The sequence below is a fragment of the Lissotriton helveticus genome, chromosome 6 (assembly GCF_964261635.1).
Source record: "Lissotriton helveticus chromosome 6, aLisHel1.1, whole genome shotgun sequence".
Classification (NCBI taxonomy): domain Eukaryota; kingdom Metazoa; phylum Chordata; class Amphibia; order Caudata; family Salamandridae; genus Lissotriton; species Lissotriton helveticus.
In genome coordinates this window covers 1,769,398,842-1,769,470,930 of record NC_136067.1, presented here as the reverse complement: position 1 = coordinate 1,769,470,930, position 72,089 = coordinate 1,769,398,842, and positions in this window count along the sequence as shown.

Here is a 72,089-nt window from a genome sequence, read left to right as displayed (position 1 = left end):
TTAAGCTCCATCGTTACACTGGCAAGGAAGTCAAGCCCTACAGAATGTTCTGAGAACTAGGATCCAAACATTACCAATACAGGACTACAGGGCTCACTGGAGAAACACACCGCCAAGAAGCAGTGGATGTCATTTGTGCCAGTACCACATAGAATCTGCTTAGCACATCGCCTGTTGTTGCACACTTCTGTTTGGCCCGAGGTGCCTATATTTAAGAACCATGTTCCTTCAAAATGGCGTAAGATCATGGAAGGAGGCTCTAATGTTCATCTACACTACCACAGTGCTGATGAAGCTCGCACTAATTGGGAAGTTCTAAATGGCAGCCGGAAGGACTCTACGTTCAACGCAAGAACTGATGATGAAAGCAAAATAATACATGAGCCACTGATCATCTACCGTGGCAGTAATATTGGCATCATGATTCTATACTTCGCCCACTTGCACTATTACTAATTTTCCCATATCGTATAGTTTACTGTGGGAGGAGCACTGTCCCTCAATTTATCCCACATGACTACAGAGGCATACAATAACCACATGCATGCCGCTACGACATTTAATTGCATGCTCAAGCACCTATGCCTCTCAGTTCTATCCGGTGATGCCCCATCGCTTTTCTTTTATGTTCTTCCTCAGTTCTTTTATGGCTCACACATTTTTCATCCTATACATCGGCGGGAGACGACCTTTACTACGCTGGAGTTTCACCACGGTAGGTTTACAATGCGGGTTTTACAACGCAAGCCGTTTCAACAGGCGCTGTAACCGACGGAATAGTACGATTTACTATCCAACACCTTCCCTACTGTACATAGACTGGTGTTGGAATAGTAAATCGTACTGTCCCTATGTCCAACGCCCTCCAGCGCAAGTCGTTGAAACGACTTGCATTGTAAAACCCTCTTTGTTAGATACCGCAATCAACATGATCGCATAGTATCATCATACATTCACGCCTGCCCACACACAAAGTTATTACACTTATGCCTGTTTGACATCCTATTGCACGTCCACTCACCCATGCCTTTCGGTCTCGCTCGGTGATGTCTCTCCTCTCTTCTGTTGCATTTTTAGACGTTTTGAAAAATTTTCGGGTCACTGATGTTTTTAATAAATGTTGGATATTTTAATTAATTAAATCTATTTTTTACGATGTAACATGCACTGTATTTGTAAATGATATTTGGTAATCATACAATAAAGAATTTATGCATACATACATACACTGGCAAGCGGATACTCCACACTCTCTCTACAGGTTACCACGCCTTCATCTTTGGTCCCAGGGAGTATCTCCTCGGGCTTAAAGTACTTCCTCTCAACCTTAGTGTGGAAGACTCCAGTATCCCTCAGGGCCGTCACATTCAACCTATTGATACTAACTTTCTGCACAAATCTTATCATGTTAGGTTCAATGTGTTTCTGTTATGAACAGGAACCTAAATATTTGATGCTGTGAATTGTTTGAATTGGTTAATTATGTTTAAGAACTAAAACATTGCCTGTGCTTTGGAGTGGGCTTTGAACAAGTCCTGTATCTAAAATTTCAAGCCTACAAAAATGTTATATCTAGTGTTAAATATAGGAATGAATGGCAATTACCGAATCGGTAAATACTGATTCGGTAAATACCGAATCTTACCAATTCAGTAATTTTTACCGAATTTTTTGCTACATAGCATTTACCGATTCTAAAATACCAAATCGGTAAAATTCGGTATTTTAGAATCAGTAAATACTATTTACCTTCATCTAGCCCAATGTGTCTCCTGCAAAGCACATCATGGTACAAGCAGATGAAAGGTTTTATTTTATGTAGATAGGTAAGTGCGTTTAGCACTCAGATCCTTTTGTTACTTGTAGCTCATAATTTGCAATCCTTCTAATCTAGCACAGGGAGCTCTGAACCAGCTTCAAGGACCTGCATGCTAACTGCAAGGTATTGGTTTAGACCAAGGACACTGGAGTTTTGTAATTCTGATGCATTTTCCGCATAGTGGATGGATTTGATGCACTTTCTACATAATTCTTTATCTGCTACATAATCTGCAGATTTTAACAAAAAAGTTGCTTCTAGTTCAAATGGATCAAAGGTTTTTTTTTGTTTTGAAAATCTTTATTAAGGGTATAAAAGCATAAATCACAGCATACTGCCTACATCCTCATTAAGTCCGACATTGTGATTCAACAAGTATAAAAGGGATATACGTTAGAGGTGGGGGAGTGCACAGCAAGCCGCCTACAACCACATCAGGCCAGCCACGTTAGGTAGAGCAATACATTTTAGGGGCCGTCGAATATCTATAATCATATAATGCCTAAAGTGAACTGTGGAGAAAGAAGTAGATTAACATTTCCATTAGCATATCACATGCAAGGAGTATATATCTGAGGTGGTGATGCACTCTGCTCCTTGGGGTAGAGGGTATTCTCTCCTGGTGTCTTGTGATCTTCGGTGAATAATGTGTGTGGACGTGGTTGGGCGTTCCCTTTGTAGCAAGTCATGTTTCCACTAGGGTGTCATTGATTCTGTGTCAGTGGTGTGCTCCATCCGATACGTCTGTAAGGGGCCTCAAATGTCCCTTGGTCGGGAGGAAGGGGGTTGGAGATCAGCGTAAGTATGTATTGGCTCTTGGTAGTAGATAAGTTCCTCAGGCCAATACTTACATTTTGGTGCTCTCCCCCTTCCCCACCTACAAGCGTCTCTTAGCAAGAAGGAGCGCAAGGGAGGTGTATTTTCGCATTTTGGGAGCAATGGGTTCAGTGTACCCCAACAACCCAGTCAGGGATGTGTAATCCCATCATGTGGTCCAGCGCAGTTAGTATCTTCGACCAGAGCGCTGGATGGACGGACAGTCCCAGGCTATGTGTTTGAAATCTGCTCCCTCCTATCCGCAGCGGTCGCATTTATCGTTATCTCGAAGTCGCAGGCTGTGTAGCCGCGCTGGGTTGTAGTAGAGGCGATATACATATTTATAGTGTATGATTCTCAATCTACTGCTAGCAGATATTTCTCCCGGTTGCTTGCAACAAAATGTCGCCGGAGGATGGGGTTCAGGCTGATGTCCGATTGTCGTAAATAGAGGGTGAGGTGATCAGCGTATAGGGAGATGAGTATTTGTCTGCTGGGATAGATAATGGTGTATTCCCGATAGTGTTGCCGGATCTTGGCGACAAGGAGCTCTATGGCCATGGCAAAGAGGAGGGGGGACAGAGGGTATCCCTGCCTGGTGCCTCTGACCAGTGGAAAGGTGGAGGATCGCATACCATTAATCATCACTGAAGCTCAGTGTATAATAGTTTTATCCAGGCTAAGAATGGCAGAGGGAAGCTTGAGTACGAAGGATAAATAATCCCACTCCAGAGAATCAAAGACCTAAGAGGCATCAAGGAAGATAGCGGCCACATCCTCGTCAGGGTCAATATCATGAAGTAGCGCAAAAAGAGTGCGTAGGTTATGGGACGTGCTTGTAGTTGGGACAAACCCCGACTGGTCGGGGAGGACCAATACTGGCATAAGAGGGCTAATTCAATTTGCAATTAATTTAGCTAGGATTTTGGCGTCTACATTTATAAGGGATAGGGGCCTGTACGACTCAGCTTGTGTGGTTGGTTTTCCAGGTTTGGGTAGGGAGATAATGAGCTCTTTGCGCATTGTCAGGGGCAGGATGCCTGATTCCCGGGCTTCTTCGAAGACGTGTCGCAATATCAGAATGAGAAGATGGCGAAATAATTTATAGAATTCGGCCGGGAGGCCATCTGGCCCCGGGGCCTTGCTCGATTGTAACTGCATGATAGCAGAGATGATCTCCTCATCCTCATGATGCGCAAGAAGGAATTCTCTTTGGCCATTCCCCAACCAGGCAATCGCAGTGTCCTCAAAGAGTGATGTGAAGTCCACTGGGGCTTGTCGGAGGGTTGCATAATTTTTTTTATAGAACCTTTTAAAAGCAGCAAGGATATCTGAAGTGTTTCTGTGCGTTAGGCCGTCCTCATCCTCTATTTCAAGAACAGTATTGGCAAAACGAGGGGGTCGGACAGAGAAGGCCAGCGCCCTTCCTGGTCATTCCACCCTCTTCGTAGCGGCGGTCCTGATGGTATTTTCCTCTAAATTTACATTCATGTTCCGCCGTCTCCTGATACTCTGTAAGCAAGGCGCGCAGATGCGTTTGCAGTGTAGGGGAGGGTGTGGACTGTATGGATAACTCAAGTTTGTTTAATTTCTAGCTCTAGCCTCCGGAGTGTGTTGCAAATATCTTTTAAGACTCCCCCGCTTTTGGCTATGCAGACTCCTCGTATGGTGACCTTAAAGGCCTCCCACATTGTGGACTATTGCGGAGTTGAACCGTTATTGCGGAGAAAGAAGTCTGATTTTTCCTGCTCGAGATCGTCTTTGAAAACGGAGTCTAGAAGTGTCTGTGGGTTGAGGCGCCAGGAGAGGAAAGGGGGATCTTCATGTGGTGGCGTCAAAGTGAGGAGCACCGGTGGTCCGAATATGTGCGAGGTAGGTGGGACGCATGTGACGTCCAAGTTGCCAGTCCCCTGTCAATCAGCCAAGTGTCTATTCACGACCAGGAGGAATGCGCAGAAGAGTAGCAAGATCCCTCTCGCCTCTGTGGATGGAGAGATCTCCAGGGGTCTATAAGATCATGGTCATCCACAATGTTTTTTAGGGTGAGTTGCGCATTGGTGTAGTGGTGGTGTTGTGGATGCGACCTGTCCAGCCCTGGGTTGATGGTAACATTAAAAACCCCCCAATAACAGGTGGGTGGAGCCTATGTCCTGTATCTTTCACCATAATACCCGGAAAAATTCCTGGTCATCAGTGTTGGACCCATAACTGGATACTAATGTGATGGACTGTGCAGATAGTCGTCCCCATAGGATGCTGTAGCGGCCCTGTGGTTCACCATAAGACCCGATGGGGGTGTAGAGGAGCGTGTGTTTCACTAGGATGACGGTACTTCGGGCATATGAAGAATAGGACGAAAAGCATCTGCTGCTTGCTCAGCGGGTAGCAAAGGTGGGGGACAGATCGGGAGCGAGGTGTGTTTCCTGGAGCACAGTGCAGTGAATATTGTGACGGTCTAGATAGGCTAATATATGGTGACATTTACGGGGATCCCCCAGTCCTCGGACTTTCCACGCCAAAAATGTTATTTATACTGGAGAGTTCTAGGTCGGGACTCCACGGAGCATATGGAGAATTGTGTTGGTGGAGAGTGCAATGCATATGATTATAGAGGGCGGCATTAACATATGTGAGCAAATTGGTATGGTGCGAAATGGTGTGCAAAGAACATTTCCCAACCCCTCCCCCCTTCCCCAACGGTGTGTCCCCAGGTCGTCATGAGGTGTGCCTCCCTGAAATTCGACATGAAGACTTTCCCCAATCCCTCCCTCCTCCCACATTAGTGACCCAATCTCCCTCTTCCCAATAACATCCCTGTTTCACCGCCCCAACAGGGGGTGATGGGCTCAACAAATTACCCATTTATGGTAGAAAGTTCTGAGGGTTTGCCTGTTGGGTGGCTTCTAGAAGGCGACCAGTCTCTCCTCGCTCGGGCGAGGGTGCTCGGGTGATGGCATGTTGTTTCATCTCTAAGTTACGTTAAGAATGCCTCTTTAATTATCGGTTGCACCTATTGTAGTGCCGCCCTCCCCCACATAATAGCTAATACAGGTACATCAGCTGTGGAGTGATTGGAGGGTATGCAACTGGAAAGTTCCATCATTAGACTCCGGCCTGTGGCAGGCAAAACTGGGTGGCGGCAAATCGTCTTGTAGGTTGGCGTTATCTATGTCGGTCCATAGGCCATCCGTGCCCCGGCCTTAATTATTTCCTCCTTCGCGCCACCTCAGCTCCGCCTGCTGCACATGAGTTAGGGTTCCTGCACTATTTCATTCTGCATGGTGAGTGCGGGAGGGGCCAATGCAGATCAACATTCTCCTGAGGTTTGAAGAATTACAGGTGCAAGTTTCGGGATTGGACAGAACATGTTGCTGAACAGAATGACATCTTCTCTTGCTTTATTCCACATCAGACGTGCTTCCTCCACCCTCAGGGCGGCGGGCAGGGGCCAGCGAGCCCGCAGGGGCCCCAGGTACAGATTTGAGGAAGTCCTGGGCATGCTGCCGGATTGTAAAGAAGTTGTGTTTTCCCAAATATGTAACCTTGAGGCGGGCCGGGAATTGCATAGCTTAGGGGATGTTCAGGTGTTGCAATTTTTTTCTTCACCTGCATGAATTTGCCGCATTGGTCTTGAATGGCCATGGTGAAGTCGGGATATATTGAGATCTCCATTTCCTCGTGTCGCAGTTGACCTTTTTCCCTGGAGAGTCGGAGGGCAGTGTCTCTGTCCTGATAGTTAGGTAGCTTGGCTAATAAGGGCCTGGGGGGAGACCCAGGAACAGGTCGGCTCGCCAGCGAGCGATGCGCACTCTCAATGACAAGGACCTGTGAAAAGGCCTCCCTTACAAAGAGCGTGATGAGGAGTCGCTCCACATATTCCTCCATCTTCCTTGTGGCTGTAGATTCCGATATTCCAAGAATTCTTAGGTGATTCCTTCGCGAAAGGGATTCCAAGTCCTCGTTGTTAGTGGCTATCGCCTTGAGGACCTTCTCCATTTCGAGGGTGCGATTTGTAGTGACAGTGGCTGTGTCCTCCAGTTCAGAAATACGGTGTTCTGCTTCCACAATGCGATCATCATGTTTCTCCACCCTATGCGTGATGCCATCCAATCTGGCATTCATGGAGTCCATTTTTGATCCGATATTGGTTAAGCTCGACTGCATCACCAATAGTATTTCCTTAAGATCGGCAGCGGAGGTGGATGGGGTCCCTTGTTGATCATCGTCTGTTTCCGTCTGCGAGCGGGTTGATTTGCGAGCATCAAAGGTGAGTTTTGGCTGCTGCCCGTCCGGCTTCCCCATGTCTGCCCCGCGGGGGGGAGGTGATGGAGCAGTCGGCCCACAGAGGAATGTTGGCTGCGTGGAATGCGTGGGATTGGTGACCGTGCGTATCCGGCAAAGCTGTAACTGCAGGACCCGCGTCGTATGCGCTGAGATCCCAGGTCTGTAGCCCCAGTGTCAGGGAGCCATAGCCTCTCACGCAGGGCTATCCCCAGTCTAGGCCGTCTGTTATCTGGGCTCCAGCAGCAGGGAGCGTCGGGCGTGCAGAGGAGCTGTACTGTGCATGGTCGCATATAGGAATCACGGTGCCACCGACGTGGGCCCCCCTGCGCAGGATTCCGAGGGGTCGGCAGAGCTGCATCTACGTTGCCCTTGCCACAGGGTTCTGGAATCATGGGGGGGGGGGGGCAGGCGCAGTTCGCTTATGCGTTTCGCTTTATGGCGTAGCTGGTGCGTGTGAACCATTTCTGGGGAGCAGTCAGTCACAGCAGTTCAGGGCACAGCGTCTTCGTTTGCAAGCCCCCCAGATGTTGTGGAAAGGGGCTCAGGCTAGCGTATGCTGGGTATATTAAGAAGGGCAGAATTGAGGCAAATTCAGGGAGCAGGATGCGGCTTCAGGATGCTGTGGTGCGTGTTCCTGAATTTAAGTGAAGGATCATGTCCCTTGCGATCAAAAACAGGAGGGGGGCCGCCAGACTCACGCACATCACAGACGCGGCGCCCCGGGCGGCCGATCTCCAACACAGCCGTCTCCTACCTTAGTGCCCGCAGCTCCGCCGCCGGCGCGATCTTCTCTCAGGAGCCCCCGCAGCGTCTCCAGGCCTCCGCCGGCCGGGGAGCACGCTACGAGCATGGGGAGCCGCACCAACCTTCAGGGTCCGCGAAAGGCGGTTTTGCCACTCTCCGCCTCAGTCCCAAGGCCCACTGTTGTGTTTAGAATACTTGTGTCTATGTCGGGACACCTTACTTGATGTGCCTGCCAGTGTCCCTGCCAGGACACCGTACCAGCAGTGAGGTCATCAGCTGATAACTGTCAGAAGTGACAGTTCCAAGCTGATCGCCAAGCTGACTGCAGCCCAGCTCCAACGCTTGTAGGAGCACGTGTGTTGGCTCATAATTAATAAAGGAATTCACCATACTCTTGTGGGGGGATTCTTAACAATATTGGCGACGACGAGCCAACGCAGAACCCACTTAAAGAAAAGATGAAGAAATGAACAGGAAAATCAAGAGAAAATCTACGCTACCGGCCGTTGCGCTTCCAGCAGTCATTGAGAAGTAAAAAAAAAAAAATTAAACCAGGAAAAGAAGCTGGAACTTATAATACAAAAAAAAAAGAAGACATTGGGCGATCGGAGAAAATATATATATGAAAAGGAACCGGGCATGGATGCGTAATGAGTACATACTCATGTGATAGAAAAAGAGCTTGGAACGTATGAGAAATTAACAAGTTCTGACAAAATTTTGAGAGACTCTCAGCTGCACGTTGGAATTGAGTGAAGGAAGTGTGTGTACTGACGTAAATCGTCCGAAAGGAACAATTGAAATTTCTTTAAGACGAATATGTGTACATCGACCGCCGAACTGACGGATATAGAGTACAGATCGTGTGATGTGAGGCAAATATTGAAAAAAAGGTAAAAACCTGTCAACAGCACCACCGGCGATTTCAACCGTCATTCGTCAACGGCCTCAAGAACAACTGTAACCACCGCGAGCCGGCTTCCACGTCATCACGCCACCGTGATTGACGTTCGCGGCCATTTTGAGAGTGGAAATAATGCGCAATTAGAGCCAACGGTCCAGTCTTCAAGGAAGAGAACCAGGAAGTGATTTACACGCTGGGAACGACGCGGACAGTGCGCTCGTCAGTTGCAAAGAAAAGTAAATGCTCTGCGAGTCTGCGCAACCGGGATCAAAGAAAGTAAAGGAACTTTAGAAAAAAGAGAGAAAAGACACTTAATTACAGTTGATGCAGTGCACATTAGATCTGTTATAAGAAAAGAGAATTATTACTAACAAATAAAAGCACACAAAGAACACTTGCAGGGGTCATAGGAAAAAAAAGAACACTGAACATAACAAAATTATTATTTCCACCAGAACTGCTTATTGTGAAGAGTACAAATGAGTGACATGGCAACTGGATGTATCTGGAATAAGCATGAGCGCAAAATCCGCTCCGATCGCGGATTTTGCGGATTTTCGGTAAATCCGCGATCCGCGAACTCTCGCGGATTTACCGAGAATCCGCAATCCGCGATCGGAGCGGATTTTGCGGTCAAAAGTTCAAGCCTGCATAATTTACGATGGCGCCGGCAAGCTGCCAGCGCCATCCTCAAATGGTTACTTAATTAGCTTCGACAGGAAGCTCTAATAGATAAGATACAGCAGGGGCTCGAGCGCCTGCTTTATTTTAACAGTTAGAGCTTCCTGTTGAAGCTAATTAAGTAACTATTGCAGGATGGCGCTGGCAGCTTGCCGGCGCCATCGTAAATTATTTCACCGGTGGTGTCTTCTTGAGTAAATATGAAGGGCAGGGTTCATTCGGGCACGACGGTCCTGGCACAAAAAAATAAACCTCAACAGGAAACACTTGCAGATATCAATAAAGCATGTGCCCTAGTTGAAGCTTTAATTCAGTGACTCATTGATCAGCCCAAAAACTAATCTGCTGATCGGTCTCTGCCCTTTTATACACACAAGAGGCATGCTCACATGGACGCCCCGTCCGTTTGGCCCCGCCCACACACTCGAGGTGTGCACCGTCTTCCCGCCATTTACCCACTATGATGGACATTTCACTAAAGGGACCCCTGCGCACTTCGGCGCGATTGCATAGTAACACACACTTGGTCGCTGGAACTAGTTGAAGCGCAAATGTAGTGACTCATTCACCAGCCCAAAAAAAATCGTGAGCGTTGGGAGGCTGGGCAGATGTGCCTTCTTCCCAAATATCCCCGGACACACAAGAGGCATGTGCGCTCGCGTGGAAGCCCCGTCCGTTTGGCCCCGCCCACACACTCGAGGGAGCCCCGCCCCCAATCCGCAAATCCGCTGAATCCGCTAAATAGGCGGATTTTGCGGATCCACGATCCGTGGATCCGCTAAATCCGCGAATCGTGGATCCGCAAAATCCGCCCATGCTTAATCTGGAACCTTTCACCCCAGAGTCATTTTTGCGTGCAGGCAGTGAACCAGTGCTAAAATGGGAAGAGTGGAGGGAATATTTCCTCAATTATATTTCCACTCTTGAAGAAGATGCAGAAATAAAACCGGAAAAGAAGTACAAAATGCTTAAGCACAACTTAGGAGCAGGAAGAATAAAGGTTTATAATTCTATGAACAAGAACATAAGAGGTGAGAATGAGGGAGATGCATTCTCTAACGCAATTGATGATTTAAATGCATATTACAAACCCACGGTTTGTGTTCTTCCACGGAAAACAAGATAAGGAAGAGTCCATAGACGACTGTATCTGCTCTCAAAGACCTAGCAATAAACTGTCGTTTTGGACAACTACACTATGAATTAATAAGGGATCAAATTGTAATGCAAGGATCGAACGAAAGTATTCAAGACAATCTATGGGCTAAGGGAGAAAACCCATTGCAGAACATAATAGACATAGCTAGGAAGGCTGAACTCACGGGACGGTGTGCTAAAGCGGTGCTAAAAGAACACAAAGTAAAGAGGGAAGGTGAGAACGTCAAAAAGGTGTCTGCTCAAAAAATTTGGAAGGCCAGTAAGCAGAATGTGAAAATGATAGACTCCACACAGACTCACAGGAGGAATGAGACACGAGGTAGAGGATATTGTTACCGTTGCCTTAGCACTGCTCACATGGCGTATGACTATAAGTGCCCTGCCCCTGAAGCCAAATGCACATTTTGTGGCCTAATTGGACATTTTAACAAAGCATGTAATAGAAAAAGACCCCAACGTGTGAAAGCAGTGGAAGAGGAAGAGCAAGAGTTCAATAATGAGGATGATGAAGACAACAACATGTACATACTCAACATAGACGATGAACAAGAAAAAGACAGTGTAATAACATTGAAAGCTAAGACAAGAAAACCGGTATGTAATATGACGATTGGTGGTGTAGATATAAACATTGTGGCAGATTCGGGTTCACCTTATACTATCGTGAACGAGAAGGTCTGGGAAGCCAAATTCAAAGAGAAAATTGGAGAAAGACTCAATAAACCAGACATTGCAATAAAATCATTCAATTGTAAACCTATAGTAGTACGTGGTTACAGAAGTCTAAAGTTTATATACAAGGGCAGAGAAGCCGATTGTAAGCTGTATATCTCTAAAGTAGGACCATCCGTACTTGGATGGATGGATCAAGGAAGTTTAGGAATCAAGCTTGATCCTAACAGCAATGAACCGGTGCTGAGCCTTACCGACACGGACAACTATGCAAGTCAAATACTAACAAATTACCCCAAGGTATTCAGTGGCAATGTGGGGGTGCTCAAGGGATACCAGCATAAAATAAAATTGAAACCCATTACCACACCCACTGTGCATAAGGCAAGAAACATACCATTTGCAATAAGAGATGAGGTCAGAAACCAACTGGACAAGTTACTGATGGACGGAATAATAGAAAAAGTGGAGGCATCTGAGTGGGTCGCACCTCTTGTCGTAGCTAAACACCCCAACTGAAAACTGAGACTCTGCAGAGACCTGCGAGACCTGAACCATAATATCGTAGTGGAACAGTACCCACTCCCCAAGATAAATGAGATGCTATCCACCACCAAGGGCGTCAAGAGGTTTACAACCATCGACTTAAAATCAGCATACCATCAAGTACAACTACACCGTGAGAGCAAGTCATTGACCACCTTTGTAACACCGTTTGGATGTTTTAGATTCACCCGCGTTCCATTCTGTCTAGCCTCGGCGGCTGCAATGTTCCAGAGATTAATGAATAACTTGTTTGAAGGTGTAACCGGAATATTGTTATTCCAAGATGATATTCTGGTGATGGGAAAAACAAGGGGGGAACATGACAGTCGAGTGGAGAAAGTTCTAGACATTTTGAACAACAAGGGATTAACTGCAGAGCATTCGAAATGCAAATTCGCACGCAATTCTGTCAGTTATCTGGGCCATCAGATAACCGGCATCAGTCCAAAAAACGACCTTATTCAAGCCATAAAGGACTCACCAGTACCCACCAATAAAGACGAAGTAAGGTCATTTCGTGGATTGGTAGAGTACTACGCAAAGTTCATTAAGAACTTTGCCACCAAAACGTATGCATTAAGACAACAATTAAAACTAAAGAACACATTCAGTTGGACTGAGGAATGTGAACAAACTTTTCAAGATCGAAAACGGGATATGTGCAAAACGCTACCCTTGCAGGGATATGATCCCACTCTTCAAAACTACGTGACAACCGACGCAAGCAACAAAGGCATCGGAGCCGTTCTGACACAGAAGGATGCAAAAGGAACGGAGTACACGATAGCATTTGCATCAAAGTCCCTGACTTCAGCAGAGGAAAATTTTTCGGTAATTGAACGGGAGGCGTTAGCCTGTGTCTGGGCTCTCGAGCACTTCCGACAATACATCTGGGGAAGGAAAGTAAACCTATGTACGGACTACAAGCCTTTAACGAAGGTACTCACCATGAAGGGTCTACACACAGCTTCTCCACGCCTAGCTAGAATCTCAATGCACCTGTTAGACTACATATATGACATACAATATGTTCCAGGTGTAAAGAATGTGGTAGCAGACTTTTTAAGCAGAATGCCACTGGAGACAAAAGGTGACACTGAGACCAATGAAATGGATGATTCGTGCATAGCAAATTTGTGGGAAAGCTCCAGCGGAATAACAAAGGAAGAATGGTTGGAAGAACAGGACAAGGACAAAGTGATTAGATTAGTGAGGCAAATGATCAAGGAAGGATGGTCTGGCAAAAACAAGTTAAGCGATCAAGCAAAACCTTTCTGGGAGGTTAAAAACGAGTTATCAATGGAGGATGGACTACTCATGAGAAGCGGAAGATATGTGCCTCCGACGGTGATTAGGGAGAACATTTTGAAAATGTGCCATGAGGGACACCTGGGCATCGCTAAAAGCAAAAGCAGAGTGAAAAACATGTATTGGTGGCCAGGTGTCAGCCGGGATGTAGAAAGGAAGGTCAGATGTTGTAAGTTGTGCATGAATTCCGATAAGGCACAAGTAACCTTTAAACCACCTCTGCATCCTATACAATGTCCATCCATGCCATGGGAAAGAATTGGCATTGATATAATGGGACCGATACTCAATGACAGTGACCAACTTTACATAATAGTAATTATTGACCACTATACCAAATGGCCCGAAGTAAGAATCACAAGGAAGGCTGACTCACGTCAGGTGGTTCAATTCTTGGAGCACACTTTCACGAGCGAAGGTCTACCAAAACGGGTTGTGAGTGACAACGGAGTACAATTCACCTCTGAATTGTTTAAAGAGTACATGGTTAAGCATAACATCGAGCACAAAACAACTTCACTCTACCACCCGGCTGGCAATGGGGCCGTAGAAAGATTTAATAGAGTCCTCAAAGGTAATATTCAGATAGCCAACTCTAACCAACTGAACTGGCAAAAAGAAATAATGAAAAAAGTGTGGGCCTACAGGATAACGCCATGTTTGTCTACAGTCCACAGCCCATTTGAACTCATGTGAGGACGTACTCCACTCACAAAGGACAATGTGGGCTGGGTTAAAGCTGCCCGCAGTGTACACTGGTCTTCCAAGATGGTGATAGAGAGACTGACCCAGGCACAATCTAGGAGCAAGAGCATCTACGACAGCAAACACGAATGCAAGGATGTGGAAATCAAGGCAGGTGATGTGGTAAAAGTAAAGAAGCGGACACATCGGCAAAGGTCAAGAAAGATACACCAAACCCCTTATCGTGCGTGAAGTGTACTGCAATTCTGCACGCCTGAGTGACGGTAAGGTCTGGCATTTCTTAGCACTGTCCGCTTACAAACACTCTATAGACGAGACAGAGGACAACACAGATTCTGGCGCCACGGAAGAGCAGTCTGGTGCACAGAGTGGGTGTCCGGCAAAACAATACTTTTCTGACACTGAATCTGATATTGAACTTCCTACAACCACGGGTGAAAGGAGAGATAACCGTTTGCGCGAGGAAACTCAACCAGAGGACCGTTTGACCGCTCCATCCCTACTGGTAGGAGCAAGGCGCAGGTTACCTTCTATTCCGGTGAGTGACCATGCACAACCAATGGACAGAAGCAGGGCTGGCAGACTTTTGGGACAGCTTGCTAAACTCAAAGACTATATATGTGGATAGCGGAGCCGTAAGCTCCACCTTGTTTCTGGTTGGGTTCAGTTCTCCCTAAGGAGGGGGATGTGTTGTGTTTAGAATACTTGTGTCTACGTCGGGACACCTTACTTGATGTGCCTGCCAGTGTCCCTGCGAGAACACCGTACCAGCAGTGAGGTCATCAGCTGATAACTGTCAGAAGTGACAGTTCCCAGCTGATCGCCAAGCTGACTCCAACCCAGCTTCAACGCTTGTAGGAGCACGTGTGTTGGCTCATAATTAATAAAGGAATTCACCATACTCTTGTGGGGTGATTCTTAACACCCACCGGCAGCGGATCTCAGCAAGCCGGCTGATCCGGTGGTCGTCAGGCTCCGTTCCCCGCTGGCGGCAAAGGCACTCTCAAGAGCCCACCGCGGAGCAGACGGGAAGCCAGCAGCGACAGTCCTCGAGCAGTGGTGTAAGGTAGGAGGCAAGCTAAGCCACAGCAGCGATAACCCCGAGCTCAGTTAAGTCTCGGTCCGGCCGCGGGGAAGCTAAGCCGCCATCTTGTCCTTTTCACGGGGTGTGCAGCAAGTCTGTTTTTCTCTGGCCCCAGGTAAGAGCGGTCGCAGCTAGACAGCACAGCGAGTCCCCCAGGGTGTCAGCAGCAAGATGCAGTGTTTTTATTACGGATTCCTCGAGAGATGAAGACGATTATGGACGGATGGATCAAAGGTTACTAAAAGCAAGGCACCATGTGTCCTTGCGCAGCGGAAGCCTCTCACAGTGGTTGACTGACCATCTTTTAGTTGTTTATTGCTGTATTTGGGTATTAAACTGATTCTTATAAAGTTTAAAATTTCCCAGACAGTGTTACCATGTATAACAAGCATTTGCAATGCAACGGTTTCGCCTTTACAAAAGTTAGAGCTATTGGCATTGTAAATGACAACATTTTTATTTATGTGTTGGTTTTGAAAACAGATAAATAAATGTCATTGTCATTTACATTGCCAATAGCTTAATTTCTCGCAAATGTGAGACCTATTGTACCCTACTGGACGAGCTCAGCAGACAGCAATTACTTGCAGACGAGTTCTATAACACAACAGTGACACTGCTAAATCCAGCGCTTCACAACACCTAACACAAGTTATACTGGAAATTAAAATCAGGCGGAGGCCAATATAAAAGCACTAATCACCGTGTCGCGTGATCGCCATCACACAAGAGAAAAGATCAGGGGTACACAACTATACAAAGCGAACGCAAACACAGGCAGAGCAAAGGACTTTAAACACCATTTGAAACACAGCCGGTCGCTTTAAAGCTATGTCGCCGCCATGCACGTCGGTACACGGAAACGACAGGACACGTAAACAACAAAACAACAAAAACAGAAGACGAAAGAATACACTGACGGAATACACGGAGACGACAGGAAACGGAGGACGTACAAAGAAAATTATAACAAAATGCTGCTTACCTGCTCGGAAATAAAGAAATACATCCCAGCAACTTAAATCGCGCAGCCCACTCCTGCAAAAGACACGATGGAAGTGACAAAAACATGCCGAGAAAAAAAAAAAAAAAACACCCGCCCACCGCTGCATGACGTTCGCAAAGGGGCGGAGCAAGAAAAAATCACTGGAACGCCCACAAATCTGCTCCGGAAATTACTGACAGATCTCTCTCCCAATGGCTAGCCTCCATTTATGGAGCTAGCCAATGGAAGAGAGAGGCGGGTGACAGACCCTTACTGAAAAACATAAAATTTCACCTGCGCGACACTGCTTGCACAGTGAACGCCAGGCGAAACCTAAAAATGTCAAAATAATGAGGTTATCACAGAATATGCGACATTAAGCTGCATAATTTGCACTATTGCCACAAAATGTAGACAGCCTTGCTCTATAATTTGGTACTCCCCTGCTGCATAAATCTAGTAGTTTAGACATTATTATTTCCCAACCTGTCGTTAATATAAGAGCAGTAATAAAGTCTTAAAAGCACAGACCACCCCAAGCACTGTGTTGTTTTAAATCCTGACTTTGTTTCTCTCGGCCATGCAGTCTAACATATAATGCCTACCAGTAAGGACTGATTGCTGCTCATTGCTTTGTGTACATAACACATCCTGTACATTGATTTACACACGTATGATTTAATATCAATGTATAATGTATGTGATGTAAAGCACTCTGACACCCTACAATGGGATGTGTAGTGCTGTAAAAGACTGAAATGTAAAACAGTAGTGATATTTAAATTGTTATTCGTGTCAATACATCTGACTGTCTTGCAGTATATGCATATCCCTTACATAGAGGGATTGAACAAAGTCAAAAGCTTGCCTCCAAATCCTAGCTCTCTTAATTACTTGTGAAGTGATAACAAGCTGTGTGCCTGTGTTTCCCTACCATTAAATTGGCATCTATGTGTGAGGCTCCAGATAGCTCCCAGACAGGATCATGTTCGAACAAAAAGGAGGGAAGATGGTCTTTAAATTAGGCCTTTGTTTTGGGAGCAGCTAGAATCTCAAATGAGGAAGCCACCTCAATGCTTTCAGGTTGCTGCTCTGAACAGAAAGCAGTCCACATGCAATCGCTTCTGAATGTGTCCGGTGTCGGAAAATTGCACGGGGACACATTTAGCGTATTTTATTGGGGCTTAACTTCATGGTATGGGGGACGGCATCCATCCTGTGAAAATAGTGTGTGGATGCCGTCCACCCGCGAGTGCCCCCGACTTATGCCCTAAGTACAGAATCAAATAACAATCCAACATAGGGCCTACTCAGTTTAAATGGCAAGAAAAGCCTGGTACACATCCTAAAAGAGGCCCTTTGTATGAATCTTTAGTCAATGAAGACATGCTTATGGCAATGTGTGAACTGAAGCAATGATGACAACAGCCATTAGCTATTCATAAACACATGATACTTTAACTGCACCACTGCTAGAAATACCTTCAGAATGTATAATTAATACTAACTATTAAACCCAAAAACAAGAGAATAACACATCTTTGCACGTATTCTATACAATGGACTCTTCAAACTCATCCACAGGGACAAGAAATGCCCTTGATTTGTTTCAAGTGTGAGCACAGATAGAACACATCTTCCCCCAAACATTAAAAAAAGTTAAATTGCGATTCACCACAGCACCACGAAATAAAGCCTATTTATTTTAATTTGCTGTCAATGGACAAAGGCATTAGCAAAGCCAATAGCACGGCCTTTCAGAGTTGAGATCAAGGCTTGTTGTATCTTTATAGCTACTGTGTGTATGCGGTGCTACACATTACATGATAGCATTCCTACTGGCATAAAGACAAGGTCCTAAGGCTGTAGTCTGGTCGGGGGACCTTTAATGTAAAAGGATGAATTCAAGATATCAGAATGGAACCTAGGAATCTGACCAAGAGATTCAGTTTGACTTTGATTGGCTCTGGAATTACCTTTGCATTTCTAACCACGCATACCACCAAATTACTTCTGGTATTATTTATTTTTATTAGGGTGCATTTACAGCGTGCAACCTTTCCAGACAACGCGGTCAGATTGCTCTTGTTTGTCAGCTACCGAGGACGTTTTTCTCAGGGTACTGAATTTGAAGAAAGATGCAGTCCCTGATCAGTGTGCCATATGTCAGGAAGAAGGAATAGGCCTGTCAAATCCACCTAAGCGAAAGACAAATAAAGACTTTTCCATGATTTGTTTATATTGAAAAGAACAAACAGGCACTCCTCTTTCCACCTGCATCTCTTACATTGAGCTAAAGAAACGGTGCAAAGGAGTGCATTGATTATGTCAGTGCACCTGATTATGTCTCTTTATTTGACTTCCGTAGGCTGCAGCTGGTATTCTAAAATGCAGTTAAACATTTTATTATTTCATGCCATGGTTTGTCTACAGTGTGGTTAAATTTTTCATAATATGCACTATATATCCTGTATAGCAGCCCGATAGCCAATCCTCTTCATAACAGGCATTGGAGGCTCTCAACATTTTGAAAAGCTGCAGCCACCAGGCTAAAGGTTGGAACAAATCGCACTTGCGCACATCCAAAATCTTTTCAAGAGTATATGTTTCTTGCTTTACAAGCAACATGTTCAATTTTCAGGGAAGCTAAAGAATCAATCAATATTCCACCCTTAGAGGCCTACTGGCTTAACATATGCTCTTCACAAGAAATAACTTAGGCCTACTGCCTGTTTTTTAACTTTTCATCAAAACCACATCAAATATATCATGCCTGAAATAACTTTTTCTAATGAACCAATGAAAAAGGATATAGGCATGCTTGGTTTATTAGAGAAAGTTATTTCAAACACCACATGGCAGCCATTAGACATACTGTTATAAAATTACAAATACGTACTCATATTTGTCAAAACACTCTACAAGCCCACTTAGGAAGACTTGACAAGGATTTTCGCAGGAAAGTAAACACAGGCTCATAACTAAAAATGTGCAAAGCACCAGCAATAAACCACGGTCTAGCCAAATACTCACTTTTATGAAAATAGAAAAGTATTTTGTTTCTGCCGCTAACCACCCAAAAGAAAAATACGACATTCACAAACAATACACAATCTTCCCTTGAAGTCAGGGCTCTAATGTTTCTTCAGCGGTTGCCACTCCCACTCACTCCTTGTGCTCGCTATCATGGGTATTTCCCATTCACAATTGATAACATCCAGGGTAGGCCCGTCTAGAAGTCTGAGTCTCAAGAGTCCACTTTGGTTTCGCAGTTAAAGTCTACAGTGTTCTAGTGGCAATGCACTACTAGCAGGAAGTTCACCCAGGGCCGATAACCCCGAAACGAGTCTTACCCACACTGTATGAAGCGTTCAGAGCTCCTGAGTGCACCCCATCTCTGAAGGCACTCTCAGCAGCTGCAGCCAAGTTCAGGTAAGTCGGCCGCACACAGCGCAGGAGCAGAGTCTCTCAATCATGGTCGTGCTCCTGAAGCGAGCAAAGGCTTTCTGCGGCTCTTGCTGGGTAAGTTTTTGCTGGGCTTCCGATGGAGGGGTTGGCTAAAATTATCTTTCTTGGGTCCCTCGCCTGAGTGACAGTGCACTCAGCAGGTTCAGAGTGTCTCAATCATGGTCGCGCTCCTGAAGCATTAGTAGAGTGGGGCACTCAGGGCAGGGGTGTCTGTCTCTTACCATATAGAGGACTTTTCTGTCCCAACAGACTCCCTCCCAGAACAGAACACCCTGACCCAACTCCTAACCAGGAGAGCTTGGGTGGGCAGATTGGTAAAACCAGCAGCAAAGTCCATCAGCGTTCGCATGGCATAATCAGGTGTGGGGCTCGACCACAAAGTCTAACCCTTCCCATGAAATAGCCTATCTAAACAACTTGGGGCTTTTCACATGGAACACCCTCTTGGGTTCCCTTGTAACATCTGTGTCCACCAAGGAGTTTAGCTCAGAATCCTTCTGAACAACCTTTTATGACCCACACCATATATCCCCCAAAGCCCTGGGACAAATAGGCTTAAGCACCAACACCTCCTGACCTTCCTGCTACCCACTGACAGTATCTTTCTGGTCATACCATTTCTTCATCACCATTTGGCTGTCCTGAAAGGTTTTCCTTGCTATACACATGTATTGTACCAACAACATCCTGAGGTCAACCACAAAGTCCACCACATCCTTCTGTGGAGACTCTAAGATTCCTTCCCACCGATATCTGGCTAAGATGAGTGGACCCCGCATCAGGAGTCTATATAGAAGCTCAAATGGACTGAACCCTACCCCCTTTTGCTCTCTGCTCTCTCTTCGTAGGCAAACGCGACACAGCAGGAGAAGATCCCAATTCCACCTAAGGTTCTCCTGCAGAGTTCCTTTGAGGCTCATCAGTGTCTTGTTAAACCATTCCACCAAGCCATTGGTGTGTGAGAGGTGAGCTGCGGAGAAGTGGTATGTCACTTCAGCTTTCTCCCAATTCTCTCCCATGTAAGAAGAAATGAAATTGGTACCTCGGTCAGAAATTACGGTCCTTGGAAGTCCAACTCTAGAGAAAATCCTCAGGAGAACACTAACTACCACCCGTGCAGTCCTGCTCCTCAGAGGAACAGCTTCAGGGTACTTGGTGGTATGATCCACCACAACCAAGATAAACTTGTTGCCTGACTATAAGGGGAGTTCGATAAGGGCAACTGTGCCTATTCCTGAGGTTACGTAGTTTTCAGCCTCGCTTTGCTACAGCCGCCATTTTGCGTTTAGTCGCCATTTTATGTTGCCTCACTCAGGCAGCACGGCTAACGCGGAAAAATTGTCTTTTTGCCACTTTCAGCTGCTCGATGTTTTTCTCGTCAAGGAGCAACCTTTGTCCTTGTGTGTGATACTGATGTCAGGGTCCGGCCGAGTTCGCAAAGCCATGTCTAGACTGATTAATCCATGACTTACTCCACTATTTGGGTCCCACCATTCTTCTCATCCTTATCTTATTTAAACTGGCCTTCACTATTCTCTCCGTGTGTTCTCTTGTTACATAGCTCTTCTTTTGAAGCATTCTACACATGTTTTGCCACCTGCAAATCGAATTACGGGCACCAGTGTTGATTAACCTGATGGGAGGAGAGCACACGGGGTCTGAAAGGAGGGTGTGTTTTAGACATCTGATAGCCTGTTTTCGAACTATTCCTATTTGTCAGTTTTGTGTATATTGGGAGTTGTCATTGTAAACTTGTGTTGTATAATAGACTGTGTGCCACAGATTGAAGTGGCAGTCTCTTGAGAACCTACCTGTGTGGTACTTCTTAGATAACTGTGCTTAGCTGCAGCTAATAAAACTACTTTTCTACGCCAAACACAGTGTCCCGTGTCTCTGTCGGTCGAGGCAGGTGAACTCGGAGATCTTAGGCGTGCCCTGCGCCGCTCGGCCCATAAGGCCGGGTTCTCCAATTGGCGGCCCAACGTGTGGGCGACTTCAGCGGTAGTAGTGTTGCCCGAGAGTCGTGAGGAGCTTCGCAGGAAAATTCCGGAGGATTTCGCGAACCACGTGAGCGACCCCTGCATGTCGAAGTGGACCGAAGGTCTTTTGAAGCGTGGCTACTCCTTCCCGACGGCTGCTGACGACTGCTGCCCTGACTGTCGCCCTGCCTTGGCCCTTTGGTGATGATTGGTATCGCGAGATGATAGACGGACATCTGTTGGCGTGAGAAAAGCATTTAGTTAAGTATTTGTGGGTAGCGCCCACTCTCTTTGTTTTTGTATTTTGTTATTCGATTAGCGCGCTAACCGAAGACAAGGGGTAAGTACGTTTGTGCTATTGTCTGAAAATCCCTTGACGTTTGTAAGGACAAAATGCCTGGATTTAGTAAGTTTAAGAAATGTTGTTGTTGTGGTTGTTTTACGGATTCCCGATTGGAGGATTCTTGTCCAATTCCTCCAGTTGGAACTCCTACTTACGAACTTTACTCAAAGCACGGTCTGGGTCCTATAGTTTTTAATGAAATATGGACTCGTTACACTAAAAAGGACGGTGTTTTGCAATGGCACAAAATGGGTCCTTCGAGCCAGATATATTAGATAATTTGGAAGCGATTTTATTCAAGAGAAAAGCCCGGCCGGCAATGTTCGACTCCTTTCGCCTATGGCGCAAGGAAGCCAAACAGAAAGAAATTAAGCACATGAAGAAAGATAAGAAAGAACAGAGTAAGTCGATTCTACAGGCTGCCCAACAATTTAAAAATGACGAAGCTGATCAAGCGATTGAGGTGTCAGAAAGACGACATCGCATGGCAATAGATAGATGCTATTGCCTACGGTGTCAAAGAGTAAAACTCCTGATGATGATTCTTTTATGTCCCATTTGTTGACATTACCTCCGCCTTATGTGTTAGGTGCTAATGCACCGCCATTACAGCCCGCTGTCAATCCAGCCGCTGTAATTCCTGCACAGTTGGCTGTCCCTGTGATTCCGCCTCAACCCCCTTTGCCAGCAATATCGGTACCCCAATCTCCTGTGCCTCAGCCTTCTCCATCTGTTGTTTCTTTTGCTACAGATTCCTCTTCTGTCTTACAGAATACATTGTCCCCCGTTTTAGTGTCAGATTCCCCTGCAGCTCGACGGCGTTTAGTCGACACTGTCTCGGGTTTTTTGTCACCTTTTCTTGGACCTCTTTTCTTCTCTCCTGTCTCGTCTAGGAGGCAATCTCGTAGTCAGTTTCCAGATTTGGAAGAACGGACTAAATTAGATTCCCTTGCTTATAATTGGATCATGAGTCGTGTACAGTATAGTACACGTGATATTTTAGATACTTTCCTTCAATGGAACGCACCCACACAGAGATATGTATTTGATGTCATGTGTAATACTTTGATTAAAGAATGGATAGACGTAGATCTAGACTCGCCTCCTCAGGATTTATTCGACATACAGGATGAATTTGATAAGGGACTTATTGTGGGTCCTGCTGTAGAGCATGCTGTTCAGAAGCTTGTTGCTTTGCGATCTACCCTTTTCTCTCAAAGTCCTCTTGAGCCTGATCCTGCGGTTCGTCGTAAGACGGCACAATATCCTATGCGAGAAGTTCCTCCGATATGGAGAGATGAGGTTCCTCAAGCAGGTGCTAATCCAGGTGTTCCTGCTCACTTTCAGCATATATGGGTACATGACCCTTGGAAACGGTCGGAAGTATTGGCACTCAAACAGTCTTTACCGGACCCTCGTAAGAATCCCGCTGGGTATTATAAAGAGCTGTCCCAGGCTGTTGACGCCTGCATTATGAATCTGGCAGATATTGACTTACTTATGGGGAATATAGTCCCACAAGCAATATGGACCAAGATTCGTAGGCAGGATCATGCGGCAGCTTTAGGTGGTGATTGGGCTGCCATTACAGCTGCGGATGCAGGTCAAGTAGGTGGGGTCAAACCGGATGTCCTGATCACAGAATTGCCTGGAAAAATAATAGATTTGATGAAAACTTTAATGCCTGCGATGCGTGTTAATTGGGATAAGTTAGCGGCGTGTAAGCAAAAGACGGATGAAAGTGTCTCCGACTTCTTTACTCGGTTTGAGGAGACTTTCATCGACCATAGTGGGCAAGATATGAGTACTGAAGGTGGACAACGATTGTTCGTAGACAAATTTGTTTTTAATTTACTTCCAGAATTATCGAATAAATTAAAACAATCCGAGAGTTCTTGGGCTGTCTCTTCAACTGCTCAGATATTGGCTACTGCTCAATATTATGAGAATAGGGATAAGGAAGACAAGGAGAAAGCGGAGAAAAAGACTAAAGACTTGAAAACAAAAGTTCTTCTGCAACAGGCTTATCCCCCTCGTTCTGCTCAACCCTCATTTTCACAGCCTCCACAGTTTCAGAGGTTGTTGCAGAAGCCAGTTCCCTCAGTTCCACGAGCTCCATTGGGCCCCAACCAGTGTGCTTACTGTAAGGAAGATGGTCATTTTAAGAATACTTGTCCAATTTTATTACAACCGTATGGTGGATCATTGGCGCCACGGGGTCGTGGTGATTCTCGATCCATATCCAGAGGTAGGGGTCGTGGTGCGCTACCTCAGGAACGACGTCCCTCTTCCTCTCAAGACTCTACGAATTATTTTGATCAGCAGAATTCTCAATCTGCACAATACTACAATGATGACTATTGTTTCGATAATGAGGACGTTGCTTTCCATACTAGCTAGGACAGCCATAGGCAAAGTAAGGGAGTCATATCAGTTCCAGTAGATCAGGAAGGACCTTATGTTAACGTTATGGCATTAGGTGTTACAGAACCATTTCTCTTGGATACTGGTGCTATGAGAAGTTCTATAATGCATTCTAAAGTCCCTGGGGCACCTTTGTCTGGCTTAACAAATGTTTCTGTAGGATTCTCTGGCGCCCCAGTTTCAAATCCTATTTCTTGTCCTTTGCCCATTTCTATTGGTCCATATGACTTGGAAGCTCCACTCCTTTTAACGACCGGATGCAGAGAAAATTTATTGGGTTTGGACCTACTGAAATGTTTAAATGCTACACTGGATTGTTCACCCTCTGGTGTGCACCTCACTTTAGGTGACAAGTTGACTTCTCCAATGTATGTATCTAAAGAACAGCTACCACCCGAGTTGCGTTCACTTCCCGCTACACTTTGGGCTGTGGGTCCAAATGATGTTGGCTTGTTGCAAATTCCGCCATATGTAATTACTGTTAAAGACAATGTTAAGATGCCACGTGTTCCACAATATAAAATATCCAGTGATGGTGAGAGAGCCTTGTTGGCCATTGTTCATGATTTGGTTCAGAAAGGTGTGGTTGAAGAGACTAGAGGAAACGTTTGCAATAGTCCTGTTTTGCCTATTCTTAAACCGACTGATCCCTCTCAGCCACCTGTGTACCGTTTCGTAATTGATCTTCGAGAGGTCAACAAAATTGTTGTCCCTCAATTTCCTGTTGTGCCAGATATCACAGCTTTGCTTACCATGATTCCTGCTTCAGCAGTTTGGTTCTCAGTGATCGATCTTAAAAATGCTTTCTTTAGCATTCCCATTGCTGTAGAAAGTAGGGATCTTTTCGGCTTCTCTCTCGGAGGTCGAAGCTTCCGGTTTAAGCGTGCACCCCAAGGCTATTGTGAAAGTCCTTCAATATACAGTCAAGCTTTGAAGTCACAACTTGATACCTTTTCTTTGCCTTCAGGTGCCACTCTTATCCAATATGTGGATGATTTGTTGATCGCTGCAGATTCTGAAAATGTTTGTAAAGCGGCAACTGTATCGCTCTTACAGCATTTGTCTGATTCACATCATAAAGTATCGTCTTCCAAGTTACAATATTGCTGACAAGAGGTTACCTATTTAGGTCATCTCTTGTCGAAGGAGGGAAGGCGATTGACTCCAGAACGTATTCATGCAATTGCACGAACGCCTGTACCGTCCACACAAAGAGAAGTGCGTGCTTTCTTAGGCATTACCTCTTACTGTAGACAGTGGATTCCAAATTTTTCCCTTCTTGCTAAACCTCTGTTGGCACTTACACTTAAAGATACGCCCCAACCTTTGCCTTGGACTGATGAATGTCAAAAGAGTTTTTCTGATTTGCGTACTGCCTTGTGTTCTGCTCCTGTGTTGGGTACTCCAGATTACAGTAAACCTTTCACACTCTATGTGCATGAAAGGGAAGGTTGCGCATTATCAGTATTGACGCAACGATTTGGTGACAAGCAAAGGACGTGTGCCTATTTTTCTGCAACATTAGATCCAGTAGCTAAGGCATTACCTAGTTGCCTTAGAGCAACAGCAGCAGCGGCAATTTCTATTGTCAATCCGCTGGACTAGTGCTAGATCATACTCTTAATGTTATGGTGCCACATTCTTAATAGGACGAAAACTCAGCATTTAACGAGTGCTCGCTTGTCCGGATACGAGTTGACACTTCTAGCGAGTCATATACACATAAAAAGATGTAATGTTCTGAATCCAGCAACATTGTTGCCTGCTTTGGATGCTAACAATTTACAAGATCAGCATGATTGTTTTCTTCGCACTGAAGAAGAAACGAAGGGTCGAATGGACCTCAAGGATACACCGCTTGTGGATCCGGATGGGATCCTATGGGTAGATGGGTCATGTTTCAAGCTCCCTAATGGTGAAACGATAGCTGCTTATGCAGTAACGACATTGTACACAGTGGTAGAAACTGCACGCATTCCGCATAATTCAGCGCAAGCTGCAGAATTGATTGCGTTGACAAGAGCATGTGTGTTGGCGAAAGGGAAGAGAGTGACTGTCTATACTGACAGCCAATATGCATTTGGCGTTGCCCACAGTTTTGGTCGTTTGTGGAGGGAAAGAGGATTCTTTACCTCCCACGGCACCAAGATACAGCATGGTCAGTTGGTAACTGACCTTCTTGAATCACTTGCCCTTCCCACTCAAATAGCGATTGTGAAGTGCAGTGCACACAAAAAGATTACTGATGACGTGGGTCGAGGAAATGCATTTGTAGACGAGATAGCGAAGGAAACAGCGAGGAATGTTGAAAGTCGCATGTATGTTGCAGGGCCTTCTAGATGGGTTGCAGAAGCTGGTATGTGTGAAGACAGTGGAAAGTGTGAAAGCGATCCAGAAGGAGGCCACTGAGAAAGAATTAAGTACGTGGAGAGAAAGTACGGGAATGTTGGATAGTACGGGATGTTGGACGGAATTGTCAGAGCATCAACGATGGTTGTTACCTGATGCGCATGTACTGCCTGTAGTTACTATGGCCCATGGACCAGCCCATATTAATGCACGGGTATATGTAAGCTTTTAGCTCCAGTATGGCAGAATGTTGGTATTCCTAAATGTGCAGAGAATGTAGTGAAACATTGCATTGTTTGTTTGATGCACAATCCAGGAAAGGGAACTCCAACTCCAGCAGGTCACTTTGCACCCCCTACGTACCCCTTCGAGGTACTGCAAATAGACTACATCCATATGGAACGTTTCAATAATCTCAAGTATGTCCTGGTGGTGGTTTGTGCCTTTTCCAGATGGATAGAGGCCTACCCCCTAAAGGACAACACTGCCTTGTCCACTGCAAAAATACTCTTGAAAGAATTCTTCCCGAGGTTTGGTTTGCCGCGCATTGTCTGGAGTGACAATGGAAGTGAATTTGTAGGTCAAATTATGCAAAAGGTGTGTGTAGGTCTAGGCATTATACAGAAATTCCACGCGGCAAACCATCCTCAGTCAGCAGGTTTGGTAGAGTGCTACAATGGCACTCTCAAACTTAAGCTAGCAAAGATTCAGGCCAGCACGGGCCTTTCTTGCTTGGCCTGATGCTTTGCCTTTGGCACTTCTTTCTACTAGAACAACTGTTCATTCTCGTTTGGGGCTTAGCCCATACAAGATTGTGTTCGGACGCCCAGCTAATGTCTGGGGAGTCCCCAGACCCAAAAAGTACTCAGATATTCCCTACCCACTGTTGGTTGATTATTTGCATGATCTCACCACTAAATTGCATGTTATTCGTCAACAGGTCCAAAACACTTTACCAGAGGCCTCTTCAGATCCCGGACACACCATCCAGCCTGGGGAGTGGGTGTGCCTGAAAAATTTCCAGAGAAAAAGGAACTTGGAACCTCGCTGGGGGCCTCCGAGACAAGTCCTACTTACAACCCATACAGCTGTCAAGGTCCTGGGGAAAAGACACTGGATCCACGGTGTGCACTGCAAAAGGGTACCATTGCCTTTGCCTTATGACCAGTGGGTCCGAGAAGGTATCGGTGACAGTGAGTGTGAGCAGGTACCCAGTTTCGTGCCGTTCAGCAGTGCACACCTGGATTGGACTAGCTCAGAGAAAGAGGACGATGATGTTCTACAGGAAGCTGTACCCGTTCATCTGAGACTCAATACCACAGATCCCGAACATTTGTTCCAGGACCAGACAACGCTTGGAAAGAGACGATATAATTTGAGGAAAAGATCCCCTAAGGACAATAAATTTTTACTTTTCCTTTTAAAAATTCTGTTAATAAAGAAAAAAAAATCCTTCCCTTATCCATCAAGTTGCAGGGTCACGGTAGGAGTCTTGAGCTGTGACCTGAATAGTGACTAGGTCAACAGGACTTGCAGTGTCATAGGACGGCTAACAATCACAGCCAAGTGATTAAGGAAGATTATCGTGAGCAACGCCTTTAGAGTAATGGATAGTGCAGGGAAAGGAAGTGATATTAAAATGTTGAAGAGAGCTCATTATAAGAAATTATTATTTGGTCGTTGTGGCGTAGCACTATGTGTTTTAGTAGGTTTAAGTAGTTTATTAGCATGCATAGGATGGTTTATTCATGTCCTGCAGTTAGTACCTGTTCCCGTTTCTGTCCCTTTAACTCTCTCTACTACTGTTTCACCGCATAAGTTTTACTTACTCCCAGATCACGAGCAAATGAGAAGAATGGAATATATTAACAATTCGTTCATTCAACTGCTACACCAGCATCAATTGATAGTAAATGTTACTGACTGTTGGGTATGTGGTCTCATAGCACATAATACACAAAGAGGAATGCCGTATCTAGTCCTCCCCTTTTCATATGAAGGTTCCGCTTGGGCCTATCTGGCTATGTTTACCAATGCATACCAGACCTTACTTCGATATCCTTCTGGTGGGTCCTATAATGGTGGAGTGGATTTCAGTCATAGTTCTTTGATAAAGGGCATTGTAACTATGGCAAAGATTGCTGATATCATCAAGATTCCCAAAGACAAAAAGAGAGCGTATGATGGGTGGAATATAACTCGCTATACTCTTAGCCTTACTGACAAGCTCAAGCAACAGAGTTCTGCACCGATTTGGGTACTACCCCAAAGAGGTCGTTTGTGCTTGCAAATAAATGGCCAGAATACCAAAACTAAGCAAGAGAGGAGCAACTGTTCCCACACTTATGTCTATACTCCTTCTACACCCGCACCATTAGTGGCATCAGAAGGTACATGTTTCATCTGTCATGATAAAGCTTATACATGGCTTCCCATACACTTCTCGGGAACATGTTATGTAGCTTTTCTCCTCCCTCCTACATACACCGCTCCTGCTGATTATCACAGAAAGAGAGTTGCTAGAGGAGTAGTAGATTCGGAAGATACAGCGGGGCAAGAAGGAGGGGATTTTCTGAAAGGATTTCTTCCCTTTTGGGGTCCGATGGCCAATAGCAAAAATATCAGACAGTTGATCCGTGTGGTGGATGCCACAATCAATGTAATTTCTGGAGCATTGAAAAATTTGACTGCTGAGCTTCAGGCGGATCGACTTATGACTCTACAGAATAGAATGGTGTTAGACATAATACTTGCAGATAAAGGAGGAGTTTGCAAATTGATTGGTTCTAGTTGGTGCATTTATATTCCTGACAACGCCCCTACAGTATACCAAGCCATCTCTAAGCTACATGTCATCTCTGAGTCTATCCACCAAGATACTGGAGATTGGTCTGTGATGGGATGGTTTTGGGGACTACTGTCCACTTGGGGATGGAAAGTGCTAACTTTCCTTGGAATGATTTTAGCACTCGTCTTTTCTTCTTGTCTTTGTCTACAGTGTGGTCCAGCTATTTATGGACTCTGTGCCACAATCTGTGTCTCCAAACCAGTAGCACAGCAGACAGAACACATTAAGATGATGGTGCAACAACATCTTAGTGACCTCATGACCATTGATATCGACTCAGATTGAAATGGGTTCCTTTGTGCTTTGCCTGAGTATGGCAAAAGGAGGGGCTGAGGTTACGTAGTTTTCAGCCTCGCTTTGCTACAGCCGCCATTTTGCGTTTAGTCGCCATTTTATGTTGCTTCATTCAGGCAGCACGGCTAACGCGGAAAAATTGTCTTTTTGCCACTTTCAGCTGCTCGATGTTTTTCTCGTCAAGGAGCAACCTTTGTCCTTGTGTGTGATACTGATGTCAGGGTCCGGCCGAGTTCGCAAAGCCATGTCTAGACTGATTAATCCATGACTTACTCCACTGTTTGGGTCCCACCATTCTTCTCATCCTTATCTTATTTAAACTGGCCTTCACTATTCTCTCCGTGTGTTCTCTTGTTACATAGCTCTTCTTTTGAAGCATTCTACACATGTTTTGCCACCTGCAAATCGAATTACGGGCACCAGTGTTGATTAACCTGATGGGAGGAGAGCACATGGGGTCTGAAAGGAGGGTGTGTTTTAGACATCTGATAGCCTGTTTTCGAACTATTCCTATTTGTCAGTTTTGCGTATATTGGGAGTTGTCATTGTAAACTTGTGTTGTATAATAGACTGTGCGCCACAGATTGAAGTGGCAGTCTCTTGAGAACCTACCTGTGTTGTACTTCTTAGATAACTGTGCTTAGCTGGAGCTAATAAAACTACTTTTCTACGCCAAACAGAGTGTCCCGTGTCTCTGTCGGTGGAGGCAGGTGAACTCGGAGATCTTAGGCGTGCCCTGCGCCGCTCGGCCCATAAGGCCGGGTTCTCCAATCCCACCCACTTAAGTGGAACACCTACAACTAGCAGAGGTACTAACAGTGCCTTAGACCTCCGCCCTGCATTACCAATCATCTGGCTTACAGGACAGACTCTGCAGACCCACTCTGTGCCCCTGCGCATCCCTGGCCAGTAGAAAGTGGATCTAACAAATCCTGGGTTTTTCTAATCTGAAATTGTCTTGCTAAGGATACTTCATGGGCCAGTGACAACAGGAAGTTCCTGTGCACTAATGGAACCACTAGCATCTTGCTAGTCCCTGGCTGAGGATTTACCGGCACTATAAAGTAGGTCATCCTCCCACCCAACATAGTGTTTTGAGACTACTCCTTTGATTACCTGCTCCTTTGTTCCTTCAAAAGTCTCACAGCATAGGGTTCTCCTCTTGTACCTTGGGAAAACTTTCCCTGGTAGGCCCACCCAGCAGCTTGTAAACCCTGCAGATCTGAAAGCGACCCTGACTCCAGCAACTGGTCAGTTTCTGGAGCCTCATCCTCTACTCTTTGCTTGCTATATTGACTCATTTATTAGATATATAGAAAAAAATAAAAATATCAGCCCAATTGTATTGAATGGATATGAGACCAAAATATTGGGATACGCAGATGATTTAGCAAACACATCACCAACACCAATAATAGCAATTGGGGAAATCGAGAATGAGGCGAAAAAATATGGCCTTTTGTCAGGGTATAAATTAAACCAAGGGAAAATACAAATAGTCGTAAATCAATTTGTTACTATTCATGATGAGAGAGTTATAGAGTCCGTGGTCTATTTGGGCGTTAGTATAACATCCGATTTATCTAAGGTTGTAGAGGAAAATTTGACCCCAATAATCAAAAAGGCAAAACTAGACTTAGATAGAATGGACAATTTACATTTAACAGTTATAGGCCGCTGTAATGTTATAAAGATGCAGTTTCTGCCCAAGATTTTATATTTATTCCGTACGATTCCTTTATTATTTACTAATAAGTGGTTTAAGGAAATAGAGGGGATTTGTAATCGCTTTATATGGGCCAAGGGCAGAACCCGAAGATCCATAAAGATGCTGGCACTATCTAAAGAGCGGGGGGGCCTTGCAGTACCTGACTTTAAGACATATTATTTTGCATCAGTTCTTCTGTATTGTAAAGGACTCCTCGGTGGGAATATGAAAGACATATGGAGGGGTAATGCTGGTATTCCGGATATATATGACCTGTTGGTTTTGGATTCTAATAAGGGACTTCTTACCTTTAAGGAGCTAAACTACTATAAAAGAACAAAGTTCAAGGTGTTGGGTGCGGTCATTTCAGTTTGGTCAATTATCCGGAAGAAAATAAATTAGGGAGAATGAACTTCTATACCCCTTTATATATGAATAAACTTCTGCCAGATGTATTTCATGATCAAGTGATGAGAAGGTGGGATAATCTCGGGGTCGGAACAATTGGAGACATTATAGATCAATTAGGGTTAATAACATTTGAAAGGGCGCAACAGCTATACAATTTGGATCGGAGAGATTTCTTTAAATACTTACAGATAAGATCAGTCCTGCAGAGAAAACAAGCAGGTAACTGTAACTGTAAGTTTGCTAGGGTAGACTTGATGGAACTTGTTCGAGATGAGGAGGGATGTTCAATCTCTCAACTTTATGGTGCATTATGCCTGTATAACGAGGATGATAGAGGAAAGGTATTTGATAAATGGAGAACTAAATTAAATCTAGTCGGGAATGAGGGTGAAAAATCGCTTAGGTTAGGAAACACTACCTTAAAGGTTGCAAATCTGCAGGCACAATACTACAAGACTTTATATGAACTATATTATACACCGCATAGAATAGCCCGCTGGGGGGGAACGAGTGGGATCTTCTGCCCAAGATGTCAGAGCATGGAGGCAGACACGATACATATGTTTGCGTCTTGTCCTAAACTAGATCCCTTTAAACACGCTATGGAAGAATTCTTTAAAGAGGAATTGGAGATTTCTATTAAATTAACTAATGAGATTATGGTCCTGGGAGTGGCAAAGGAGGGGCAGGACGTACCCCATCAAGAATTTTTGTTTATTGCAATGACGCTGAGCCGGCTTTGTATTGCAACGTTATGGAAAGACTCTAATCCTCCTTCGTTTCAACAATGGCTATCTAAATTGTTAGCTATCTATACTCTAGAGAAAGCTTTATATGAAAAAAAAGGCGTAAATGCAAAACAGCTTGGGAAACGGATATGGGCCCCAGTTGAAAAATGGAAACTTAAATTAGACGGGTATTAAAAGGGGATAGACTCATGCTCATTTTTGATAGGATTATAATTGGCGGTGTTAAAATTGCTCAGATTTTCTAACTCTTCTTTTTTGGAAACTGTACTCAAATTATGTTTTGCATCTCGGTTGTTACTTCAAGTGACTAAGCTTTAATTGAATTATATCTGCTGTATTAGATATATATGTCAAAGTAATTAATTGTTTATACTTTGTTTTTTCTGATGATGAATAATAAAAATATTTAAAAAAAATAAATTCTCACATCATAGGGTTCTCCTCTTGTGCCTTGCAAAAATCTTCCCTGGTAGGCCCACCCAGCAGCTATTAAACCCTGCAGATCTGAAAGCGACCCTGACTCCAGCAACTGATCAGTTTCTGGAGCCTCATCCTTCCCTCCCTCTGGAGCAGAAGTGGTGACCTCCATGAACATTGCCTTTCCTGAGTCTGCCTCTTTCTTGTCCTAGTCTCTGGAAATCAGAAATGATCCCAGCCCCACTCTGAGATTGATGTGTAGCCTGTGCTCTGCTCAACACAGCTGCCGTTGTCCAAGCCATAAAGGCTTCTGGTCCTTTCACCAAGTAAGGGGCAATCAAATCATTACCCAAGAGTCATCCAGCTCCTTGCTTTTCCCTTACCATCAATCATGGCCAGCTTGTCATTAAGCTCAATCTCTACACTGGTAAAACGGATACTCCATACCCTCTGTACTGGCTACCAAACCTTCATCTTTGGTCCCAGGGAGTATCTCACCAGGCTTAAAGTACTTGCTCTCAACCATAGTGTGGTAGTCTCCAGTATCCCTCAAGGCCGTCACATTAATCCTATTGATACTAACTTCCTGCACAAATCTCATCATGTTAGGATCAATGTGCTTCTGTTAACAGGAACCTAAATCTTTAATGCTGCAAATCATTTGAATTGGTTGAATATGTTTAACAACTAAAACATTGCCAGTACTTTGAGTGGGCATTGAACAAGCCCTGAATCTAAAACTTTAAGCTTACAAAAATGTTATATCTAGTGTTACAAAATATTTCTGATTTGCATAGGATCCACTATAAAATGGATAACATCTTAACTTTCTCTCTCAGGTATAGCGAACTGAGTAGGAGTGCACATGGACTGGAGATTAGCCCGTACATGCTAGCGCCCTCTGCACTTGTTTGGTACAGTGTCTATTTCCTGTACTCAACATTAATTCATTTTTATCCTAATGTATCAGTGAGCGTACTCCATACCACTCCCATTACCCGATTCGCCAATGCTTTAAAAAGGACCTTGTCCTCATTTGCTCAGGCAAAAATCCTGTTGACTTGGCCTCCTCAAACATATTTAACAGATGGGGAGACATCAGAGAGGTGAAGCATTTAAAAAGAATCCTTGTCAAGTTGTTTGGTCCACATGTTTTTCCTGTATGCATTTCAGAGATTACGCCCAGGAGCTTGTCTTCAGTTAGTGGTAGCTTATAGCCACCCTAGCTTCTTCTGACAGTACTTTCACCAGAAGGTCCTTCATCAGTGGGAACAATCGTACTTTCTTGGAAACTGTCCGGGCCTTATACAGGCTATGGTAGTACTTTGTAACAACTTAAGTGATCTCCAATCCATCTGTCTTCAGTACCCCAGAAACATTGCGGAACCAAGCAACAATTCAAAATGTATTCTCTCTTTTCAATGACCAGTAGAATAATTTGCCTAAGCTTAGCTCCTGATTGAGAAACTTTCTTCTTTGAAGCTAGCCATGTAAGTCTGGCTGTTTCTAATGTGAGTTGAACTTAGATACAACCCTGATATGTTTTGTCCCACTGCTGGCACTGCTGATCTGGTGGGGGGGGGATTATGCAGTTGACTTGACAAGGGCAGACTTACTGGATATTGAGTGAGTAGGAGGCGTGTCTCTGTCTTATACGGACATTAAGGTGATAATGCCACAGTTGCTAAATGACCCAGTTTTCCATAAGAACACCATCCACATCCATCTACTTGTAGACACCTGCCAAAAAAGCAGTACCTCAACAATTATGCTGCAACACACCCCAGCCTCTGGCCAGCCTGCAAACCTTATGGTTGCACCTTGAGCCTCTACCCCGGGATCTAGCTTCAAGGGACAAGTCTACTCCTTGAGTTTCTGGAAGGTGCCAAGGATCTCCTTGTGTCATTTCCTTTGTGTCCCCTAGGCTGCTCATCATATTAGCTCAAAATAGCCATTTTTGTGTGAGCCCATCCCTGTTGGAAATTTGGCCAGTCCTTATTGCCACAGCTTGTACTAATCAGCCCAATTCATGTTGTGTTGACCATCACTAAGCTACCTCTGTCAAAATGTTGGTTTGTGTCATGCTTCTTAAAGGCCTGGGCCTTGCCCTGTCATGTAAATTCTGAACTGATGTCATTCCAATCTAAGAATGAGGCTTGTCCAGCTCCAATTCATTCATACCCTCATGTCGAGTGAGGCATAAGCAGCATGGGCAGCACCAAAGTCGATGGCCCCTGAAGCTGCAAGCCCAGATTGTCATAGGGGCTCTGACCACCGGTCAGCACGTTTGTGGCCTCAAAGGCCCAGAAGAGTGGTGGTCCTGCACCCAGGCTGGAAACGCTGGGGGTAAGTCGCTGATGTTCCACCACCCCTCTCTTCCATCACAGCAGCATCCTCAAACCTTTACTTGACTCCTCCTCTCGCTGATACAACTTATTATTGATGAAAATTCTTGCAGGGTTCGATTCAGTACTGGGACCAATAGGGATATTATGGATTGGCAGCAAGTGATCATTTCTAGAATGACCGCCTCTTCTCACAGGTGCAGCCAGAGTGCAACTCAACGTCTACAACTCATTAACTAGCCTACAAATGTTGACTGTTCATGTACTCTTAGTGCACAGGTGGAGTAAACCACTGGCAGGATAAGAGATGCAATTGATGAAAGGGATTATGAAACTTTCTGTCAACTTCTGATGCAAATCCAACTTCAACACCCAAATCCAACTATTCACTAATACGTGAGTTGAAGACTCTTTAAGGTACCCATGTTTCTACCTTTAGATTGCCTAAGATCTATACTTAAACCTGCAAGTTATCCACTGGGGTAACGAGAAATGAGTACATTCAAACTAGTTAGGAGATATTGAACACGAGAACCAAAAGTAATAATAAATTAATTAGAAGCCAGCGAAAGTCAAGACTATAGAATTGGAGAACTTTGGATTGGAAATGAAGCTAATCCAATATTAATTTCCAGTTGCTAGCATAACTATTTATAATCGAGGGTCATTATGGACTGTAGCACTAGGAAACTGTTCACACACTGCATAATTACCTTTGTGGGTCTTTATGTGGTACTGGCATTAATGGAACGGCCCATGTAGTGGGCATATCTTTGGTGATTTTTTAGACCTTTTTTGCATTTTTTAAAACACTGGCAATTTTTAATATATTTTCCATATTATTGTATGTTATCCTATTTTACCCAGACTCTAACCCAGACTCTAACTGACTCCACTGCTTCTTAGCTCAATGTGTGTAATGTGTGTAAGTGGCATTATCACCTTAATATCTTTATTTTGATGTAATTGTTATCCTTTTAACTCCCTCCATATCTCAAACAGTATTAATATCCTTCCCTGTTCTCTTACATACCATGATAGCTGCACTTACCCCCTTGACATAATCTTTTTTGACCCATTTCTGTTTCTGTTGCTCTCTAGTCCACTACATCTTGTGTTTTGCAGAAGTGCCTCACACTCAAGATAGTGATGATTAAGGGCTCCCGGTCACTATTTTAGGAGAGCGCTCTCGATTGTCACACTTAGAGTGGACATCTATTTTGATCTGTGCTGTACTTCAGCTTACTTTCAGTGGCCGTGTGCAGATCAGTTTCTCCCTATTTAAGGACAGGTGCTGTGCAGCTTCCTTGTGGGCGTGCCCCTCATGCATTAAAGGCTCTTCTGACACTCCTCAAATAGAATATTTTCCAAATTTGGGTAGACTTACTTATGCACCATCTTTTCTTAAGTTTCTTTGCACTCTGCATCACGGTCCAAATTCAAGTCTCTTCTTGAATCAGTAACCTGGGTTTCTAAGTAGTTGACGTAGACATCTTGACTTCTAAATTAGTTAATAATTGCCCCCATTTTGACAAGTCCCATAGGCATAACTACAAAACTGGCATTACAGTCTGACCCCCTAGGTGACTTCAATCTTCCCTATTTCTGGAAGGCTTCCCTAATGATTGTCTGCTCCTTTCCATGAAAATGTCAGGACATATATGAACTTCTAGACATTTTGTGGGATTTATAATTCATCACGAAAACATGCTTTATTGAGGTCTCAGTGCCTGATTTAGAAGTCCCTGATTCCAGCTGGTTTTAAGATCACACATGTTAACTGGCCATCTGAAAGAGGAGTTGCAATTCTCTACAAAACAGCATAACTGGTAATTTATTTCCACCTCACACGCCGAGTACATAGATATGTTGCGTGCTCATCCTATTATCTCACATGAGAACTGCTTTTCTTTCCTTCTTCTTTATCATCCTTAGGACCCAGCTCCAAGTTCAATTATACCCTTATTAGATTTGGTAACACAAGCCTTGTTGGAACAATTTCACCTTATTATCTTTGAAGACTTAGCTATTCATATTGATAAGCTTTTTGATTCTGCTACACTAGATTTTAATTCAAGTCATGGACTCTTTGGGGGCCACTCTATAGATACAGACTGCAACTGATATTAAAGGACACATTTTAGATCACATTTGGTCATCCAAAATTCAAATTTCTATTACATATGTTCAGCTGCTTCCCAGTACAGATCATCATGTGGTCTCGTTCCTTTTCAAGCAGAACAGACAAACATCTAATGCTAAAATATCGGTCCCTTATGTCACATTCGATTAGAAGAGCTTCAATCATACTAAATTAAGTACTGTCCTGCAGTCCCAATTTCAAATTTCAGCAAACTTTAGCTCAGTAGATGAAGCATTATCTAGATTTAATTCTTCTGTCCCAAATGTTTTGAATCAAGAACTCCAGGCTAAGAAGGTCAGATTTTAAATAAATAAAGTCTTCAGCAAATGATTCTCAGACAAATTAAGAAACTATTGTATAATTTTGGGACAAAGTGAACGAAAGTGGAGGAACACATATGACAAAGCATATCTCTGTGCCTCCAAAAAACAGCTCGAATACTATAAACTAACTTTCAGTGCCAAGTCTGAATAAAGCCTGTGGTGATTCTCACCATCTGAGCCACCTGGATTTTTTGCTTTTTGAGCACCTAATTTTTGAGCTTTTACTGTGGGAGAACCGCATAAGCTGGGACTCAGCCACAGTGAACTCATGATGAAATAGACTGCATGTGGATTGTGAGAGAAGGCCGCTGCACTGCAGCCAGGGTAAGGGGTACCAGACTGGTTACATGTAGACAAGTGTGCGCACGCGTGTGCACCAGTGTAAGGGCTGCGCGGGTAGATTTCTGTCGTGCGCAGCCCAGGAGCAGGAACAGATTGAATAGTGTGGCAGGAATTATACAGAGTTGGGTGGTGACATGGAATAGGCTTTATAATGTGGGGAGACACATGCAAGGGAAAGTCAGTGTGCTTTCCTATTTCACTGTAGGAACACTCCATTACTCTCCTATGAGGACAGAGACCACATGGGGTAGTTTCACTTCCCTAGGACCTACACATTCCAGACATGCACCAAAGTACATTTGTAAATTGTGCAAGAAGAAGTATTCTGCTGAGTCCAAAGCCTTGTCTGTACTGCTTATGGGTCATCCAGAAATGTCATATTCCCCTGGCTCAGCTCATAACCAGAGCATGGCCAGGTGTGACCCTGCCAGGCTGGATTAATTGCCTTCCTCCCCAAGCTGTAGCATCAGTGGCCTAGCCCTTCACTGCAAGCATTCCAAGGGCGAAAGTCTTCTCTCCAGGAGGGAGAGATTGGGGTGAAGCTGCAGGGTATCCGTCAGCAGCTGTCACCCGGTGCCAGGTACCAGGCCTGCTCTGGGCCCGGGCCATGAAGTCAGCAAGGGGGGCGGGGGCCTTTTTAGAGACCTTGGGCCAGATGTAGGTAGAACTTATTTACCGATTCTTAATTACCGAATTTTACCGATTCGGTAATTAAGAATCGGTAAATAAGAAGGGGGGGTATGTAGGAACATCCAGATGTTCCATTTACTGAATCGGTAAATATCTGTATTTACCGATTCGGTAAATACCGACTGGTAATGCTCCATTCATTCCTATGGGCTTTGAAGCTCATAGGAATGAATGGGGCATTACCGGTCGGTATTTACCGAATCGGTAAATACCGATTTTGACAAGGGTGCAGGGGGTGTCACTTTGACACCCTCTAGCACCCCCAAAAAAGGTTCGGGGGCCATGTGGCAGGCATACCTGCCCTAAGGGCAGGTCTGCCTGTCATATGGCATAGGTGTGCATGCACACATGTGCATGCACACCTGAATCGGTATTTTACCATCACATTGAATTTGATGGTAAAATACCGAATTTGTAGGGCTTGTGGGACTCTGAAGAGTCCCACCTACATCTCAATTTTACCGATTCTGTAAAAATACCGGTCGGTAAATTTACCGACCGGTATATTTACCGAATCGGTAAAATAACCGAAATGCCCTGTTGCAATCCCCCTACATGTCGAAAGCCAAATACCGGTCGGTAACGGCCGAATTCGGCCATTACCGACCGGTATTTGGCTACCTACATCTGGCCCCTTGTGACATGAGACCCTTGGACTACGCCAATATGAAGTATCATAGAAGCCTGTGCAGGAAGGAAGGAGCAGGGGCAGAGAGGTGATATGTCCCTGCAGGATAGGGCAGAAGTGCCTTCCTGACAGCCCCCTCCAATTTCTTTTAAAAGGTCTTGCACAGGAAGAGGAGCAGTCTCTGGGGTGTGGTCTTGCTGAGGAAGACTGGTGCTGAAGCCTGGCGCCATGGGCAATTGGAAGGAGGACCCCACTGACTGTCCCCGGACTCTGGACTGCGCCTTTGAGGATTCCAGGGCCAGCGAGGAGAAGCCTGGGCCTCTGCGCAAGGAGAAGAGAGGTCCAGAAGGAGAGCCAGGTGAAAGGCTGGCGCAGGAACCAGTGAAGACAGCTCCTTGCCGAGTCACCCTCTAGGAGTCAAGGATGGTGATGAAAAGTGCTCCACGTGGCTAGAGCTGGCCACCAGCAGCAGGAAGAGGCCAAGATTGTGAAAATCGGTCCCCTGGGGCTGAGATATGCCCCCCAGATGGTAGGCAAACTTTGACCTCTGATTAGACTAACGACGAAGCGTGGGTGCTGCGCCCCCGGTCTTTCATGTGCTCTGGGGTGGGTCAAGTCCTGGGGGTTGCCCCCAGAAGAAAGTGAAGCCAGGGAGCACAGTCACACCCCCCGTAAAGATGCCATGTGGTCCAGGCTCTTCACCCTGGCCCTCCTAGGACTAAAGTCAGGAAGCACCGTCATGCTCCCCGTGAAAGTGCCCCAGGGGGTGCCAGGAGCCCACCCTGGCCCCCGATGACAATGGAGGTAGGGGAGCGCAGTCACCCCCCTCCCAGAAATGGGTGAGGTGTCTGGTACCCCCAACTCCAAGCCCGGTAAAAGCCCGACTGGTAGCATCATCTGTGTCTGCCCGCTGGAGAGTGTAGCCTGTTTATGTTGGGTGGTTGGCCCAACTAACCGTGCACTGTTCACTTGGTGCTACGCACCTAAACTTATTTCATTTTTTCAACAAATAATTAACCTTATTTAGTCTCTCTTTTTTCTTTTTATTTATCTTTATCATATATGTCAATAACCACCTTATTGTTATTTCTGCTGTTATTCACATTCCATGTGTTTTTCAAAAATGACAGTCAAAATAACATTAACATTGATATTCATGTAATGATTTACAGTGCCATATACAATATGTAAAAAAGGCCCAATGCATTTCGGCACTACCAATGTGCCTTCATCAGGGGCGAACCTTGATGCGTTGTGCTCAATGTTCTAACCGCTAATATTGTAGCTTCAAACAAAACTCCCTGATTATCCAGCACTATTTCTTTCTGTTTACTCCAACTGTCACGCTGTTCTCTCTAGATTGCTACTCTTCCTCTCCGTATTGCAACCTGCTTAAACTCCCGTTACGAAAAACACATGGAATGTGAATAACAGCAGAAATAACAATAAGGTGGTTATTGACATATATGATAAAGATAAATAAAAAGAAAAAAGAGAGACTAAATAAGGTTTATTATTTGTTGAAACAATGAAATAAGTTTAGGTGCGTAGCACCAAGTGAACAGTGCACGGTTAGTTGGGCCAACCACCCAACATAAACAGGCTACATTCATAAGGGACTGACAAACCCAATAACCGCAGCACCATTGTGTACAACAGGCAAAACAGGAGAACGGAGTGCTCCCTAACCCAACAAAAATCAGTAAATGCCCGCTGGAGAGGGCATACCAGAATGAAGAGCCGGCTCCAGTGGCAGCATGCGAGGGTGCAGGCCAGTCGGGGAAACAGTGAGAGCAGACTGGTTGGGCTCCCCAAGCTGCTATCCAACCTACCTGGATGCGGGGTGCCCGGGTGGGACCGGGCCCTCAAAGAGAGGTGAATGCGACGAGAGGCCGCCGCAAGGGCATCACAGCACTTCCCAGAGCAGAGGGAGAGCTGCTGCTCAAATACGCACGCTGTAAGAGAAAAGCGCCCCATAATGCCTAGCAGGGCATGATCAAGCCAGCAGGAAAACCTGCGTATTTGGAGTGTGGTGATCCCAGGAAGATGGGGCCACCGCCATTTGTGGGCAAAGGTGCAGGGGGAGCTACAGGAGCAACACAGTCTCCCCCAGCACAGACGGAAAATGTTCCCACCCTCAGTCACTGGGGAACTGGAAGGAAAGAACCCCCCCCCCCCCAAAGGCCTATTCATGTTTGGTAAAGGCTACCTAAGGCTGGAACCTTTGTTTTGCAGTAGCTGCTTAGGACTGCACTGAAGTGTGCAAGGTTAAACATGGACAGCATTTGGGGGCAAGATGATGTGCATACATGGGAGTGGTGGTACTAGACCCCCCGCCCCCTTCGGGAGGGGTGGGGATGTTATGCCATGTCCAGAAGTATTTCCAACAGCTTATGAATATTTGTAAATTGATGCATAGTATTGAGTAGTGTGTGTGTGGAATAAATGTACTCTTCCTTTTTTTTATAAAGCAAAGTACAGAGTGGACAATCAATTATTGAGTGGTATTTCTGCGTACCTGTAAATGTCAATTACTAGCCCACACCACCTCCTCTTTGCTTTTCTCTGCATCAAAGCACACAGCCTGCAGTTGCAGTGTGTGTAGTAAGGTGCAGGGCCTCTAAGGGTGGCATAATAGGTGCTGCAGCCCTTAGAGGCCTTCCCTGGTCACAGTGCCCCTGGTACCCATTGTACCTTTTACAAGGGGCTTACCTGTAGCCAGGGATGTGCCAGTTGTGGATACAAGGGTACAGTCTTGGGAAAGAACAAAGGCACTGGGAACCTGATTGACAAGGACCCAGGGCACATCAAGCCATTTTCCATCAGATGTTAGGAATATAGTCGGGTTACCATGCATAAAAAGGCACTTTCCTACAATAAGTTTCTTTCTAGACATCACCACCACATTGTGATGCCCCCCAGTACTAACTCTGTTAGTGCCAATGCGATGCTTGGATGTGAACTCCAACCTTTTTGTGCAAAGGAGCTCGAGCTCTAGCTCTAACTGCAACTCACTACTGAGGCCCAGGAATGCTGAAATACTTTTGGTGCATTGTTTCTGTTCACACGATACATGGCTTTGCAGTTTAGCTGGACTGTTTGTAAGGCATGGAGCCAAGGTGGATTTGCATTTGGTTTCTGTGAATCCACAACCTAAAAAACGGAATGCCATGTTGCATGGAATAATTGCCAGTGTTTAAGACTTGATTTGAGAATTTGTATGTGTCATTTTTGCGATGTCGCCAATTGGCATGGGTATGCCCATATATGGGTTCAGAAATGGCTGTCAGATGAGTTCAAACTTCACTTCACTGATCTGGCCTATAATTGCCTAATCACATGCCGTGGTTACTTGTATTCCGTTTCAGAGTACATTGACTAGCAGTTCTGGCTGGATTTTCCTTTTTTGGGTGGGGTGAATGATGGTTTGCATGTTATATACACCTACATGGAGAAGCTGACAATTGCCTACAATGTTGAGCAGAATAATTATCAGTGATTGACATGTTGGACGTGGGTCTTCGCTTGAACTTTAAGGAGCAACCCCATATCCAGAAGGGAAAGTATTGTACAAGTCAAATAGTATACACTTCATGAGTGCCAGCGGAAATTATTATTTATACGGTCAATTACTTTAATGGTAAGTAAATTAGTTTGCTACCTTGCATTTAATGCACTATAAGTGATGCATAGGATGGCTAGGTATCTTTCTCTTAAAAAATGAAGACAGTTGAACATTTAATACACAGTTCATACAATTTTTGGCAGGTACGGAGAGTCTAAAAAGTTGAGAACATAGTTAAACAAGCATTTTAAATGCAATATGTATCGCATTTGTTGGAGTTGGAGCTATCAGTATTGTAAATGGCAATGTGTTTTACTTATGCATAGGTCTTGTATTTGTTAGAGCGATTGGCATTGTAAATGGCAATGTTTTTCACTTATGTGTTATGGAGTGTATGTATGTGGTGTATTGTGGTAGTATGTGGTTTGGTTTGGATTAGTTAGTTGTGTAATTGTGCGGCGTGGAATTGTGTGGTGGGTTGTGGAGTGGATTTGTGTATTGGAATTATGTGGCATGATGTGCTGTGAAATTATGTGGATAGTAATGATGTGGTATTGTGTGTACTGGAATTATGTGAAATGGGATTGTGTGTTTCAGAGAATAATTATGTGGAATGGTATTTTGTCTTGTGAAGGGGTTTGTAGTGGAGTTTAATGATGTGGTGTGCTGTTAATGGGTTGCCTTCCATGGCACACATGTCTATAAATAATACTTTTAAAAGTACATAATACATGATGTAAACAGGCAAGTGTCAATGCACTTGGTAAGGATATGCTCTCCCCATCTTAATAAAACAAAGAAATCTGCTGTGTGTCTTTACTGTAAAACTTTGTACAGCATGCTCATTACTTAGCAAGTTCATACCCATCTTAGTGAATTTTGTTCACTCTACCATGGTGTCCACGTCTGTTTGATGTGGTTCTAATGCAGGACCTGGAGTAATGGTGAAATCATCATCCGGGAACACAGGATCCCAAGTCTTTCAACCCAGCGCTTTCTTTCTCAAAGGTATTTGTAAAGGTGTGGCTAGAGTTGACACAACTGACGAGGTGTTAGAGTTCCACCATGTCAGAGGCAAACCTCTCAACAGTAGAAACTACTATAACAACGAGGCTACAGAATTCTTGCCTTTGCTAAATGGCATTGCTTTGTTCAAATAGAAGGTTTCTGTGTGACATCTGATGAATTTCAGCACTGAACACAGTCCATGAACATAGGTTTGTGTGGGCCAGCTGCCAATAACTTCGTGCTCTCTTTAATGCAGTGTTTGAAGCTATCTAAAATTCATTTATGGCAGAGTGAGGTGAAGTTTATTTGTGGTTGGCCAAATAGAAGAAAAGAACAGCCCGTCCCTTCATGAGCAATCAAACAAATATCAAAGAACCTAAAAAGGGGTGGTTCCAGAAAGGCAAAATCTTGAGAAAAACCTGATGGGTGGAAAAAACAGTAGCTTGGTTGAAAAAGTTGGTAAAGCACAGGTTGAGGTGCACATTACATGCAAAGGGAAACTTGCACAAGGGACGCACTATTCAAAAAATTCAAAGGGATAGTATTATATTTGTGGACTTCCCTATAAGGTTGTCTAGCGTACCTAAAGAATCTGTGGGATGTCCCTCTAGAGTTTGTTGGATGTTCCTATATCTCTTGGAAGCGTCTATGGAGATTTCGGCCCAGATGCATGAAGCTAAAAACCGCTCGCAAAGGGACAGATTCTCATAATCTGCCCCTTTGCGACCGGTATTTTTGCAGTTGGGATGCATCATCCCAAATGCAAAATTCGCAAATTAAGAATTCGCTAAATTGTGATTACTTGCATTTAAGGAATCTCAAATTGAGATTCCTTAAATGCAATGCATGAAAGTTTAAAAAATAGCGATTTCGCTAATAGGGCTCGCAAATTACCATGAAGTTCAACTTCATGGTAATTTGCAAAAACTTTGAAAAATGCACTAAAGTGCATTTTTCAAAGTTTCATGTTGCGCGCACACATGCTCTAAGGGCATGTGTTTGCGCAACATATGTGCACAGATCAATTTCAGGGGTGCACAGGGTGTCCTTTGGACACCCCTGCACCCTTGAAATCGCATTCTCATTTTGCGATTCGCAAATTAAGAATGTCTTCCCATTCATTCTAGGAATGAATGGGGAGGTATTCCTTAATTGCGACTCGCAATTTGCGAGTCGCAATTAAGGAAGTTTAAGAAATCGCTATTTTTAAAATGATTTCTTCTTGATTAGCATTTTGCTATTCCTTATTAGCATTCCTTATTTATCGCTAATAAGGAATGGCAAAAGGGATGCTTGATGCATCTGGGGGTTCGAGAATAGTGTGGTATTCACATAAAGATTATGAGTGGTTCCAATACGGTTTATGGGGGGTTGCCATGTTCCCTTTCCTTTTGTGTACATCTTTAACGTATAGGATCCAGAACGCCCCACCTCGGCAGATGGCTCTTATAAACTATTTTTTTTTTTTAATTATTTTTATTGGCATTTCATAAACTATTTATTGACAGCATTTTTCAGTAATACACAACTTCATATAGAATTTCTCTTTTGGGTCCATATTCAGAAAACAAAATGGCTATATGTGTGTGCGCATTTGAGCCTTATGTCACCGTTTGCGCCTTCCTTACTACCTTAACCTGCATTCCGTGGTTTACCTTGTGTATATATAGCAAGTACTTATCTGTCTCTCGGGTGCCACAAGGATGCACCTGCAGCACGTGCACTTAACTAAACAAAGCCAGAAACACAGCAACCTGTCACCACCCTAACTAACAGTGCAAAGTTTCAAATGTTTCCTCTTTTTTTGTTTTCTGCTGTGAGCTCCTCTAATGTATTAAAGTTTCCGTCAATAAAGCAGATTTCCCACTTTCCTGCCTCTTCTAGTACACTTGTGGGGTAGCTCGTGTGGTTAATGCATTTACGGAAGAGAACCGTGTGCATTTAATAGTTTGTGGTGTCGAATCTGTACTGCATACTGCTGAAGAAAATAAAAATTGCTACTGATTAGTTGGTGAACAATGCAAGCTATTTATTTACTGTGCTGGAAAGCTGGAACATATGGCCGCAGGTGCCATATAAAAGTGACCATCATTAATAGAGTGAATACTTGCCCACAGGTCTGCAGAGATTTTGTAAAAATTTTTTTAAGGCAGGCTGGTAAGGATGTTTACTGAAAAAGTACGATTAGCGTGGCTTATTTAGGGGCGGGGGATCTCTGTTCAATGAGGATACACTGACGGAAATCTGCCCTGGCTGTATTGAGTAAACCCGAAAAACTGAAATATATAAAAGGTAAACACTCTAAACTGAACTAAACTGCTTGTTACTATCCACAAAAATGTCGCAAGTTTGCAAAAATGATATCGATGCCTCGCTGTCTGCTTCTCAATTTGTGCGGAGTGGATTATTTTAATCAAAATCTAATTATTTAAGCAAAATGTCGCATTTGTCAACATTTTGCAATTTTTTACAATCGAAAATTGGTGCATTTTAAAAAAATGTCTGAAAAAATCTGCCATTTCTCTCCTCACATCCACACTCGCCATCAAAGATTTTTCAAAGATGTTGAAACACCCAGAGCCGTTATTTTTAAAATGCACCTTTCTCTTCTCAGGTGTGTGGTAAATTAAAAGCATATCCCGGGTAGGAAGGAACTTCTTCATTATGGAACGCCCTAGCTGCAGACTTTGAGGTGCTGCTGTGCTGTTTCCCACAAGGAGAAAGCGCTTGTGAACTTGACACCGAGCCCTGTGTTACAAGCTCTTTCGAAATGCACTTTTCTTGCCTAAGGGCGGGTAGTACAAATAAAGAATTCTGCAGCTTTACAAGTGGACAGCAGACACCCGGATCTGCAGCAATGATGCTCCAAGCTGCGCATGTTATGGAAAGAGTGTTTAGGAATATAGCTCATTTTTTAAAAATTATTATTATTGAGCAGAGCAACAAGGATAAAACCAAGTAAACAAAGACATATAAGTTACAATAGAGCGGTGCGTGATCATCTCATTTTTTTTTTTTGCAGAGTTTTATATAGCGCGAACTAGACCCGAACCGAATCAGGTATCAGAGCGCTTTACATAGCACCAGTTACGTTACATGAGGACACGCACTCATTTTAGGCATGGGGAGATTAACAGCCTGATTCATGAAGCGAAATAGCGCCCGCAATGGCTGCGAAAACGCAATTGCGGGTGCAAAACACGGAATCGGCATTCAAGTACGAAATAGCAAAATCGCTAAAAAATAATAGCGATCGGAATAGCGATTACGCTGTAATAGTCGCAGACTCCGGGAAGTCGAGCAATAGCGATACGGAAATAGCGACCAACCACGGAATCTGCGAAATCAATAGCGAAACGCAATATTGTCTCAATCGGCATTCACGAAAGAAATACATTAGCGAAAAAGCGCTAAATCGCACGTTTGCACGGCGCAATTTAAGGACAACTCAAAGCAGGTGGTAACCATAAAAGCCATGATTAACCAAAATTTGAAAAACTGTTAGCCAATCACCAACAGGTCCAGGCCTGACCAATCACACATAAGGACATTCAGCAGCAGCATTAGGCGTTCCACAATGCCTGGGATGTACATGGTGGTGAGGCGGCGAAGGCTACAGCGAGCAGCACGGAGGAGACGCATGAGGCAGGCAAGGATTTACCGGCAGCGGGTCACCTTGCTGGGCCAAACCAGAGAACAGATTTATGCAAAATACAGGCTGAATGGGGAAATGATCACCTGGCTGATACAAGAACTCGACCCCATCATGCAGCACCCAACAAGGCGCAACAATTCTGTGCCCACACATGTGCAGGTATTGTGCAGCCTGCACCTCCTGGCCTCCGGCAGTTTCCAGGGCATAGTAGCCGCTGCTGGGGGGATATCCCAGCCCACCATGTCACGCTGCCTCCACACTTTTGTTGACGCCATGCTCAGCCAGCTCCAACGGCACATCACATTTCCCACGAGCCAACAGGAATTGGACCTGACAAAACTACAATTTTATAATGTTGCCCATTTTCCCCATGTCCTCGGCTGCATAGACTGTACCCACGTCGCCATCTGCCCACCAGCTGGCACGGAGTATATGTACCGCAACAGGAAGTCCTACCACTCCCTCAACATACAGATGGTCTGCAATGCCAAGACCATCATCACTGACATTGTGGCCCAGTACCCAGGGAGTACCCATGACTCCTTTATCTTCAGGCACAGCGGACTCCACACACGACTGATCAGGGGAGAGTTTGGGGAAGGACACCTACTTGGTAAGTACACTTTGTCGACAATGTCACATTGCTATGAAGTAACTGCGCTGCACAGGCAATCAACATCTGCTCCTCTCATTCAGGTGACAGTGGCTACGCCCTACGGGAATACCTCCTGACCCCTTACCTCAACCCTGCCACACCTCAGCAACGCCGCTACAATGTTGCGCACATCCGGACAAGGAACTGTATTGAAAGGACATTTGGCCTGCTCAAGAGCAGGTTCCGTATACTGCACAAGACAGGTGGGGCCATGTATTACAGTCCTGCAGCGTGCTGCCGCATTGTGGCTGTCTGTGCAATGCTTCATAACATTGCAACCAAGCGCCGGATACCAGTTGACATATCAGGCAGTGAATCTGAGGGGGACGACCGGCCACCAGCACATGCGCACCATGCACGCAGGGAGAACCCAGCTGAAGGCCACAGACGTCGCAACCACATCACAGCTAACAATTTCTAGCCCACCCCCTTCCCCCACCCCACATATCACAATTGCATGCAAAATGTAATGATTACACAAGGCGAATGTGTGCAGCAAAATAAATGTATTTGTTTGAGTCACAAGAAAAAAGGGTCATGGTAACAACTATTTACAAAATGCAGTATTCCTGCATACTGCATGAGACGGTTCATGGCAGGCTTAGCTTCAGCCTGCGCCTGTGTCCCTGACACAATGTCATTGGCGCCTCCGGCGCACAATTCCCAGGCGCCTGTGAGGCTCTTCCTCATCCTGGGCAGCTGTACCAGGCGTAGCCCTGGTGCTGCGCCTAGGTGGGGGGGCCTGCGTGGCAGAGTGGCTGCTGACACTCGAGGCACCCTCACTCGCATCGTCTCCCCCCACAATGGCCGGTAGCACAGGTGCATGCAGTGCGGTGACGGCGGTGGTCAAGTGCTCCAGCACCCGGGTAATGTCCTCGCAGCACTGGACCAGTTGGTGCTGCTGGGTCAACGAGCGCCGCGCCAGCTGGGTGGTGGCATTTGCTGACACATAATTGGAGCGACTATAGGTGGACAGCCGGCTCAGCAGCTGGTGGTGGCGCCTGCTTGCAACACTGCGGTGCTTCACCAGCGCTGCAGTATTGTCCTCCATAGCCGCCGTCATGCGGTCCATGGCCGCCGTCATGCGGTCCATCCGCTCGCCGACTCCCGCCACATTGCGGCCAATCTTATGCAGCTGGAGCTGGATGGCTCCTTGCTGCTGTGACTGGCGCTGGTGTATACGGAGCATGCGCCGCTCCACGCTCATGCAGGCATGGAGATGCCCATTGCCCCTCCTGCTGTTGGGCCGCTGTGTAGCGGATGTGGCTGGCCCAGATCTTGTTGGACGTGCTGCAGGTGTTGTAGCAGCTGGTGTTGCAGGTGCGGCAGGCACTGGAGGCACATTGGTGGGGTGCCTGGCTCTGGCAGCCGGTGGGCCTGCAGATGTTGCAGCAGGTAAGGCGGGGGGCCTGGCCTTGGCAGCCGGTGGGCCTGCAGATGTTGCCGCAGGTAAGGCGGGGGACCTGGCCTTGGCAGCCGGTGGGCCTGCAGATGTTGCCGCAGGTAAGGCGGGGGGCCTGGCCTTGGCAGCCGGTGGGCCTGCAGATGTTGCCGCAGGTAAGGCGGGGGGCCTGGCCTTGGCAGCCGGTGGGCCTGCAGATGTTGCCGCAGGTAAGGTGGGGGGCCTGGCTGCTGGTGTTGGCGCTGCCGCAGGGGCTGGTGGCTGGGTATCAGGTAGGGATTCCTCCTCCTGGGCCTCCTCATCGATCAGCAGCCTCTCGCTGTCACTGCTATCACCCGCACCTGTGAGGGTAAGTGGATACTCATTAGGTGCATGTGACTGTCAGACGTGCAGATGTTACATGCATGCTGGGTGTCATTCCCTGGGTGGCTGTGTATTTGCGCACTTTGGAACCTTTCTGGCCGCATTGTGGTACTACTACATTGTGGACATACTACGTCTCCCACAATGCTTCAGGGCATTTCCTGATGCACAACATAGGCATGACTAAGGGCCATTGAGTGAGCCTATTTGGTCAGGGGCGGTCATAGGGGACAGGGTCGCAGTCGCATGCCACTTACCTTGGGTGTCTTGGGTGGGGCGGGAGGAGTTCAGAGGGGTCACACTAACACACGCCTCCCTCTCCAAGGTGTCCTCTACCTGGTCCTCCAGGGGGGTGTTGGGTGGGACAGTCGGTCCACCACCTCCGGTGCCTGATGCCTCACCAAGGCGCTCCGCCACCCTCTCCTTGGCACGCCCTCGGAGGTCGTACCACCGCTTTTTCAGCTCCTCCAGAGACCTGTCCGCAACGCCCACAGAGTTGACGCTTGAGGCAATCCCCACCCAGATCCTCCGCTTCTCCTGCTCTGGGACCCTCCGGGAGTTGGCACCAAACAGCTGGTCGTGGTTGGCCACCACCCCTTCTATAAGGTTCTCCAGCTCCTGCTCGGAGAATTTCAGTTTGCGCCAGCGGCCAGCGCTGTTGCTGGGGCCTGGCTGCGGTTCGTCGGACATGGCGGTCGCTATTTCGGCGGGGTCGGGAGTCGCTAACGGCGGTTTAGCGGCAGCTTTCCGTCGTGGACACTCGACTGATAGCGTCACTGTGGTGTTTGGGGGTGGGATTTGGCTGCTTCCTGGTTGTGATGTCATCACGGTGCTCGGAATGCGTCTTCCCGTTTTCCAGATCCCGCGAGATTGCGACTCGCATTCCCGATCGCACGGGATTGCGAGTCGCTATCCCGTGCGATCGGGATTGCGAGTCGCTATCCCGTGCGATCGGGATTGCGAGTCGCTATCCCGATCGCAGGTAGCCGGAAATAGCGATTTTTCTGCGTTTTTTGTAGGTCGCTAACGGCTTTAGCGCCCGCGTGCGAGTCGCTATTTTTTCCCCCGAAAAGTACATGAATGCCGTTTTGCGTTTCCTCATTAGCGAGTCGCTATTAATCGCTATTAGGGACACGCAAAACGGCCCGTACATGAATCAGGCTGTAAGTGATTTGCCCAGAATCACAGCTTAAACAGACATGGGCAAATTCGGGCAATGAATCACATCACAGACCGATGGGGGTTAAAAGGCCGCTTTTATTTCAGCAACAACAAAACAATATCATAATGTAATCAATGACTTTCAAGTAACCCCGCTCCCGCCACTCCTCCTTGATCCCCCATTAAATATCCCCATATCGATCCCCCAATGAAATTTCCCCACATTGATCCCCCAAGAGATTTCCCCCATATCAAATCCCCCATACATTTTTCCCCTAAATTGATCTCAATTCTCCCTCACCTTGTACCTCGACCTCGACCCCTACCCCTTACCTCTGTTTCCCTTCTGTCCTAAACTATTCTGCCTGCCCCAACCCTTCCTGCCTGCCTCAATCCAGTCCCAATCTGCCACTAGTGAAAAAAGGAAAAAATTACTGTGCAACCCAGGAAAACCTACCGAAAAGGAAAAAAGTGCAACTGTAAAAAAAGTTTTAAAAAAAAGGGAAGGGTGGGTGGGTCACAAAATGAGCGCGCTGCCTCCTACCTCTCCTTAGGACTGGCAATAATTAGAACGCGGCATTTGAAAACGCCGCGTTCTAAAGCATGCGCCTCGCTTGCAGGCGCTCACTCTGGGCGATACTAACTGCCCGAAATAGCCCTGGGGTGGACATTCTTTGAATGCCACCCCCAAGCCCCCCATCGGGCAATGAATCATATCACAGACCGATGGGGGTTAAAAGGTTGCTTTTATTTCAGCAACAACAAAACAATATCATAATGTAATCAATGACTTTCAAGTAATCCCGCCACCCCTCCTTAATCCCCCAATTAAATTTCCCCATATAAATCCTCAAGAGATTTCCCCCATATCAAATCCCCCATGAATTTTTCACCCAAAATTGATGCCCAATTCTCCCCCACCTTGAACCTTGACCTCAACCCTTTATCTCTGTTTCCCTTCTGTCCTAAGCTATTCTGCCTGCCCCAACCCTTCCTGCCTGCCTCAATCCCGTCCCAATCTGCCACCAGGAAAAAATCCTGTAAAGGCGTTTTTCCTGTCCTCTCCCCCCCCCCTGATTTTGTACTTGGAGATGAATAATAACAACATTGTGCAAAATAGCGATCATAATTAAAATCCGTAAATCAGCTTGTGATAGAAACAAATTTTTTTAATGTAATAAACTTCTCCATAAATATCAAAGCTGAAACAAGAAAAAAAAACAAAAGAAGGATAGCCGCTTATGCAATCCTTCAACCCCACGGATGCAGGTCCAGAATGTAAGACAATTTATCCTTAATATTGACAATATATAACTCATTTGCAATGAGAGACAAATGGACCCAATCCCGTCTGAAAAATTGAAAATCGTCTTTTCCAATGTCATCATGCGAGAGCCAGCTAATATCGTTAATGATGCAGAACTAGTGAAGCTCTCTGTTGAACTTACGCCGGGCCCTGTCGATGGCAGAAAACTTTTCAGCTCCCCTCCAAACCCGTCTTGGCACAAGTGCAGTAAATATGATTTTCCTATTAGGCCAGGTAAGCACAATTTTGGCCAAGTCGGCTTTAACATCCGGATGAAGGCCCAGGCCTGACAGCTGTACCAAGTCATTCTCCCCCAAATGAAGCAATAAAACCTTAGGTAGAGGCTTAGAGGAAGCCAATTTGTTTAAACAGGGCAACAGCTGACCCTAACGCATACCACTCTTACCAAACCAGAGAATGTCAGTGTCCTCAAAACTGAAACCCAAATTTGAACCAAAGTGGCTTCTGTCAGCTTGTTTGGCCGCCCATCTCACGAAAGAGTGTCCGACAATCCAAACGTTCGCCATGGATGCCAGTGAAGATATGGGAGGACCTAGAAAGAGATAAATGTTATCAAGAACAAAATGATTCTTAAAAGTCATTCAAATCTCAAACAACAATTTGATGACCAAGGGACTAATCGTCGCAGCTGCTGTAAGGAAAACCCCCTTCTGACAGCTGCTGAAGCAGCTCCTATGCGAAAAGAATGGGTACCAAATTCTAAAGGGTTCAACCCCAATAAAAGCTTTTCTCAGTACCGCTAAAAGCTGGGACGTGGTTAGTGCAGATCCATCCTGATGCTCAAAGATAAAATTATTATTAGGGTAGCAAGTAAATTCTTGAAATTGTAACCAAGCAAACCATGGGCAGACCGGACCGCTAAGCTTCTGCAACACTACAGTAGCCCCTTTACATCTCTGGTCCGTTTTGGATTACTCTAAATGGATACATAGTGAATCTGACAATGTTGATACATTGGAATATTTTAAACCTTGAATAAACAATTTTCCTAGAAGCTCAGATACCCTAAAAGCCACAAAAAATAACCATAACATACAAAGTTTAAAAAGTGCGGCTTCAAACTTGGAATAACAAAGCGTGGGCATAATCCCACTCAATAAGTCAAAAGATATAGGTTTGAGCAGTATTGTTACGCATTTCTTTACCTTACACCAGTGGTTTCCAAACTTTTTTGACCTGTGGCTCCCTTGACCTAATTGGCAGTTGGCCGTGGCTCCCCACCATTTTTTTACCGGTGGGTGGGTGGTATGTACCTCCTGGTATCTTCCTTAAAGTAATTGGGACGCATTCTTTCACTCATCCAACCATCCGTTCACTCATCCAGCCATCTGTTCTCTCATCCATCCACCCTTTCACTTCACTCATCTATCCATCCTTTTGTCCCTTTACCCCTTTCACTAACTCATCAATTCTTACATTCACCCTTTCACTCATCCATCCATTCACCATTTCACTTATCAATTCATCCATCCACCCATTCACTTGCCCATCATCTACCCATTGATTCATTCATCCACCCATCCTTTCACACACCCATGCACCAATTCACTCACCCATCAGCTGCCCTTTCACTCATCCATCCATCCTTTCACACACCCATCCACACTTTTACCCATCGATCTACCTTTCCACCCATACAACCATCTATTTACCTTTTCTCTCATCCATACTTCCACTCGTTCACTCATCCATCCATCCTTTCTTTCATTATCTATCCATTCCCCCTTTCATTCATGCATTCAACCTTTCATTAATCCATCCAGCCATTCAGACATTCCTTCACTTATTGACTCACCCACCTTTCCACATTATGAGCTGAGCCTTTGTCTGCAGAGTTGCAGGCAGAAGAGGCCTATCAAGAACGAACTACAGCAAGGGGTGGGGTGCGGTGGGGGAGAGTTCACTATGCCCCTGTACATAGGCAGACTGAAAACGTAGAAGTCATGAGTCACACATGATGCACAGTGCCAGGATGTGAGGTTACTGTAACATGGTGTTGTTTCCAGGGCTTTAAGCGGTGTAAAAAAATGGGGGGTCTCTTCAAAGGGGGGTGTTGGATGTAATTAAGTGCGCAGTTTAAAACACCTAGGCTAAAAATCTGCACTTAGCATAGTGTTGCGCCCGACTGGTATTATATTGTTTCTGTCATTGCATCCAGATATATAATACAGCAAGTATCATTGCACCAACAACAAGCCAGGACTATCGGCTTTGTCAATGGTTGCTAGTAGTTCCTTAAAATAAAATAGCAGTAACCATGGCATTGTTGAATATAATATTGAAAATGATGAGACAGTGAAAGAACGTTAACCTGTTCTTTTAAACTTATTTCACAGGCTTCTTTAAATTAAGTGTTCTCTAACATTGCAGTGTGGGCGTTTTACTTTTTTTATCTAACAGATTGCCCATCTGTACACTGAGGCAGGAGGAGGCCACCACATGCTTTTAACACCCCTGACTGTCCCATTGTCATTCTGTATGTGGCAATCAGCCCCATACAGAATTTCAATGGGCGGGATGGGCTGCTCCTGTGCTCCTGGAGGAGTGCGAGGGGGCTCCAGCAGAGGGGGTGAGGCCTCTCACAGGGGAGCAGCGCTGCTCCCTGTGATGGCCCTGGAATTTACGGACAGTTGGTCACCCTAGCTGTGCACGGCGCCCTTGGCACCTCATTACGGCGCACTGGGGAGCCGCGGCGCACAGTTTGGGAACCACAGCCTTAGACCAACCTAGTAAAATTCTCCTTCCTAACTCACCCAAAGAGGGGTCATAACCACAAAAACATTTACCATAGAAAGAGGTGCTTGAAAGCTTACCTGGATCTGCTCTGGGTGCCAAACCACAGAATCGTGCCAAGCCCTTGTCTAGCACTGTATCTGTCGTAGGGGAAGTCAACTCCTGTAACTTTGAAGATTCACAATGGCAACAAACCTTAGCATCTGCGGCTTTACCAGCAACTGCGACCGCTTTCCGTTTTCTAAAATTGGATTGAGAATAACTATCAGTGACCTGCTCACCTGCTTGATGGGGCTTGTCCAGCGTTGCACGTCTTTTTGTATTGACTCAGTCAGATGCCTTGGAAAACCACTCTAGCTGCTTCCAACTTCTCTCAGATTCTTCCATCTGCAAAACATTAGCTAGAGAAATCTGGTTAACAAGCCCCCCCTGTTTGGAAAGAAAACGGTTGTTAGACAGTTCCTCCTGACTAGCAATCTCACCCTCTTCCAATTCGGATAAGTCATCCTCATCATTAGCATGCATCCCCTGTATAGCGCCACTACATGAAGGCTGAGCTCCATTCCCCGCACCACCATCAAATTGCCTCCAGTTCACCGCTTTTTTGAACTGGGAGAGCCTATGATCGGGTAACGGAGTTGGGAAAATCGCCTCAGCAGTTTTTACTTGGTTGCGAAAAGGTGAACAGAACACTGGAAACCTGCTCAACGGCGGTGCGCTGCAGCTGATGCCCTACTGCAGCCTTGACATAGCATTGGCCTGCAAGTCACCACTACTTTCAGGCATGTGGGGTTCTTGAAATTTGCCGGGCACCACAGAACTGCCTCTATCTTTCGCTTCAACCCACACCCACCTACCCGCTCCAGGAGGCTGACTGGCTGCTCTAACAGAACTCACATCTGCGCCATCAATATCAGAGGCTGGACAACTAGCCCTACCCGTTACATAAACAGGCAAATTGAAGCAGTTTAAACCAGAAGATACCACAGGAAAACTACTTGGACAAACATTTGAGGAGACAACATGTGGTAAAACTGAACCATTCATGGATAAATTACTAGTATCAGTAGAAATGACAGGCAAAAGTGGCCTCTCGCAAGAATCGGAGACCCCAACCTTAGACAATAACAATTTAGTACCAAAAAATAGGAATATCAAGACTAGTAGACACATTTTCAGAAAATTCACTCATAACATTACCAAAACTGTTTAACTGTAATTGGTCACTAGATGGCACCAACGTCTGACTATTATCCAAGACAACTCCCTCAGAAATCTTAGATATCCGTTTAAGAGAGGTTGGCTTCTTAGCCAACCTGCCCCTGACAGAGCGTGTGCGAGCCCTCCCTCTACACTTCATAACAACTGGAGGAGCTGGCTGCTGGACAAAAGTAAGCAGGGAAGCCTCTTTAGATATTTTACTCGGGGAATTACTAACCCTTTCAGGCACAACCTCAAGGGAACTATCTGACAATGTGCAGGCAATCACTGCAGCAGACACCCCTTCAGAGGAAGTCCTTTTCTTAACCTCATCACTGCGGCGCGAATTCCGCCGCAGTGCTGAACATTTCGATCACGGGCGTGGTCATAACGGCTCCCGGACGTCATCAGCACACGCCCACCGTGACTCATGATGGCCGACATCATGAACATGGAAGAGGTTAATTGATAAACCAGTCTAAGCCTTACCCATAACACCAGGGGCTAATAAATCTTCCCTCGCAGCCTGGCACAACACCCTAAGCACCTCCCTCACATTAGCAGCTGCTTCCGACATTCCTGAGCAGTAATAAAAAACCCCCAAAGCCAAGATAAATCAGACAAGAGTGCACAAAATGAGAGCGCTGCCTCCTTCCTTTCCTCAGGACTCCCAACTGGCAATAATTAGTATGCGGCGTTTGTAAACGCCGCATTCTAAAGCAGACACCTCGCCTGCACGCGCTTGTTCTGGGCGATACTAACGGCTCGAAATAGCCCGGGGTGGACATTCTTCGAATGCCACCTCAAGCCCCCATTTTCAATTGAATTAATGAAATACAGCCGTAAAAAATCTGTATACAAGTTAAAAAAAAATCTTGTCAAAAGCTGACCAGCAGAGCTCACCCCATATAACTTTACATTCAGTTTAAATTGTTTTTTTTTTCTCAATTTTTTTCTGTTTACTCCCCATCTAACGAGTGACTATCTAGACTAAAATCTTCTGGGTTTCAAAAGTGCTAAAGTGCAAAAGAAATGACCTGGCTTAAATTTCGAAAGCAGTTAAATATTTCCAAGTCGCATTAAACTTTTGGTTGCCCCCACGCGCATTGCAAAAGCTTCTTCAAAGGTCCTGATACGCGTCCTCTTGTTTAACCATTTCTAATATGAAGGAGCGTCTGTCGATCTCCAATTTTGTAGAACTAAGGAGCAGGCAACAAGAGTTGAGATATCTAAAAAAGTCCCCTCTGATTTTGACAGATTAGCCTCCCGGCTCGTTATACCAAAGAGGGCTGCCTCAGCTGTTGGGTCAAGTAATTTCTGGAAAGACCGACTTATGGCCACAAAAATCTTATCCCAGAATACCACTAGTTTTGAACAGGTAAAGAATGTATGTCTCCATCCTCCTTGAACTTCAGCCAAACAACGAAAACACTTATTCTCCACTTCAGGACAGATTTTATTCAGCGCCGTGGGGGTAAAATAAGCCAACCAACGGGACAAAGATTCCATTCTCTTACAAATGGCTGCTCTTAAGGTCGTGCTACCTGTTAGGGATACGGCCTGCCACTCCACACCGGAGAAGGAACATTGGGTCTCCTGGGTTACTTTCTCCAAAAACTTCTCGACCGATGGCGCTTCGTCTTGGGAGCGCAGTAGCCGATACCAGTTTCCCACCCTCTAACGATAGCAATACCTAGCGCAGTCGCTAATTTAGTTGGAACACCACAAGATAAAAGATTAGTTTTGTTCATAACATTTACAATTTGTAAATATAAAAAAAATAGTCTTATTGTGATCACAACACTGATCTGTACTTCCTGCCAAGCGATCAATCTTTTCTGAATTATAAAATGCCCCAATACTTCCAAACCACCATCCTTCTAAACTTTAAGATGACTGAAGTGGATATGCAGGCCAAACTTTTACACTCGCTTAGCTTCAATGCGTGAAGACCAGTAAAGCCACTTTGCTTGAAAAAAAACTGTAGTCTACTGGAAAATTCCAGGATAGTTTTGTATCTAGTTTTTTTGGGGAGTTTTGAAGTTTTGAGGAATATTGGGGTCTGCGAGCCACCTTCTTGTATAATTTTGTCGATATAAACATCATCTAATCGCCCAGTCCAGGACAGTAACCATGCAGTTAAATCCATTATCGCTGACTCCTAGTATGTTCTAATATGCGGTAAAGCCAGCCCACCTAGATTTGTATTGAGTTGTAACACTGAAAGTTTGACTGTAGAAGCCTTCTTATTCCATACAAATGACCTAATCGTAGATTCAAGCTCTTTAAAATAGCTGGTATTAATCTTAATAGGTATGTTAGTTAACAGAAAAATCAATATCGGAAGTATAGAAATTTTAATAAGTGAGACCCGACCAATCAGGGTTAGCAGAAGGCGTGACCAACTTTCCAATAGTCTCTCAATTTTTCAACTCGTTGCCTCATAATTCAATTTAAATAGCTGCCCATATTGACTCAAAACAAAGATCCCCAGATATCGGAAATTGGGTCTGATCTAAGAGTCTGCTGTTTTAAATTAGCCGGTAGAAAATCCATACCTGTATTCAACGTTAAAATCTCAGTTTTTATTTTGGTTAATTTTATAGCCCCCAATAAGTTCAAATTGGCTAAATCCGGCTAGCGTCTAGTCTAAATTCTATCTTTTCGGGCTAAGATATAAAATAGTATCATCAGCAAACAGTTTGTTTTAATTTTGCCATACCCTGAATCAGGGCTTGGATATCCATATTAGCTCCAATTTTAGTAGCCAGAGGTTCTATAAAGAACGTACATAATAGGGGTGAAAGCGGAAAACCTTGTCTGGTCCCTCGATGTCCACTGACCCTACCTGAGTTACATTAATTACTAACTGGGCCTGAGCCCCCTGATAGATGTTCTGAAGCATAGTAATAACTTGAGATGGAACACCAAACCTGTCTAAACCAAAAAATAGGGCGTCCCAATTAACCAAATCAAAAGCTTTTTCAGCGTCGACCATCATAATACAAGCTGGTGTTTTACTGATTTTAAAATAATCAAGCGCTTGAATCAGAAACCCTGTATTGGATGACATGGTCCTCCCAGCAACAAACCCTGACTGATCTTTGTGAATCACTTTCCTGGGCTAGTGGGGTGAAACGCTGTGCCCATATCTTCATCAAAATCTTGTAATCAGCGTTCAACAAACTGATTGGTCTACATGAGTTAACATTGTTGGGGTTTTTATCCTTTTTCACAAAACTCTCCACAATCGCCCTCTTAAACTCAGGAGGGACCATACCTCCAAGCTTAACATAGTTAAACAGTTTCCTCAAAAAAGCTCGCCAGCAAATACTTTATAAAAGTCAATAGGTAGGCCGTCTTCGCCACAAGCCTTTTCTCCAGTAATAGATTTTAAGACTGCCAAAATCTCTGCTGGAAGTATATCCCTTTGCACTTGTTCCGCTAAGCTGTTGGATAGCCTCGGAAGTTCTACCCCCTGCAAAATATTAAATTAACGCTTACTGGCGAACCATGTATTTAGTGGTATAAAGCTGTTGATAGTGTTCAACAAAGACACAAGTGATCTCTTCCCTATCAGTCACTAGAAGACAGGTCTTGGATCTATTATCTCAATGATAAGGAACGATGCTTGTCGTGCCTTCGTGGACCACGCAAGAAGTTTTCCCACCATTTGACCTTCCTCGTAGACCCTTTGTTGATAGGTCCGTGAGCTATTACTTTCCTCTACGGTAAAGTAATCCCTCAATGCCCTCTTAGCTTTTTCCCATTGGCCCCGTAAGGGGGAGTTTCGCAAACTTGAGGTATTTTCAAGGGCTAGCTGTAATTCCACAATGTTCATGCATCGACATTTTGCCTGTGCTGCTGAAATGGACATCATCTGTTCACAAACTGCTGCCTTAAATCCACCCCATACTGAGAAAAGATTGTAAATATGTACTGAAAGGGAATGGTTGCAGGCGGGAGGAGGGGCTGCACCAGGAGGAAGAGTGAAGATTAACAAAAATATTCTCTTAGAGAAATTGTTTGGACGTCAACCAAGCACCCATTGGAGAGACTTTGGAAAGCAGGCCACCAATAGGAGGCCAGCATTTATGATTGGCAGAGCAGAGAGCGAGTGGCAGTGAATAGGTTTGGCTAAAGCCCATACTGTAGATACATAAAGTCTCACAGAGCAGCGCATGCACGCTGACTCTAGGCTCAACCTAAAAACTAAGGCATAAGGAAAAACGTGCATATAGGTACAGCTGATCAAGTAACAGAAGTAATGAGTAACGAATACCTCACTTTAGATATTAAAAAAATATATATGGCAGTTTGCTACACCTGTTTCTGTGTATCTTTACTATGTATGAATGTAATGCGCCATCAACAAGACTGTTGTGCACTCAAAACAAATTTGACACATCTGGAACCACAATATCAATAATTAATTTTCACACAGCTGAACAATATTATTTAAAACAGCCATAGAGAATAAAAGTAATTTCCAACACTGTGTGATGTGTCAAAGCCAAAGTGGGCACTGTAATTCTGTGGTCCAAGCACTTCACTCACTTGAGTTTACAAATAGAATCAACCTTTACCAATAAAATACTCAGAAAAATGGGACTCAGTGATTTAAAAGACATCGGGCTTCATTTACTCCTTGGCTGATTCAGGACATCCACCAGAAAGTGACCAATGTCCGTTCTGAGTATTAAGAGTTTTTTTTTTGCAGAGTTTTATATAGCGCGAACTAGACCCGGACCGAATCAGGTATCAGAACGCTTTACATAGCACCAGTTACGTTACATGAGGACACACTTTCATTTTAGGCACGGGGAGATTAAGTGATTTGCCCAGAATCACAGGAGGTTTTTGGCGTCGTTACCGAGGCTCGAACCCAGATCCCCAGGGCCGAGGTCGAGCGCCTTAGCCGTTAGGCCAACTCCTCTCCCCATAGATGTCGATGTAACACTGAGGGCCCGATTCCGATCCAGGATGTAAAACGTACCGACCGACACGGACCGGCACTGGAGTCCGACCCACACGTACATGCTCCGTACAACCGTACAAGTACGATGCCATGCGTGTGATTTCCAAACAAGTCTCACGGAGCACAATCCGCAAGCCCGAGCCGCATAGTAAACAGTGAGCTGCCCGTATAGTCTGACCCTGTGCCTCATGAGAACAGTCCAGCCCGAACTGCCAAGCCATGCCTTCCCTGGACCGGAAACAAGTTTCCTAGGACCGGTTTCTGGCATTACAGCCGTCTTCAGCCAGGCTTGGCACAGGGTCAGACTGATTTGCATATGGCCATGTCTGAACTGGGGTGGCAGAGTGGGCTAAAGAACGGTGATGGATTAAACCCAGATCTGTTGACTGGGTGTGAGTTTTTGATTGGTTCAGATGCTCCGTCCTTCACCAACCCCTTTTGTACCTCTAAACTCCCACCGGAGGGCATCCATGGATTGACAGGAATACCAGAGCCTGGTGAGTACACAACCAACATTGTATGGCAACACACACACATCACTGCCAAAGGGACATTGAAAACAAGTAGCGCAGCAAAGCCAAATTAAGCCTGAAAAAAGTTATTCTGTGATGTGTATGCCAGTTACAGAAACAAAATAGCTGCTATCTCCGAGTAATATATCACTAGGTCATAATATGTAAAAACCTAACAACAAATACAGCAATGCATTGGTACTAAACACCAACAAACACTGTCAACCATCTTGCCAAACCTGTTACACCACCTCTCACGGAAGCTGAGTCACAGGATGGAAGGTCGGGTATGCTGGGAGGGTGGGTGTAGCCAAACGCATGATGGGAGTTGTAGTCACAGACATCAGACCCCCTCCCACATGGTCCATCAACCCCACCCTGAACCATGTTCCCCTCACAGGGAGTGGAAAAGTACTGACAATATGGCTGACACTGGACCCTGCTATGGGGAGCACAAGGGCATGGTGAGGGTTGTGCACCAACATACACCAGGACTCCACTGTCAGTCATCTTGCCAGCACAGTTACACCACCTCCCAGGGAAGCTGAGTCACAGGAAGGAAGGTCGGGTATGCTGGGAGGATGGGTGTAGCCAAAAGCCTGATGGGAGTTGTAGTCACAGACACCGGACCCCCTCCCACATGGTCCATCAAGCCCACCCTGAACCATTTTCCCCTCACAGGGAGTGGAAAAGTACTGACAATATGGCTGACACTGAGCCCTGCTATGCTATGTTTTTTGCAATTTTCACGCCGAGTGGGCTGGGTATGCTCAGACGTGAGTCCCAGGCTCTCCACACCACTGGAGTCAAGCTATCCAGGCTGATGAAGGCTGATAGCCAGAAACCGGTCCTTGGATGCTTGATTCCGGTCTGGGAAAGACATGGCTTGGTAGTTCGGACTGGACTATTCCCATGAGGCACAGGGTCAGAGCTGATTTGCATATAGCCAGTGTCTAACCCAGGGTGGTGTGGAGTGCAAAACAATGATGGATTTAGGCCCAGATCCTTGTACTGGGATGAATGTATGACATTGTTCTACATTCTGTCCATCAACTGTGTTTTTTGCAATTTTCACCCCGAGTGGGCTGGGTATGCTCAGACGTGAGTCCCAGGCTCTCCACACCACTGGAGTCAAGCTATCCAGGCTGAGGAAGGCTGATAGCCAGAAACCGGTCCTTGGATGCTTGATTCCGGTCTGGGAAAGACATGGCTTGGTAGTTTGGACTGGACTGTTCCCATGAGGCACAGGGTTAGAGCTGATTTGCATATAGCCAGTGTCTAACCCAGGGTGGTGTGGAGTGCAAAAAAACGATGGATTTAGGCCCAGATCCTTGTACTGGGATGAATGTATGACATTGTTCTACATTCTGTCCATCAACTGTGTTTTTTGCAATTTTCACCCCGAGTGGGCTGGGTATTCTCAGACGTGAGTCCCAGGCTCTCCACACCACTGGAGTCAAGCTATCCAGGCTGATGAAGGCTGATAGCCAGAAACCGGTCCTTGGATGCTTGATTCCGGTCTGGGAAAGACATGGCTTGGTAGTTCGGACTGGACTGTTCCCATGAGGCACAGGGTCAGAGCTGATTTGCATATAGCCAGTGTCTAACCTAGGGTGGTGTGGAGTGCAAAAAAACGATGGATTTAGGCCCAGATCCTTGTACTGGGATGAATGTATGACATTGTTCTACATTCTGTCCATTAACTGTGTTTTTTGCAATTTTCACCCCGAGTGGGCTGGGTATGCTCAGACGTGAGTCCCAGGCTCTCCACACCACTGGAGTCAAGCTATCCAGGCTGAGGAAGGCTGATAGCCAGAAACCGGTCCTTGGATGCTTGATTCCGGTCTGGGAAAGACATGGCTTGGTAGTTTGGACTGGACTGTTCCCATGAGGCACAGGGTCAGAGCTGATTTGCATATAGCCAGTGTCTAACCCAGGGTGGTGTGGAGTGCAAAAAAACGATGGATGTAGGCCCAGATCCTTGTACTGGGATGAATGTATGACATTGTTCTACATTCTGTCCATCAACTGTGTTTTTTGCAATTTTCACCCCGAGTGGGCTGGGTATGCTCAGACGTGAGTCCCAGGCTCTCCACACCACTGGAGTCAAGCTATCCAGGCTGATGAAGGCTGATAGCCAGAAACCGGTCCTTGGATGCTTGATTCCGGTCTGGGAAAGACATGGCTTGGTAGTTCGGACTGGACTGTTCCCATGAGGCACAGGGTCAGAGCTGATTTGCATATAGCCAGTGTCTAACCCAGGGTGGTGTGGAGTGCAAAAAAACGATGGATGTAGGCCCAGATCCTTGTACTGGGATGAATGTATGACATTGTTCTACATTCTGTCCATCAACTGTGTTTTTTGCAATTTTCACCCCGAGTGGGCTGGGTATGCTCAGACGTGAGTCCCAGGCTCTCCACACCACTGGAGTCAAGCTATCCAGGCTGATGAAGGCTGATAGCCAGAAACCGGTCCTTGGATGCTTGATTCCGGTCTGGGAAAGACATGGCTTGGTAGTTCGGACTGGACTGTTCCCATGAGGCACAGGGTCAGAGCTGATTTGCATATAGCAAGTGTCTAACCCAGGGTGGTGTGGAGTGCAAAAAAACGATGGATTTAGGCCCAGATCCTTGTACTGGGATGAATGTATGACATTGTTCTACATTCTGTCCATCAACTGTGTTTTTGCAATTTTCACCTCGAGTGGGCTGGGTATGCTCAGACGTGAGTCCCAGGCTCTCCACACCACTGGAGTCAAGCTATCCAGGCTGATGAAGGCTGATAGCCAGAAACCGGTCCTTGGATGCTTGATTCCGGTCTGGGAAAGACATGGCTTGGTAGTTCGGACTGGACTGTTCCCATGAGGCACAGGGTCAGAGCTGATTTGCATATAGCCAGTGTTTAACGCAGGGTGGTGTGGAGTGCAAAAAAATTATGGATTTAGGCCCAGATCCTTGTACTGGGATGAATGTATGACATTGTTCTACATTCTGTCCATCAACTGTGTTTTTTGCAATGTTCACCCCGAGTGGGCTTGGTATGCTCAAACGTGAGTCCCAGGCTCTCCACACCACTGGAGTCAAGCTATCCAGGCTGATGAAGGCTGATAGCCAGAAACCGGTCCTTGGATGCTTGATTCCGGTCTGGGAAAGACATGGCTTGGTAGTTCAGACTGGACTGTTCCCATGAGGCACAGGATCAGAGCTGATTTGCATATAGCCAGTGTCTAACCCAGGGGGGTGTGGAGTGCAAAAAAACGATGGATTTAGGCCCAGATCCTTGTACTGGGATGAATGTATGACATTGTTCTACATTCTGTCCATCAACTGTGTTTTTTGCAATTTTCACCCTGAGTGGGCTGGGTATGCTCAGACGTGAGTCCCAGGCTCTCCACACCACTGGAGTCAAGCTATACAGGCTGATGAAGGCTGATAGCCAGAAACTGGTCCTTGGATGCTTGATACCGGTCTGGGAAAGACATGGCTTGGTAGTTCGGACTGGACTGTTCCCATGAGGCACAGGGTCAGAGCTGATTTGCATATAGCCAGTGTCTAACCCAGGGTGGTGTGAAGTGCAAAAAAACGATGGATTTAGGCCCAGATCCTTGTACTGGGATGAATGTATGACATTGTTCTACATTCTGTACATCAACTGTGTTTTTTGCAATTTTCACCCGAGTGGGCTGGGTATGCTCAGACGTCAGTCCCAGGCTCTCCACACCACTGGAGTCAAGCTATCCAGGCTGATAAAGGCTGATAGCCAGAAACCGGTCCTTGGATGCTTGATTCCGGTCTGGGAAAGACATGGCTTGGTAGTTCGGACTGGACTGTTCCCATGAGGCACAGGGCAGAGCTGATTTGCATATAGCCAGTGTCTAACCCAGGGTGGTGTGGAGTGCAAAAAAACGATGGATTTAGGCCCAGGTCCTTGTACTGGGATGAATGTATGACATTGTTCTACATTCTGTCCATCAACTGTGTTTTTTGCAATGGGGAGAACAAGGGCCTGTTGGGGGTTGTGCACCAGCATACACCAGGACTCCATTGCCTGACATCCAGAACGTTAACTAGGACTCCCTGCAATGGAAGCTTCCTACAGGGGGGATTGGCTGGCCTCTGTGGGAGAAGGTGGGCCTGCAAGTACACCAAAATCAAGCAAATACACACACCTTCACAGCAGAAACAAGTATACCATTTGGGACCACTCACACAAAAAGTAAATCCCTGGCAAGATGCCTAACACATGGGCCAGTTGTACGAATTTGCTGCACGCCCCACCTATGCATTTGCCCTCTCAAAACCCTTCACACTGACAGCCATTGCAACTGTATGTATCCTCTCATTGTTTGGGCCTGCAGTGTGGCAGGGGTACCCCTTGCCCTGACTGTGAAGGTTTGTGCCCTCTATGACAATTGAGGAGGTGCACACAGAGCAAACCGCATACACACCATTCACAGGTGACACATGACAGTGAGTGAAATGACCATAGTAACATAGCTGACACCGTAGCATGGTGTCATTTACACAAGGCACTGTGGTGATCTGCAATCCACTCCTACATAGTGCAGCATTGATTGAATCCCTCACACAACACTCCCCTCACTGTCATTGTCACTAGCAACACAAGGAGTAACCTGGACTGGGTAGGAGTAGGCATACAACTCACAGCAGCATAAGTCAAACACACAAACCCCTGGCCCTCACTCTAATGAGCATGGGAAAGTCTGTGATCTGCTGTGGTCAATTCCCCTTACCATGGATGAGATTGACCACATAACTGACATCATCACACACAGAACTCTGCTCCATCATCATTAGGACAACACCATCCAATATGTGAATTGATATGTGAACTAGGGACACACACAACCCAATAGTATTTCCACAGTGAATGCAGCCAAACTGTACTGTGATCATGTTGTTCGGACACAACAATTTTACTCACAAATACAAGCACAAATGCCAGAACACATCATCCAAACATGCTACACATCGCAAGTGGAAGTGCATGTATATCATTGTTAAAGTACTAATGTTGAGAGGAGGGACACACCTGTGTCAGGCACATGAGGGCACATGAGTAGCAATGCCCATGTACAGTCAAACAATCATGATATGAGATGTCCATGCTCACAGCTCTTTGTGCCCATCAAAATGCCCAAGCACCAAATGACATTGTGCTAAACCAAAATAGACACCTGTCTCTGACAATTTAGGACAATGTAATGTACATATACTCTTCATGATGTTCAGTGGCAACTGTACTGTGTGTGAATCGTTGAGGTGTGCAGAAACATTACATACATTGTGTGTCTTTTCCTCCGACAGGGGATGCTGGGGACACAGCGAGAACAGAAGAGGAATCCCAGTCCCACACTTTGGATGTGCCAGAGCTTCCCGGTGTGGATGCCTCTATATCCTCTTCGGACGAGGATGAACGACCTGGCACCTCCGGTGTCGCTCCACTTCCAGCCCCAGCAGCTGCAACATCAGCACACCCTGCCACCACTCCTGGACCATCTGCAAACACTTCAATCACCCCTGCCAACACAGACAGACCAAGCCAACCGGACAGCGGCACAGGTACACAGGGCAGCCAGGAGCTGACAGACAACAATACCAGTGCCAACACAGACAGGGGCCCAGTGTTGCCTGTGCCTGCCAGGGCAGGTCCTGCCCATGGGGGTAGGGGTGGTGTGAGGGTGGTCAGGGCAAGGTCACGGCCTGCAGATGGGGCTGGACTGTAAGAAGATCCGCAGTTGGGCCGCATCATAGATGCGTACCAGGAAAGCACCGGAGAAATTGGCCAGGTTGTGGGGATCCTCAGGGACATGCAACAACGGCAGGCTGCGCATCATGCCAGAATGGAATCTCACATGTCCCGGTGGTGGAACAACACATGACCCAGATGGAGCCAAAAATGGACAAATTACATGACCTTAAGGCGGTGCATAGGGACATACGGACATGCCTCTGCCAGATAGCCACCAACATGACCACACCTCCCCGTGTGCCCACTGCACCAGTTGCCACTACATCACCAACTGCCACAGGGAGGGAGTTGGACTCTGGCGGAGAGTCCTCTTCACCGTATCAGCCTGCACATGAGGGTCGCCCTGAGAAGAAGAAGAGGGTTTGTCTGAAGAAGGACAAAAAGGGGCAGATGGCCATGTATACCCACCAGGACGTGACTACCTGTGCTAGACATCATGCAATGTGTGCAAAGCGTTCACCTTGTAGACTGTTGCTAATCTCCCACACATGTGATGGAGGGTCTAAGTTGACCAATGTTCCAAAGGACTGTGGACTTTAGAAATTTCATCAATCAACACTACCAACTGCACTGTGAGATTTGTATTCCTATTGCACTGTACAGCACTTCCACCCATGTATAAGTTTCCAACACATGCATGTAAAGAAATTCACTACAACACAATACATGATTCTGTTGTGACTGAAACTTTGTGTAATTGAGAGGATAACCTGTGAAAAGATGTACGTGCATGGAAACTACTACAGCGATGTAAACACAGTAATGTGAGTCATTGTGATGTGACACATGTGAGGTAGACACCCCACTACGTCAACAGAACACATAGATTACCAATGCCCATCTAACTCATCGTCCCAACACATGTGAACAGAGATTGCAGTGTGATGCATGTAGACAACACTCATGCTGAGCCAAGGGAAAGCTGACCTCAAGTACAGCATGCAAACGAATGTTGGATGTGTGGACACAGACAAAGCACATTCCAAAGTGATGCACAGGTCTATTACACCAGCAAAAGTCATAAATCCTCAACAGATGGGAGGTAACCTCACGTGACAGTGAGCTCAAAGTCAGCCACTGGTAAACCATATTAGTCCAGGGGTGTGTGGCACATCATGGTTAGGACAATGGCAGCCTGCAGTCTGCAACATGAATATGTGATATGGGGGGGTCACACGTGACCAAACACCTGCCACAGGACACAGTGGAGCACAGACATACAACACCATTAGAATCACTGAATGACAGCATACATCAACAATACACATGCCAGTCACTAAGCTCAAGATACCTGGATACTACACATTTACAATTCCAGCACTGTTTGTTAGTACATACTCAATAGTCAGACACATCACTGCAGCAACATTGTAAAACTTACACATATCAGTCAATTACAAAACATAGGCAACATATCACTGTATACTCACTATCATGTGAAGAAGTTGTTGATGAGCTGTATTCGTACATCCGCCTCACCCTCATCATCACTGGCAACATGTCCCAGAACAGGATCCTCCACGGCAGGCAGCTGTTGGTCATCATCATCAAGGATTAGAGGCAACTCCTTCCTCACTGCCAGGTTGTGTAACATGAAGCAGACAATAATGATTTTGCACACCTTGTCAGGGGGATATTGGAGGGCACCTCCGGTCTTGTCCAGGCAGCGTAATCTGGTTTTAAGTCGGCCAAATGTCCGCTCTATCACTCTCCGGGTCCGCCCATGTGCATGTTTGTGTATTCAGAGTCACCTACATACAAACATACAAACATTAAATGGGATTTAATTGGAGATGTGGGTGAATCTCTAAAGTTGCCAAAACACACAATGGAAACAGATATTACACACCAACACACCAGGCACACTGGTTCGGCAGCTGTGTCATCATGTTTGGTATCTGACTCATCTGCATGATGTAAGCGTCGTGTGCAGAACCAGGGAAACGTGCACACACATGTGAGATGGTCATGTCTGGCAGACATACCACCAGGGCATTAATAGAGTGGAAATGTTTCCTGTTCCGGTATGTCTGCTCATGTACCTGTGGTGGCACCAAAACAACATGTGTGCCATCTATGGATCCTATGACATGTGGCATTCTTCCCAAGGCATAAAAGTCACTCTTAATTGCAGTGAATTGTCATGGGGTTGGAAATTGGCTGTACTGGCTCAGGAATAACAACATTGCCTCCAATACATCGCAAAGCACACAACTGAACATGGTCTGTGACATCCCACCAGCACCAGCCATAGTGTACAGGAAGGTACCTGTGGCAAAGAAGTGTAGGGCTGCCATCACCTTCACCTTGGGGGTCAGCGCTGATGGATATGTCCGGCCAGGTTGCAAATGTGGTGCCAACTGCTCTGCCAAATCCCCAATTAGTGGCCTGGTGAGGAGGTACCATCGTATGCAGTCAGGTTCATACATGGTTGCAAGGTCTGGGAATGGTCTATGGACAGCTTGCCTCTTGCAGTACATAGGTGAGGAAAGAAAGTTTGTCAGTGAACCTACAGGGCAGATAATAAACAGCCATGCGCCCTGATCCTCTTAGACTTATCGGCGGCCTTTGATACGGTCAGCCACACCATCTTGCTGGACCGTGTCGCGAAATTGGGGATCAAGGGCCAGGTGCTGAAGTGGCTAGAGTCCTTCATGTCAGGTCGAACTCAGAGAGTGCAACTAGGAGACCAACTGTCTGGAATTAGCGAGGTGACCTGGGGGGTGCCCCAGGGCTCGGCTTTGTCCCCCCTGCTTTTTAATATCTATCTACAACCACTAGTGGAGGAGCTTTCGCGGATGAACTGCGAAATTTTCAACTACGCAGACGATACCCAGCTATTAGTTCGGCTGGACGACACTAAAGAGGCCCAGGAATCTGTGAGAAATTTGCTCAGCTTCACAGTCAACTGGATGACTAACAATCTGTTGAAAGTGAATGCTGAAAAAACAGAGGTGCTAGTGATCAGCAAAAAGGAGGATCCCTGGAGTGATTTGTATTGGCCCCCTGAGCTGGGAATCACCCCGTCTCCTGGTGCTGTAGTAAAAAGCCTGGGGCTAAACATCGACGCGGATCTCTCGATGGGCCCGCAAGTCTCTGCTGTGGTTGGATCATGCATTGGTGTGTTGAGGCAGCTTCGTAAGCTAGTTCCAATCTTATGTGCCTCCACCATGCAATGGATCGTATCCGCCACAGTCATTTCGAGACTCGATTATGGCAATGCCCTATATCTTGGCCTACCACAAAAGTTGTTGAGGAAGCTACAGGTTATTCAGAACGATGCAGACAGGCTGATTCACTCTTTGCCCAGAAACTCGCATGCAACCCCCCTGCTTCAGACGCTACACTGGCTCCCAATGAAATTCAGGGTCCAGTTTAAGTGTCTCTGCCTGCATGGCCCATAAGGCACTCTTTGGGAATGCCCCAGAGTATATCAAACAACGTTTGATGAGGTATGTTCCCGGAAGATCCTTGCGTTCAGGAACAACCTCTAATCTGATTCAACCTAGGTTCAAACTAAAGACTAAAGGAGGCAGGGCCTTGTCTGTGCTTCTTCCACAATTGTGAAATGAGCTGCCACCCACCTTGAAGGATGAAGTACAGCTTTTGCCCTTCAGAAAGAAACTAAAAACTCATCTTTTTAAGAAGGCTTTTGGGACGGTTTAGGCGGTAATATAGTTGCAGACTTTCTTTTGGGCTTCAGTGTGTTATGTTTTTCTTGTTCAAGCGCTTAGAGACCGGCGGTGATAGGCGCTATAAAAATATTCTATAACATAACATAACATAACATAACATAACATAACATATGTGGCAATGACAATGCACAATATCACCTGCAACTTCAGAACAAGACACAATAATGTGTTGTGTGTGCTGTTGGGCATGGACAACGACAGCTATGTTAATGTTAATGTTAATTTTAGGTGGTGTTTTATATAGCGCTCAGCTACTCCGGGGAGTGTCCCGGTGCTTTATGACCTACAACAGAAACAAAGGGGCAGGCGAAAAAGGGACATGGCCTACTAAATAAATAGCCAGGATTTCACTTCTTTTCTGAAAGCCAACAGATTAAAGTTCTGGCGAAGAACAATTGGCAGGGTATTCCAGAGCTGAGGTGCCAGGCGCTTGAAAGACCGGCCCCCAGTCCGTGCTCTTCTTATGACTGGGACCACAGCAAGAGACTGCGACGCTGACCTCAACAATCTGACAGGAAAATAGAGAGCCAGCCGTTTTTGAATATATTTGGCCCCGGAGACATGAAAGGCCTTGTGGGCCAGAGTAAGTGCCTTGAAGACTATCCGTTTACGGATAGGCAGCCAATGTAGAGACTGCAAGGGGTCAGATGCTTTGGTTCGGCTATGTAGGCCAAAGATGGCCCGCGCAGCCGAGTTCTGGACCACCTGCAGACATTGAAGAAGGTACTCCGGCAGGCCCAAGTACAGGACATTGGCATAGTCAAGCCGCGACCCAATGAGGGCCTGCACCGTGATTTTCCTATGCGCCAACGGGAGCAGAGGAAGAAACTTACGGAGCATCTTAAGGAGGCCAAAACATGTTCCTGCTAAGCCAAGAATCTGGGACTTCAGCGTC